Raw genomic sequence first — 72,089 nt, 5'->3', positions numbered from 1 at the left:
TTTGCAAAGATATTCATGCCCTATAGTCACCCTATGATATATTGTATGATTTATGCTTGAATCAAGAAAGAAAGTTGAGATTTTGGTTAGAAATCAACATGCATGCAACCTATTTTGGGATGAAGCTCCCAACTTTGAACCATAGCTAAATTTCAGCCTTATTTCAAAAATTTGTTGCTATTTTACTGCAAATTCTTGTAAAATACCTTGGTTAGATTTATATCAAGTTTGGTGTGATAATTCTAAAAGCTGTAAGGAACAAATGATAAATGGTATCACTGGATTTTCCTGCTTGAAACCCAAGAGGATAAAGCTGCAATTTTTTGTTCTTTTCTTCAAAAATTTTGCTGGATTTTGTCTAAAAGTACTTTATATACCTCCTATCCCTCTCTTTATGATATGCATGTAGTGTTTTGCTTGAATCCAAGTGAGATAAGTGTTGGGTTTTGAAGGAACCATGCTGAAAATTTCTATTTATGTTGATATTTGAGAGCCATTGGAGTAGAGCTGGGAATTTGCAGCTTTAACTCCAAAATTTTGTTGGTTTTGATCAAGAACTCATTTCATATGCTATTTACTTCTTTTATCTAAACATGCATGTGGTATTTGTTGAGTTAAAAGCAGGAAAAGACTGGTTTTTGGAGGAAACACTAAAGCTGGAAATTTTCAGTTTTCTTGCTAAGAGTTTTATTGAACTTAGTTAAGACTCACTTTATGCAACATCCATTGTCTAATTTAGCCACGTATGTTGTATATTTGGCATTTTATACCCCTAGTATATTGACCGTAGAATTTTATGAGAGTTTTCTATTGACTTGAGCAAGAAATTAATCTTTTATACAAGGGAAATGAATTAGGCAAACCTAGAAAAAATTATTCCAATTTTAAGACCAAACCTTAACCCTAATTATTTCTTGGGGAGGAAAGTATTTGCACTTAGTATTTATTCTTACTAGTAAATAACTATGGTACATGTAATATATTTCAGGAGCCACTAGTGAGCATGAAAGCAATCCCCAAGACCGAGGTGTAACCTACTTAACTTGAGTGAATGTTCTATATTTGTTTATAATGATTGAATACTTGATGAATGATAATTACTGAGTACCTAGTTGACTGATACTTGTTGGATTATTGACGTTTGAATTGTTTAGAGTGAAAAATTGGCAATTGCTACTGTGACGCCCCCATTTCTCCTTAAGGCGAACCAAAGGGTATCCGCGGGACGCCTGCCCAACTCTCGCCAGGACTCAAGCAATTTCCGTCCAAACTTAATACAATACTAGACGTTACGATTAAATATCATAAATACAATCAGTGTGTAAGCATTCAAGCTTATCAATATTCAACATCTGCCCAATCATTACATCGGGACCTCGAAATACATCAATATTCAAAATATACATCAATCACAAGTCTAGCCCCAAAGTGCAACGGAAACCCTAAAACAAGAGTACGCCAAGAGGGGTTTCTCTAACATTTCTCCAAGTCCAATCCTGTTAAGGAAAACAAATCTACAGGGTGAGCAAAATGCTCGTGAGGCCAAGAACACACATGCAAGTACATTGTTCAAGTAACAAGCCCAAATAACAGTTCAAGTGATAAATTACAAGTAATTCATAAAACCAACGAAATGTAAACAGAAACAATTCAAGAATATGGTAGCTCTCAGGAGCTAAGTTCCACTTACTTTGCCAGTTCATTCGTATATCTTCCTACCATGACTCTCCGTCAACCGGGTTGATATTTCCAAACCGTAGATCACCACTTACTTCTCATCCGTCCACCCTACACCGCTTCGGGCCCACACGACATTTATAAGGCTATACTCCACGAGTATGCCAAGCAAGATCTCTCAAATAGATCAAGCATATCATGTGATTCTTATGGCTCCTCAAGGTTCCCGACCAAGCCCATGCCGGCTCGAGTCCCAAGGTCGGCCTATGAGTTTGGGCGTCCCCCATGTATTATGTAAGTGTCGAGGAGATTCACTCTAATGACGTATGCAGCCACAGCATACCATGTCATGTATTCAAGTATTTGACAGGTTTAAGCATGTATTTCAGGTCATGTATACCAGGTAAACCATGTTAAGCATGAGTCATTTGTTTCGAATGAGAACGAGTGCGATAAAGTACACACTCGACTCCATTTTTCAAAAAACCAAGTAGGCTAAGCATGTAATTAGGTAAGCCAAGCATGAATCAAGTCCATAGAGTTAAAGTAGCCATACACTTGACACTCACCAAGTTATGCGAGCAAGTAGATTCAACCGAGATTTCAAACTTCCACCGTAGAATCCTCTTGAAGGTCCTCGTGTGTGCCTGAACAACGAATAGTAGACCATTACTACAGGTCCCCAAGTGGTGAGAAAGATTGAACACGAGTAGGGTTTGGAAATATTTTGGGAATTTCGTTTGAGTTTGTCTTTGAAGTTGGATTCGCAAAAGGGTACAAGACTCGAGTAAAATCGGATTATTATTCTTGAAATCATTGGACGGAAGCAAGTACGAGTAAAAAGATTGCAAAACGAACGATCGATATCGGAAGGAGACGAGCCACGTCACAATCCGGCCGGAACCTGGCCGGATACGGCCAGATTCTTGGCCGGGTTGGAGACAGTGGCTAGCCTCCATTTTTTTTCAAATCCCATCACCAATCCAGTCGCTAATCCGGCCAGAAACTGGCCGGATTCAAGGCCGGATTCTGGTAGAATAGTTCCCGCGCGGATTTCTTTTGAAAGTTCCAAAGTTTTCGATTTTTGGTGTAATCATTGAAAAAATCATAACTTATTTTCTACAAGTCAAAAATTGGCAAATTTGGTACTGTTGAAAATGTTTTCCAAAGTACTAAAATTTCCTAGAAGACACCTTTCCATGAATCTAAGTGAAAGGCACTCAAATGTTGGCTCAAAGTTGGTAACTTGAGTTACCAAGGTAGTTTTAAGTTGGTTTTTGGCCAACTTTGGAAATTTGGCAAAATTCACTCGATTTGAACTAGTCTTTGAAATTTGAAACTCTGTTAGAGTTGCAATCCAAGAGTATAACAAAACAAGCAGAATGATAAATGGAGTTTTGAGTACCGAGATATGGTGACCCAAAGTTACCAAAATTTCCTTGATAAACAAGGGTTTTTCAGCTTAAATCATGAACTTTGGAAGTTTGATTGAAAATTGAAACGGCTTTGGAATAGCACCAAATTTGGTATGGACATACTACCATATGAGGGTTACTCCTCTACCAAATTTCATGAATAAATATGCACGGAATTTGGTGAACTAAATCACCAAAGTTTCAAAGTTTCCAAGGCAATTTGCCTTGTAAGTTCCGCTTTACCGTTTTCAAAACGTTTAACCTAGAGGGTACCTCAACCATGGTCCATTTACATAGAAAAGGTCTAAGGGCATCCCAAAACAACATTTGTGGGTGATTAACACCAAGAAATTCAATTAGCAAGTCTACACCAAGCCTTGCATCAATTCTGTCCAAAAGTAAGGGTTTTCAAGAGCAGGGCAGGTTCCATATTTTGATCACAACTCACTCAATTTAACTCAGAATTGAGCATGATTTATGGCGTTAGAAAATACATCCATAGAGCTATAATTTCACAGAAGAAATCATTTTAAAATTCAGCACAAAACTAGCTCGAATTCGAGCCTCAAGTCGCAGCTTTAGCATTTCATTCCAGGAAAACAGAGAAACAGAACAGCCAACTTTAAATGGTTGGTTCGGCTCACACACATGGAACCAGAACGTGTGTTTTATACCGTTGGAAAGCTGGGAATGTCTAATTTAAAATGCCACTGATGGCACTCAATTTTGACGTCGGAGCACAGAGTTATGGACGAAACAACAAAGCTGGTCTGAGCATTACGGGAACAGTTTCCAGGTTTACTAGCTTCACAAAAATAATTCCTTTGACCAACCAAACCGCAATATTTTTCCATGAAATTTTGTACACTGTCCATACAATATATAATCATCATATACAAGTCATTAAACCCTCAAAATTTCACAAAAAGGGGCACGATCAAAACAGGGGCAGAATTGGAACTTTTTCTCTCATGCACTCCTTGAAGTTTATACTAGCTATGCACTATTAATCTACCATTTTGAGTACTAAACCAACATTAAATCCATCATCAAGCACCACATCAGCCATCAACCCAAGAGTGGGAGTTCATAGAGCCCACATTCAAATTTTCCAACAATAACAAGCCATCCACATGAATATCTAAACTCCTAAGTGTAAAACAACCTCCATAGGCCAAGATTAGAGTGTTGGATCATTACCTACTTTGGTGGGTGTACAAGAGCAGAATTTCGGTCCCTTGAAGCTCCAAGAAAACCGTGGAAAGTGAGCTCCTTTGATAGCTAGATGAACTCTCCAAGTAACAAGCTAAGTGTGGTGAAAATTTGATGTGAAATGGTGCAAGTTTGGTGAGGGAAATGAAGAAGAAAATGGAAGAACTTGGGTGTTGTTCTTTGCTCCCCTTTGGCCGGCTGCTCTAGTGAGGAAGAGAGAGAGAGTTGATTCAATTTTAGCTTCCAAGAGAAGCTTCATTTGTGTGGTGTAAAATGGAGCAAAAGTCAACTCTCAATAGTGCGCGTAGGGTGCGTTTGGACTCGATTTCTCTCGCATTTGTTTCACTAGTACACTAAACCTCTAATGCACTTATATTCATGTAAATATTATTCACTCTTATTCGTCCCAAAATAAGGGTCTAAAGTCCCTCAATTAATATCGCGCGCGTGAAAACGTGTACCACCAATTTAAGCGCGATAACGCGAAACCTCCAAGAAATTCTTATAACGATAATACTAATAACTATCACTTGAGTATTTAATCATTAAAATACCGAATTTAGGTCCATTGTATAAGTCTTTAATATTCCAAGCCTATTGTGCTCTCAATCGGGTAAAATTTCCAAGCACTATTCACTGTTCTCACTAAACGCGCTCCCGGAAATTAATTTTTGAAACCAGTCACTTTAAAAATATAATGAAGCTATATTTCCACGTAATTAGGTTCAATAGGTCTAGAAAATAATATTCAAAATAAATGAACAAGTAAATAATTAAATAATCTCAAAATAGGGTTTTAATAGGAGTTTTACAAGTCCTCACATGAGTCGAGTATTAACTCCTCAAATGTCCAATAAATTTGTATCCATGCGTCTTTTGGAACACTATCCACGCGTGAGTAGTATATGCTCACTTAGAACTTATTCGCCTTTAATTCTCAATTAACTTTTCTTAATCTGCTATTGTCCGTTCTTAATTTCCCCAGGATAATCATAATCTCGAATATAATATCACCTTGAAACACTCGTGTTCATTATTTCTTACCTAAACAATCCTCCGAAAATTGAAGTTGTTAACGGGACGTTTTAAAAGCATAATGAAGACATTATTCCATACGGATGGATTTAAAATGGTCGTAATAAATTATTTGGGGAAAACAGGTGGATAAATACTTAATTAAACCATTAATATTCGATAAAAATAAGAAATTTTTCGGGTCCTCACAGCCTCCCCTCCCAAAATATAACATAAATACTAATTTTAGAAAATGGATATCCAGTTTCTCCTCTCCTTAATTCACTGGTTGTAGTAAAGCTCCTAGCTGATCGAGGAGATTCTTATTTAAACTTATTTATTATAGGAAAATTTTATGATCAAATTAACTCTCAGTCATGGACTTTATGAGTTTAACTCAGTGATGCTTTGTCTAAATTTACTATCACTTCCTCGACAAGTTATTCGTTTACGTCCAGGGATTCACTTTTGTCTATCAAAGGCATTGATAGTGTGCTTAATTGATATATATTTTGTGTCAATTCCTCCTTGGTTTTAATAGATTATTGTGTTATTGGGTTGATTCTACTTATGTTTTGTGTTTGGGTTGTGTCTTAGGAATTTGGGATGAAAAAGTGCTAAAAAGAGTTGTTGCAGCAGAAACTACTTGTTGTAAGACACCAGTGGCCAATGCGTCTTAAAGAACATTCAAAATTCTGAGGTTGTAGACTCAAAATTAATTTTAGTAATTAAAGTGGACAATTGATTGATTTTTGCTGCTTTGGAGAAAGACCAAGAGTCCTATTTTCTTTGAGAATCTCATTTGAATGAATAATTAGTTAGGATTTTTATTCAATTTTATCCATGATATTTGTTAGACAAGAGATAATTCCTTTGTTAGGAGAGATATCTTTTGAGTGTGGAAGATCAATATACTTCCAACTCTCACTCTTATTTCAAAACATCATAGTTAGTTTTTTCTTTCTTCTTCTCTCAAGACAAATACCTAATTTTCTTGGTTGCATTTTCTTCATAAGGAATGGTTAAACCTACTTTTCTAGTCAAAAGATAATAATTGAATATTTGGTTCTACAGCAATTGTGAGATCTATTTTATTTTTAATGCTTCACATATTCATGGATATTTGTATATTTTCTATATAACATGGGTGATGATTATTGTGTGTGATTAAATAGGCGCATGATATTTAATTATTCACAATAATCTATTGCCAATTAAAATAATTGCTTCTGTAATTATTTGATTGTTTTAATAGTAGTGGCAACTAGTATGATTAGATTTGTGTTAGGAAAATACATGATTTAATTTAAATAAACTATCATAGCATGTTTATTATTTAAAATTGGGCTTTTCTAATTCTTAGTGCTGTTAAGAGATTAAATCCTATGGTCATACCTAAGGTTGTCTTTTATTAATGAACTAGTTAACCATCATACCTAGGCTACGGACAAATTAAAGTAAGGAAAAACAAGTTGTTAGAACTTATTGTAAACTATAACCAATTTATTCATGAATATTTGAATTTATTTTTGTATTAAGGATTAATTGTTTGAACCACTTTTGATATTATTTCTTTGGCTGGAGCTTTAATTTTTTTTTATTAATTAATTCTCGTATGTTTATTTGTGTTTGAATTAGTTATTTAGTTTAATTCTTTAAAATCTTTCCTTTTATTCATTACTTTAGAAGGAAATAAACAAGCCCAATCCTTGTGGACACAATCCTACTCACCATTGCATACAAATTCTTTTTTTCTAGAGTAGATATTTTATTTTTGATTAGCTGATGACCTATCAAAAATTTGGCACCATTGTTAGAGATTGGTGCCTAATTTGATTTATTTCTTTCTTTTTGAGTTTTTATTTTCTGGTACTTTTGCTGATTTATGTCACATTTTTCTTGTATAGGTGAACTGATATATATTTCTGAGATTGAAAAAGCTACACATAGACCAAGAAAAGAGGCCAAGAAAAGTAAAGAAGTGTAGTTATCTACCTCAGTGTGAAAAGTAAAATCATGTTGGATGTTTGAAGGAGCATGGCAAAAATGACTTGAAGGAGTTCTTAAATGAGAAGTGCTTCTATTCCACGAAGGGCAGCAATATTCATTCTACACTTATAAATGATAGCAAAAAAAGAAGCACCTAGACTTTCCATTAACTATCAAAAGAGAGAAACATAAAGTTTACAATTCTGAGAATAACTGTAATCTAAATATTTCATGGAGACTTCTTCGTGGACAAATAGCTTATGAAGAAAGTAGGACATGGTTTTCTAGTACTATTTCAATTTTTTATGACCAATTTTTTTATCTCATTGGTGTTTCTAATAATGGCCCAGGGTCTTCGTAAGATCCTTCATTTCAAATTTAATGAGGAGGATACCATCCAAATCATCACCTGTAATGATCATATCATCTACATAAAGAAGAATTAAGATAGTGTCAGCAACAGTGCGTTGAAGAAAGAGAGCAGAATCATGAGAACTAGATATGAAACCCAAACTGCGAAGTGTAGAACTAAACTTGGCAAACCAAGCATGAGGTGCCTGCTTAAGTCCGTATAGAGCATGACGAAGGCGACAGACTTTATGAGGAGGATGAGAAAAACTTGGAGGTGGTCACATATGGATTTTGTCATTAAGATCACCATTGATAAATGCATTTTTCATATCCATCTGGAAGAGAGACCAGTGACGAGCAACAGCAACAGCAATAAGAGTGTGAATAGTAGTAAGACGAGCAACTGGAGCAAAGGTCTCTTCATAATCAATACCATATTCTTGAGTGTAACATTTAGCCACAAGACGAGCTTTGTAACACTCAATGGAAGCATCAAAATGTGTCTTAATTTTATAAATTCATTTGCAATCGATAAGAGTTTTGCCAGGAGGTAAATCAACTAGACCCCAAGTATGTGCTTTGAGCAAAGCATCAAGCTCTTCTTACATAGCTTTTTGCCACGGTGGATGAGAAGAAGTTTCGTGAAAAGATGTTGGTTCATGTAGAGCAGATAAAGAAGAAAAGCAATGATAGTCACGAAAATAGGTCGGTTGAGTTCTTACCGAACAGGGATAACGAGGAGAGTTAGGAGTAGGTGGATCATGAGCAGGAGAGTCAAGAGTTGGCAGATCCTCTGGTGAAGACAACTCATCGGGAGGCGTAAGTGACTGTTCAGAATCTGGTGAAGAATTTTCTGGAAAGAGATCAGCTAAGGGATTGGTAAGATAAGGAGGTAAAGAGAAGGAAGGTAAATGAGTTTTAGGTATCCCAATGAAGAATTTATGTTCCCAAAAAATGACATTTTGAAAAATACATAACCTACGAGAAATGGAATCATAACATCTATAACCCTTATGAGCTATTTCATAGCAAGAAAACAATAGAGATGAGCACGAGACTCTAACTTGGATCGCTAATGCGATTGAAGAAGGACAAAACAGGCACTGTGACGACCCCACCTCTCCCTAAGACGTACCAAAGGGTTCGGCGGATCGCCTGCCCAACTCTCGCCGGGACTCACTTATTTACTACATTCCTCAAGTAAATTACAAGGTATAACTCGAATGATACATCCAATTCTCCAAAATTACATATCATAAGCGAAGCGGAAACTAGTTCTAAGCGTAGAATGTAGATATACATCCGATTCAATTCCAAATATTTATACAAGCCCAAAGTACATAAACCAAAACCAAATCTAAACTATACAAGATGTACGCCATCCAGCCACACAAAGATCCAAATACAAGATCTCCTTTACTTCGATCCCTGTGGGGAGAAGAAGATAATAGGGGGTGAGCTAGAAGCTCAGTGAGTGACTAGTAAAAGCAACAGCCAAGTATATTTCACAATAAAGCATTGATATGATGTCATGATGCAGTAATCAAATGTTCATTTATTGCTCATGTGAGCCAGTGAAGTTCTTGTACTTAAATACCCAATTCTCGTTTAGATCAGGTAACCGTGAAACAGAAGTAAGGAGCCATCGTACTCCAAAGAATGTGTAAATAGTAGTGGAGACATTGGTTCTAAGTACAAGACTTTCCAGGAACTCATTGGAGCCAAATTATGTCATGGCACACACCCAAACCCAAATGATATGCAATGGAGTAATAAATGCAAGAATTAGTTCAAAGTAACTTTGGAAATAGTTGAGAGATCACTCACCAACCACGACTCACGAACCTCATCCATCATTTATTATTGTCTTGCTCAAGTCCAAGCCCTAGATCACAAATGGAAATAAGGACTAAAACTATCAAAGCGGAAAAACAATAAAGGAATACATCGGGCGTGCGCGGAAATGAAAATGGTACAAAATGGGTTACACGATTTTGCCCATAACTGGAACTGTGGTTATCAGATCAAAATGTACTAGGTAGTTTCTCGAAGCTTAGACAAAGAGTTACAACTTTCATGAAGACACCTCAACCTAGTTTTCAGTGTATCCAAGTCAAATTTGCCAAATATAGAACTGGAACTCCAAAAGCTAGTTTATCTTTCTCGTAAAAATTTGGCAGCATGCCCCTTGTGTTTACCTAATTTTCCAGCCATTTAGGCTTCATTATTTTTCCTCAACCAAAATCCAAAGTCACACATATCAGAAATTCAAGTCAAAAGCTGTTCCATAGGCTCATAACATCATAAGAATAAGAATTAAAGTAGTAACAAGTGCGGAAATACAATCTAGCAAAAGACAGATTCGATGTGTGGTTGCGGAAATAACACATCCGAGGCTACGCTTATCTGATTGAGGCGCAACTTATGCCGTTTCGAAGCTAAGACACAGGGCTACAATGTTCATGAAGATCACTTAGTCAAATTTTCAATGTAACCTGATCAAATTGCCAACTCACATAACCTGGTTTCAACTATTTGGCTAATCGACTGTACTGCATTCAGGTGACCATATCTTAGTCTACCAAGGTCCGTTTAAGACGTTCTTGGTGGCGTTACAAAGCTAAGACAGGGTACTGAAACTTTTAGGTTTTGGTGAAAGGCTAAATCCAAACGGATTATAATGAATAAACGTAATCCAATAGACTAAACTGTCCACGCGGAACTCTGAAATGTAACCTAAATCAGCAAGGGTATTTTCATCTTTTCACAAGTTACGATGCTCCGATTGAGCTGAAATTTTGTAGAAAACTATAAAATACCATTCTCTACAACTTTCATGTTTTGACCTAAGGCCAATTCGGCCTCTAACATGAGGCAACAAAAACGGGCAGAATAGGATGAAAATTTCCAGAAATCTGAAATCTTTTGGTTTCAATGATAGTTTTCATAATTTCTTGCTACACTTGCTACCAAAACCCCCTATATAACCTTATATACAACATATACTAACTATACAACAAGTTTAAGCAGAAATTAATCAAACTCTAACTTACATATTCCATCCAAAAATCACCACAACAACTTGCATCACTTGTAATCAAACCCAAAACATGGACTATTTAACATCTTAAACAAGAATAAAAGGATCAAAGCCATAGATCAGATTTTATACCTCAAAAAGAAGGCTTGCAAGAGTGATCCTCCACTATTTCTTGAAGTTTTTGGTTCCCTTAGCTTGCCAAGCTTCCAAACTTACAATCAATCGGTTTAGAATTCGATTTTAGCACTTGGTTGGTGTAAATCAAGAAGGAATTTGTTTTCTCTTGCTCTCCCTTTCTCTCTCTCTTGCTCGGCTAAGATGCAGAAAATAATGAAGGAGATTAAGCTAAGTTTGTCTTATAAGAAGGTAGAAAGATAAGAATTAATTCTAACCACAAGTTTGGCCAACACTTGGATTAACCTCAACCACAAAAATTTTCTCTTTCCTTCCTTGCATTTGAGCCACAAATTTCGGTCAAGCTTAGCTGTAAATTAGGAGATATTTTGCTCAAATATCAATAAACTTGTATGGTAAGAAAGTGGTGGTCAAGTGGTGCCTTCAATCAGTAGTGCGCGGGACCCGTCGGTTCGCGCCGTTTTTCTTAAAAACACACGTACTAGGGTTTTTACTTCCTATTCACCAACCTTATCTCATTGCTCCTAATCACATATTATTTCTCACTTAAGAGTCACTTTTAATCACCAAATTTGATCCTTGCTCCGTACCGAAAATTCATCCGGCGAAAAATCGCGAAAACCCTAATTTGCTCCAATCTTGAAACCGAAGAGTGAAACCTTACTTTCTAGGTTCATTGGCACTTATTGTGGGGTGATTGAGTAGTAGGGCCATTATAAAGTAGTATTTGTCAAAGAAAAGGGAATTTTAAGAAAAATATAAGGGAATTTGCACGGCTTCTGGCCGGATTCTCCACAAAACACTATTCACCAGAAATTTTTCCCTTTTCTTCTGCCTCGGGGCGTCACAGGCACAACCAAAAACTTCAAGTTGTGAGTAATCAGGGACAATACCAAATAATGTTTCATAGGATGATTTGTTTTTAAGAATAGAATATGGCAGTCTATTGATGTTATAGATTGTAGTAAGTGCAGCTTCTCCCCAAAATGGTTCAGGTAACGAAGCAGAAATTAGTAGAAATCGGACAATATCCAAGATGTGACGATGCTTTCGTTCCGCTCTACCATTCTGCTGTGAAGTGCCCGAACAGGATAAATGGGGTAAGGTCCCCTGAGGGGTGAATATAGTTTCAATATCACCAGAGGTATATTCACGGGTATTATCAAATCGAAACAACTAAATAGTTTTAGAAAACTGGGTTTGGATCGTGGCATTAAATTCATGAAAAGTGGAAAGGAGTTCAGAACGGGATTTTAACAAATATATCCATGCATAACAAGAAAAATCATCAATAAAAATAATGAAATAACGAGAACCTCCCATGGTAGGGATTGGAGCTGGAATGAGAATCACTTTTATTAAAAGGTAAAGCAGGTTGTTTTGCCAATTGACATGGCATACAATCAAAAGACTCAGATTTAATAATCCCTAATTTTCCATGAGAAATTAATGATTTCAATTTTGCATGAGAAGAATGATGTGATAGCCCCACCTTTCCTTAGGACATATCCCAAGGGTTAGCAGGCTGCCTGTCTAACTTTCGTCAGGACTAACTAAACCAAAATTCACAGAAAATACTAAAACACTTAGTTAACTTCCAATCATCAATCCAGAACTATATACAAAAGAGTCACTATTGATTCAAATTTAAGGTATAAACCAAAGTATTTAATCTTATACAATACATGTAAGGTTTACTAATACAGAGGAATTTAAACAAAATATCTAAAAGCTATAACTAGCTTAACTCTTCTCCAAAAATCACGTTCCCAGGACTTCATCCCTCTGTAAGGAAAACAAAGGTGACAGAGTGAGTTTTCACTCAATGAGGTACCACAGGTCATGCACTCGAAAATCACATAATTAAAATTTTAATCTATCAAATATAAGGATCAAGTAAAGGAATAAGTAAACACCACAACTATTACAGCGCGATTCAAATAAAAGGATACAAATGACTTTCAAGAGTCAAATTTCCCAATCACATTAGTTTGATCCAAACTTGCTGACCCTCCGTCAACGTTTAGAGAAGCAAAAATATTGACCGTAGATCCCCATTTTACACCAGTTTTCGTCTACCAAACATAATCCTTACCGGGCCCGAACACCAAACAGATACAGTAGTGCTAATATTCAAGTATACCAACTATCAGAAGAGTCCAGTATTCGGTCAATCAGCGACAGTTTCCTCATGGCCCGTCAATCTATCCCGATCAAACCCTTGCTGTCTCTATTTGATTAACTACCAACGACGTTTGACCTCAAATTCACAGTAAGGTCGTCGGATATTGTGCTCCAGACGACATCAAAGTCATGCACAAGTAATAGATTTCAAATAAACAGTAGACCAATCAAATAATCAAGAGGAATCGAGTGTGATAAAATACACACTCGTCCAATCTAGATTAAACCAAATCACAGTCATACAACTCATAAATTTCAAAAAAAAATTTTAAAAAGCTAAGAATGGTCTTGGTCCAAGTCAAAGTTCCATGGCTTTGTTGACAAATGGCATTCCAAGATTAATCCTCATCTATTTGTCTTCCAAATACTAAAATATCTAGTCAATCTCTAATTATCCCATAACATCTTATAAAATAATATTTCTTTGTACAAAACTCCTCTTAATCATCAAAAATTTATCACACACACCCCACTAGTGGATCCTACTTCTATAATGCACTACGAATTCAACATATACTAACTTATAGAAGAAAAATGATTTAAAAACTTAACTCACTTAAAAAAATTTCTAGAAAATTAAGGCAATAAAATAAAGTAAAGAAAATGTATTCAAAAAAATAAAATAAAATAAAAATAAAAATAATTTTTGGATCCTCACAGATGACCTAATCTAGAATACCAAATAGACATGGTAGGCGCGAGAAGGTGGAAGTTCGAACAATCGTCCAATCTTATGGCCGATCCCAACTGTTGTTTTGGTCAGTGGATCCTGAATAAGACCACTAGCACGGGAGAAGAATAAGTGAAGGTCAAGATCACATAATTGACCAACAGATATAAGGTTTAGGGATAGTTGAGGGACAAAATAGACATCAGAAAGATAAATATTATTAGATGAAACAGTACCAGTGTGTGTGACAGGCATAATAGAACCATCAGTTGTAGAAATGGAGGTTGGTTGGGAAGGTAAGTATTTAGAATAGAAAATATCTGAGTTAAAAGTCATATGATTACAGCAGTCAGAATCAATAAGCAATGAAGAGGTACCTGATGTGGCAAAAAATGCACTAGCGGAAGGCTGAGCAGTGCGAGCAAAAACTTGGGAAACTATGGCCTCCAAATCAATAGCAGAAGGAGCAGTAGTATTTATAGGTGTAGGAGATGTGGAACTAGTAGATTTAGTCATAGGACCAGTGACAGTGGTAGCAGCTACAGGAGAAGAGTTCCATGTATGCTATCTTGGTTCTCCCTTTTTTTGTTGAAGCTTGATGCATTCGGAAATGTCATGACCAAGTTTGTGATAGTACTTGCATTCAATGGTGGATTCGGTTCCTAAAGAAGCAGATACAGGTGATCTATAAGTTGTAGTAGATTGTCGATATGTTGGAGCAGGCTGCCGGGGAGCAGCAAGGACCCATATAGATAGTACGTGGAGCTGTAGTATTGCGGCGAATTTCCTCAGAAATCAGATCCTTGAGAGCAGCATCAAGGGAAGGTAGTGGCTTCTTGTTAAGAATAGATGTGCATCCTGTGTCATAGTCATCAAGTAAGGCCATGAGGAACTAGATAAGTCGATGAGAATCACGGTAGGTATAGAATTTGTCTGCATCACTAGTGCAGGTCCACTTTAGTTCGGATTCAGCAATCTCATCCCACAGACAAACCATATGAGAGTAAAAGTCCTAAATAGATTGTCCAGACTGTTGTTTCATGGCATGTCCTAAAGAGAAGGTTGGTATTGTCGGGATAGGTCTGTTGTTGTGTATCGATCTGCCAAGAAATCCCAGACTCCTTTTGCTGTGTCAAAGCATCTAAAAAGACGATTTATGGCTGGCACAGATGTGTTAGTGATCCAAGTGATGATCTGGTGATTATCACTATCCCACTCTTCAAAACGGGGCGGCAAATTGTTCAGAAGACTTGCCACCAGAAGCAACAGGAGCAGTAACATGACTAGTAATATATTTCCACAATTTACGACCATGAAGAAAATTTTGAAAGGCATATGCCCAGTGAGAATAATTTGTGCCATCAAGGATAATGTTAATAGGTTGGGACACGTCATTTTGAGCCATAATAATGGTCAATATATTTGTGAAAAAAATGAAGAAGATCCAAATGGAGGATGAATGACTGCTGTAAAGGGCAAAGAAACTAACCAAAAAATGATTAGAATGAAAGAGACAACAGTGAGTTTTAAAAAGAGAGAAATATGAAGGATCAAGAGACTCTAGATTTTGAACCTACAGCTCTGATACCATGTTAGAAAACTAAAATGAAAAAAATGTGATATATTTCTCTTAATCATAATACAATGAGATGTCCCTATATATAGGTCTATAAACTAACATACATTGAATCTAGACTAACTTTTGCAAAAGGAAAGATCTATAATTGGTCCTAACTAAACGTAATTGATACAAGAGAATCATATAATTGATACAAGAAAATTATATGTCATATTGACATATTTACTTTAACAAAAACGAAAAAGAGAAACTATTAAATCACATTTTATACGACATAGTTATCTTGAAACTTGATTCTTTGTGTATTTGTACTGTACAGCGGTCTCGTCCACCAATTGTGGTTCACGAAAGGTTATATTACACCAGCCTTTCTTGAAGTTTGTCGATTTAAGCAAAACGCTACCTCTAGTTTTACGAGTTTATTACTCTTCAATTTTAACATGCTCATATATAAGCATTTTAGCTTTGAGGTAATAATAGCATAAAGTATATATACTGCAAATACCCAAATTGTCCTTGTGAAATTTTAAAGATCTAATCTAGATATTATCCTCACAGTCGAATTAAGTATAGGCAAATATCAAAATAAAGGAAAAAAAACTTCACAATCTTGAATAGGGAGGTCATTGTAACTCTTCAAAATTGCTACAAGGGATGTCTTCATTTTATGACAAACCTTAAAGGACCATAGAGAAATAGCCATTTGCAAAAGTATATGTGCGTAGGCCAATATATGTCATTTCTAAAATAAAACATCATCTCTTTCAAAGAATCTGATTCCAACTAGCTCAATTTGGATAATTTTGAAATCCTATTAATACATTCCAAGCAGCTCAATTTTGATATTTTGGAATCCTATTAATACAATACTTCTATTAGTTTAGCTCATTGTTAATCACTTTACTGTGGAGAACTATAAGCTCCAAAGATTTTGAAAGACTTTCAAAGTTGCAAACCATTGACCATTAGGAGATCCACCCGCATTGGAAAAATCCATCCTATATCCACTAGATTGATGAACTATTTTTAGTTAATATAAGGTTGACGTTATGACCAAATTGGGAGATCAGGAAGGGAGAGGTGGTTGGATGGAGAAAGGGAAGAAAGGTAACCGAAGTCGTAGCCACAACTGCACCATAACACTCGAGTCTCTTAGGAACCACAGACATAAATTTTGATAATTAACGGTGCCAAATTCCTTATCACGACTATAAAAAGGCAACAAATGTAGTTTCGATTACACTATTCAGATAAAACAAATGCAAATAGTGGGGAAGAAAAAAGAAGAAAAAAAGAATAGCAAAAGATGGCAGGAGCATTTGGCATCACATTGTTGTGTTCATGGCTGTTCTTTACATGCATTGTCCAGGCCCAAACTGGACCTATTGATGTCACTCAACTTGGCGCAAAACCTGATGGCAGTGCTGATATGAGCCAGGTAATTAATCTTAATCTTAATGCCAAAGCTACATGCATTGAAATCAAGTTGGTTGGTTGATCAATTCACCAAAATTTGAAGAAAAGTTCGTGATTTGTCGAAAACATTGTCCCCATGAAATAAACAATTGGGCTCTAAAAGATTTGCCATTGTTGCAGGTTTTGGCGGATGCTTGGAAACAAGCATGTAATTCTACAACAGCATCTACAATTTTGATTCCAAAGGGCACATTTTTATTAAAAGAAGCGAGCCTTGCAGGTCCTTGCAAAGCACCCGTTGAGATTCAAATACAAGGCATCATCAAAGCTCCTGAAGATCCTGCACAAATAAGCAAGGATAACGAATGGATGACAATTAAGTACGTTGACCAATTGACACTCTCCGGAGGTGGTACCTTGGATGGCCAAGGAGCCAAAGCTTGGACCCAAAATGAATGTCGTGTAAAAACCGAATGCAGCAAACTTCCAAATGTGAGCCAACTTTTACAACATTGATTACACACCTATGAATGTTTTGCCAATGATACAGCAGTGAAATTAATAATCTGATTGTCATTTTTTTAACTTGAAATTGCAGACTTTGAGCTTGAATTTCGTCAACAATACTGTCATCCGCGACCTAACTTCTTTGAACAGCAAACTGTTTCACGTGAATCTTTTCGGATGCAACAATATAACATTCCAACACTTCACAATCACAGCACCTGGGGACAGTCCCAACACTGATGGTATTCACATTGGACATTCCACTGGAGTAGTCATCACAGATTCAAACATAGGAACCGGGGACGATTGCATCTCAATTGGTGATGGTGCCAAACAAGTTAATATAAGTAAAGTGACATGTGGACCTGGCCATGGAATCAGTGTTGGAAGTCTTGGAAGGTATGACAATGAACTGCCTGTTGAGGGTATCTTTGTTACCGACTGCACCATCTCCGGTACTTTAAATGGTGTAAGAGTAAAGAGCTGGCCAGCTGCTAAAAGTGGTAGTGCCACCAATATGCACTTTGAAGGTATTATCATGCAAAATGTCAGCAATCCAGTGATCATTGATCAAGAATATTGCCCAAACAACCAATGCACAAACACTGTAAGTTGCAAAACATGCATGCTAAGACAATCAAATTCTAAAGTGCATTTCTTTTCGAGCTAATTTTTTTCTCTCCTCGTTGTTTTGATTTACAGGCCCCATCAAGTGTTAAGATTGCTCAGGTCAGCTTCAAGAACATCACTGGCACTTCAGCAACACCAGCTGCTGTGACACTTCTTTGTAGTAAGAGTATCCCATGCGATGGTGTAGAGATTGCTGACATTGACTTGGCATACAATGGCAATCAAGGGAATGTGTCAAGCAATTGTGCCAATGTGAAGCCAGCTCTGAGTGGCAAGCTGAATCCTCCAATCTGCGCCAATGCCACCATTCCTGCTCAGGCTGCTTAAATTCCCGCAAGCGTAGGAATGAGCTCGAAATTTTTTTTCTCCTTCTTTTTTCTTTCCCCATTTCTAAAAAATATATTTCAGGTCTTATTATTTTTTGAATCCATTCAAGAAGTAATTCTCTTAGATGAATCCATGCTCTGTATGAAAATGTAATTAGTTTTGATACTTTTGAAGACAAATAAAATATTGTCTCAATTTTTGCCGTATCCTAATACCCTTCATCTTATAATTATGTTTGTTGTTTTTCAATTAATTGTATCAATAGTTACAAAGATAAAATTCTCCATTACAAAGAGGAAATTCAACTTGTAATGGTCATTAAATTACCACACTCCCAACTAAAACTTTTATCTACATTACACTTCATCATTAGTTATGTTACATGTCAAACTTTCTTACTTATTGTCATTCTCCCTATTAAAAAAATACTTTGGGGAAAAAGAACTTTTTGTTGTGTTTTGTGTTGGAGTGTACTTAAAATTAAAGAAAAAGAATAGAGAAAAAAAGAGAGAAAACCAACTATCTCTCCCAAATGAAGTTTAAACTAATGACAATAAACCACTGTAGTGAAGAACAATCAGATATATAGGATTATTTGCACCCCGTTGTTAATAAACACTACACCCAAAAGAATGCATATAGCTCATGTTCAAACAACATACATCTATTCAAGTTCAAAAACATTGCGTCTTACTTCATATTAAGCAACTTTATTGCAATACTAATGAACTTTTTATTTTCTATCCTCTCATCTCTTCCCATATATTTTTTGTCCCCAACTATCAGTCTAAAGATTCGACTTGAAGCCTTCCCATAATCATTGGATCAACATCAGTGATTGCAACATTATCGATCTTTTTCTCATGTAATAAGAAATAATAACAATGATAAGCATGCATACAACTTCTACGCAAAGAATTACTTCCCTTTGGGAAAAAAAATTCAGGTTACCAAGTCCAAAAAAAAAATATAAAGTGTTTGTTCATCTACTTTCACATGTACAAAGTTAACCCAATAACTGAACTCTCACAACTTGTTTGTCATTTACTTTCAATTTGAGCATGACACTGGTATGGTTGGTAAATGAGTTGGCTGGGAGGGTGGTGGAGAAGGATTAAGTGGGTGGCGCAGTATAACAAATAACATGGAATGACACAAATCCAATAAGCCAATTCCTTTATACAAATGACCTTCCATAGATTAATGATGCAGATTAAGCATTTGATATAAACTCTATTATTATTCCCACCCTTTGATGTGCAAATCCACTTTTCTTACTTAACAGTATTGCTTTGTAGATGGAAATATCATAGTATAATTATTAAGCATAATAATATTATGAGTGTACAATAACTTGGATAAAAAATGACAGTGTCTTAGAGTTGGAGTTATAAGTAATCGAAAAACCATAAAAAGAAAAAATAGCATGAAGAATGTTAGATATGGTACTCCAAACTTAAATAATATTTTCAAAAAGAAAATTGGTCGAAGAAAATGAAAAATATAGAAATACTATCTCATAAAGTTGACGATGTAAATTTAATATATATATATATATATATATATATATGTATATGTATATAACATGCTACAATTTGAGATAATATAATCTTATCCAGATGGATTAGGAATGAACTAATTACTTTAGCAACAATTCAGGAGTACCTATATGCACGACACCTTCATAATATATACTCTATCACGATTAAAATCTCAATAACATATAATTTGTTAGTCTTTTATGCAAGATTGATGTTCCTTAGAGTATCATTATTTGACAGTCTTTTATGCATTGCTTCTGAATATGTGCTTGTATTTTCAAAACCAAATTGGTTCCTCCATATGTACTATGCATTAGAGCAACCAAAAAGAGTAGGCCTTTTACATTCACTGATCTAGCAGGATTTTAATGTAAAAAAGAATAGCTATTGAAGATATACCTTGCCTTGAAAGATGGTACTCATCGTAGCTTGTGGGACTTCTATCCTATCACGTCCAAATTATGAAAAAAATCAATAGACACAACAATAGAGTTTACTGTTAGTCTCGCACAATACATTCCTCCAAAATCTTGCCGTTTGGATTGCTATTTTTAGGAGTTGTTGCTGAAAAATCTACTGTAGCGATTTAATGTATGTGAGATAAAAAAGTGATTGAGATATATATTCACAGAAAATGTAAAAATTTTTCTGCAGAAACTAACAATCCAAACAAACAAATTATCATGTGCACTTCTATCAGCAAAACTATTTTTATACTAATTTACATATAGCAATAATATGAGTATCACGAGAAAACTAGTGGCGGAGCTAGAAATATTATTTAGTGGGGACACAAATTGACAGTCATATTTTTTAATTAACAAGTGACTGGTAATAATAAGCATGTATTTACGAAAAAAATTTGATTTAATATCAATAATGACACTTGCTAAGCGTAAAAAAATGGTAAATAAACCAAGATTTTAAAAAAATGAAGATGTACCAAGTTTTGGCACTTTGGGATCGGATTCTTTAACTTTTATTTAGAGTTGGAGGTGAGTTCAAAGGCACGTTAAGGATCTCTTCAATTAAGCAGTTTGAGGTAGGTGGTGTTTACTCCTCTATGTTTTATGAAATGTTAAATATAAATTTTCTCAATTAAATGCTTTATATTAATACATGTAAAATGGAACATGTGTGCTTGTTTAAAATATTTTGCTATGCTATGTTTTAGGATACGTAATAAGTGACTAATTTACGTAATAATTGTATGATATTTTATATTATTTTTAGTCACTTTGGTTATATTATTGGAAGAAAATGAATCATTTTGGCTATAATTGGTGAAAAATGCTTTTAAGTAATTAAATGAGGTTTTTATCACTTTTTACTTGGATTTTGTGTATTTTGACAGTTTTGACACATTTTCGTATTTTGGCTATAACTTGAGCTACAATGATCGGATTGAGATGATTCTTAAACCAATTTGAAGATAAGAGATAGATCTACAATTTTGGTGAAGACATCTGAATCCAGTTTGAAGGTTTTCCAGGTCAAAAAGCCGAATTACAGTAGCTAATTTCTATTGGTCGAAGCTGAAACAGGGCAATGAGCAGGTAAGGGTATTTTGGTCATTTCTCAGTCTACACAAATTCAAATGAGGTGATTCTTGATGAATTAGAAAGCTAACTCAAAGAGCTACAAGTTTTATGTTTTGGTCAAGAGCTAAATCAGCTTTTATCATCAAGAAAAGTTTGGTTGAAGTTGACGCAAAATCGGAGCAGAGCTGGAAATTGAACGAAAGTGCACCAAAACGTCACTGTAGCAATCCGGCGGGAACTTGGCCGGATTTCTGGTCGGATTGTGGTCAGAGAAGTCTGCTCTTTACGTGGAAAACTCAATTTCACCTCCACTAAGTCACATGTGATGCTAGACATGTGAGAAACATTCCCAGCTATAAAAGGGAGGTGTAAGCCTCACTTCTTGACCAACTTTCACCTTTATATAGCCAAAGCTTGCAAGATTGAAGGGATATAGAGAGATATACAGGAGAACTTGGAGAGTACAGAAATGTAGCTCTTTCATCTTCTGAGTGTTAGGTTAGCATTAGTGTAGACTGGTATAGTTCATCCATTCTTGAATGTTAGCTAGATTAGGATGAAGATGGAGATGAAGAAGGAGGAGTTGAAACTCAAGTGACATGGGTTATCTCTTCTCCAACTCTTTATCTTTTGTATCAGATTCTTAAGTATAGTTAATATGCAAGTTCTGGATTTTGTGTTCAATATGTGTTTCTAAAGTTTTTGCCTTGGGTTTGGTTGAACTTTCTATAATTATTTGGTTATTTGATTGCTATGATTTGAGCAAGTTATTTAGCTCTTTGGCTCTTTAAATCATGATTAATCTGGTACCATTGATTGTGATTATCTAAGATGTTGTTTTCACAATGAAAATTGAGATTTAACACTAGTTTAAGAAGTGCTAAACATAGAGAGTACGCTCATGAAAGTAGAGGTGCACCTATGTGGTTTTTAGTGTTCATTTCATGTAATTTCACTAAAGAAATGAACTTGTAACTAATTTTATAACCATGAGAATAGGTATGGATTAGTTATAAGTATAATTGATTCACTACGAAAGTAGGATTCAAATGCATAAGGAAATTACACCATAACTAGCCTAGATATAGCACTCAATGATCCGAATATAGCGCTTGCATGAGTAGTTGGGGATTCCACAACCTAAGGAGTTTTTATTTGTTATTTTGTGTAATTTCAGTAGGTTAAATTTGTTATAATCCATTGATAGTCTAAATAATAGAGAAGCTTTAGTAATACCGGTAATTGTTCACTCTTTCCTGTGGGATCGACCCGATATATACCCTAAACTACTAGTTGACCTATATACTTGCAGTGAGCGGATGTAATTCGGTTTTTTAACTTATACGTATGTAAAATACCCGTCAATACAAGTGGCATATTTTCATGAAATGAAAAAAATATGCATGTGACATGTAAAATGATTTTATATTACGAAAAGTTCTAAATAGTCATGAAATAAACAATAGGGGTTATAGTCCTATCATGTATGACGATCAAGTGAAGATCAAGGAAAATGATTGATAGGTTATGAATAGTTTTCATGAAATGAAAAAATAATATGCATGTGACATGTAAAATGATTTTATATTACGAAAAGTTCTAAATAGTCATGAAATAAACAATAGGGGTTATAGTCCTATCATGTATGACGATCAAGTTAAGATCAAGGAAAATAATTGATAGGTTATGAATAGTTATGGTAGCCATTGTGCCCGGTTGATTGACTCATGTATGAGTAGATCAAGTGAAAATCAAGAAAAATGCTTGATCTACTGCCCTTCTAGAAGGGGTTAAACTCTACACTAAGTATTTAGAAACCAGATAGTACATGTACTTATTTATGAGTTATGTTTATGAAATGAGATGACATGATTGGTATTTTCTATGATTTGAAAATATGTTCAATGAATACAATTATGTCATGTTATATGTTTTCCATGCCACATTCGGCGAAGGTCACCTCTAGAACCTATGGGTCTAAGTGCCACATCGGATGAAGGCCACTTATGTATATACCGCTCATTTTCAATGAAATATATTTATGTAATATATGAAAGGGATAATTGCAGAAACCTCCCCTGAGGTTTCTGACAATTGCTATCACCTTTCCTAAGGTTTGGAAAATAGCACTAATCTCCCCTGAACTTAAGATTTTGATAGCAACTTCAGCCCATGTTAGAGAAAGTGCCATTAAAAATGTCTTTTGGGAAGTGAGATAATAATTTTGTTCCATTTATACCTTTTTACCTCGGTAGTATTAGTAAAAGAATGAAAAACATTATGAGATGGAAACAATTAGTGAAACTCAGATGATACATGTGCAAAGCGAACAACGATAGTAGTAAAATTTGAAAGAAACAACAAACATATGTTCAGAAATATGAGGTTCTAAAACATATAAAGAGACTGTTAATCAAACAAGAATATTCACCTTTGATCCGTATAAGAGAGTTTCTTTTTGTCATACTTTATAGTATATCGATTTCACACTATTTACTATATTTCATACATAGCTATGTTCTCTCATGATCGACATAGCAATTTCATCATACTATAACTAACACCTGAACTTTGTGTATTAAGTTGAGATGATAAAGGATTACTTACCTATCATCTTTTGATTGTCACAGATTTTTAATAGAAAAATTTTCAGATTTTGCCTTGATTTCTGCTTTCTTTCTCCTTTTGTTTCATGAATGCATAAGAAAAATAAACTCAATCAAAACCACTAAAACTTATTCTTTTATGAAGTCTTACCTAGATGTTTATTTCTCCTACATTTTATTGCTTCTACTTCTCTTCTATGTAGAAAATATATGATTTACATTGTTCTCTCAAGTATTGTCCATTACAAAATGGCACCATCTTGGAGCATCAAAATGACACCATTTTATAAGTGCATTTATAGTGCCTAATAAAACAAAAAATAACCGTTAATTTTGTTTAATTAGTTATATTAGACTTGTTTACTGCCCTAATTTTTTTTTTGCCCCAAATTTGTTCACTAACAATCTTAAACTCTTAGGGTATAGGAGTAAATTTATCCTATCTTATGCCAACTATAGGCCCTAAATTCATGATAGGGGAGGTTAATGCTATTTTCCAAACCTCAAGGGAGGTGAGTGCAACCATCAGAAACCTCAAGGGAGGTTTATGCAATTATCCCTATATGAAATGATCCAAATGTTTTTATTTGATGTATGCATGTGGTATGGTGTGACCGAATTTGTAAATGTATATAGTATGTATATAGTTACATGATCCGACAAAGGAATAAGTACTATCTATGGGGCGTACATCACTCAACCAATGTCTCTTTATTTTTTTTCTTACAAATCAAGAAAGATAGATCATGTATGTTTAGAAGACAAGTGAGAAAGGTAAATAGACATATGTTTAAATTCTAGGAAGATTGAGTAAAGTATTTTTGTAGATGTATTTAGTGAAATGTATGTATTTAGTTTTAAATTTTTATAAGTTATCATCACAATATCGTGTATTCGTGGGAGTGAGATGTCACAGGTACGGCGTGCCACGTTGCAAATCTAATCTAGGAATCTGGATTTGTGGTGTGACACAAACTATAAGCAATACCAAAATGCTTGGAAATATTTGGTTTTTAACACATTCGAGTATGCATATTGGTTCTTGAATGGCAAGAAGAACATGAGACTTCTACATTTGAGAATTTATCCAATTGCTGTCAGTTTTGTAGTTTATGATCCATAATGGAAAAGATAATATTTTTTATGTACTGTAGCATCACTGCTGGTTTAATTCTGGTGGTTTGTAAGAGGGATCTCGAACTAAGAGAGTTTAAAGCTCAGCTTCAAGTGTTAATACGTTCTTTTGGATCAATTTGTTCATGAATAACTCCAAGCAAATCGGTGTTGAATTTTATTTTAATCACAACTTGAAGATTGCTTAGACATGATTCACGTTCATATCACTTTGAGGATCCGTCCTTTTGTTTAGAATTTGCTTGGGTTCTAGTCTGCAAAAGTTTTGCTTGTCAAGGTTTGGCATGTTGTTCTTGTCTTTAAATTACAGGCTACGGCCCATCATGCTGGGAAGCAAGTAAGAATTCCGGCGAAGTAACAGAGAGAGAGAGAGAGAGTTTTGTTAAAATGTTGGGATACTATTAATTTTTGAATTAATCTTTCCTACACTGACAGTGTATACACTATCAGCGTTGGATGAATAACAACTATGCAAAATTTGAATTTAAAATTCAACTTTTACACACATGTCATGAATCCAACGCTGATAGTGTATACACCATCAGTGTAAGAAAAATTTACTCTTAATTTTTACCATTGAAGGATAAGTTAGGTACTTGATACAAAATTGCTCTGACAAGAAAATATTTGTTCTGGCAATTTCACCACCCAAAACTGATGGGGGTCCCCAAACTCCCACTATAAGAGACGGCTTAATAACATTTAGAGTTGACAACGATGACATGAGGTTAGTGACTCTAGGGTGCGAGGTATATAAAACCTGAGCTCAAGTTGCAATGCAATGATTAAATTTAATGTGTAAAATGTACGAAAGATAACCTAAAGATACAAAGGCAGAATCATCACCCAAATTGGATAATGCATCATCGCAAGATGTGGGGAGGGATGAAATTTGAGAGAGAGAGAGAGAGAGAGAGCCCTAGATCTCTAGGTCTTGGGGTATCAGTCTTGCCCACTAGACCAAGGTTATCTCAACAAATCAGTTTGGATTATCGCACATATTTGTCATGCTAGCTTGTACAATTTGAATAACTTCTTTTTTTTTCTTCGATTTCTTTTTACTGCTCCTTTTCTCTGAATCCCTTCTTCTTTGAGAGGAAGACCACCATGGTCTCGCTGGTCTTCCTCCCATAGGTTTCGTTTTTGTTATTTTCCTAATAAAGTCTTCTTTAAATTTTTTTTAGTGGGAGATCTCTGTTTCTCCTAAAATTTCTAGTGAGAATTTCTACTTTTCTAGAAGTTCCTAGTGAGATTTTGTGTTATTTTTCCTTGTTTTATTGTTTAAATTTGAATTTACTTCAAATCTGATTGTCAGATCTGAATTTATTTCAGATTTGGATCTATTTTGACAGATCTCATCATCTTTATTAGAGTTTACAACTGTTGATCAGCAGATCTGACGATTATAACATGCACAAAGTAGGCTGCATCGATTTATTCTACGAGTAGATGATTTTAAAATTTATGGTACTTTTTAGATCTGTTCTTAATTTCTCAAGTTTTTTGTATCTGTTAAATTATAGATCTACAAGTTTAATGCATATTTTATCTGCCATTAGGAGAGTGATGTATATCAATCGTGCTGGACGATTTCTAGCAATCCATTAATGAAATATGTTTTGTTATTAAAAAAAAAGCTTGTAAAATTTGATTTTCAAAAAAAAAAAAAAAAGAATTAGCTGAGAAGAGATGTGATTTAAAAAGTGAAGAGGAATAAGAAGAATTGGAACCCAAGACTTCCAAACATAGAGTCTTAACTTTAACTACCATATTAAGGCTACCATATTAAGGCCTCTTAGACAAATGAGGTAGCAAGTCCTTAAATAGTAAGTTTATTGCATGAGGCTAATGCTCATCTAGAGATCATTAGCAATACACTCATCCTACCTTAACCTTAGCCAAAGTCCTAAATTTGTAATCTCCACCATAAAGAAAAATAAATCTTGCCAGTGTTTTTTTTTTTTTTTTTTTTTGAATTTCGTTTCATGCCATCTTCTTGACAAGCAAAGTGTATAAATAAAAAATGAAGAAAAGAAACGAATGATAAGAAGCAATTTTAATGAAATATCTAATCATGCTTCTTATTTCCTAATAGAATTGTTTCTCCACCTTCACTTTTTTTTACCATCCAATTTCACTACCATTACATACAAAAATGATGTGAATCCATATCATGCCTTTATTTCAAGTTGGTTTTGTTGGACGTTGCATTGTCCTCTCCAAACTAATTTTGGGTTTTTAGTTTTTTTATAAAAAAGAAATTACTTCCTGTAGTCTTTCTAATTACTAAATTTCTGATTGTATTTTTTTAGTAGTACTTTATTGAAATAAATTTTAATCAACATACTAGAACTTTGAGTTAATACAAAGTTACAATATAGTAACTTTTGACTAAAGCATAAACTAATAATGAGTATATTTGGATAAGAGATTATTTGAAATATTATTTAGAATAATCACTGTAATATTTTTGTTATGTAATGTATATAAGATAAAAAAATCGTTAAAAAGATAACAAGCAAATTAGAAATTTTTATTTTAAAATTAAATGGTGAAATATAGAGTATTGAAATTTATGTTTATTAGATTGATTTGCTTAGCGTGTGCAATCTTATTTATTTCGTTTACTTTTTTGAATTTGTGTGAGACCAAAATTCGATATTCTCGTCACTTTTTTCACCGCTTCAATAATTTATTATGAAATGTCCATTAGCCAGCCTCCATCGGAATTAAACCTGAATCATCACTGGTTTCAAATCTACATTCTCTCAGAAAAATCTGAGATGGTTACATGCTCTGAATATGCAACCAAATCTACAAAAGAAACAACGAAAACAGAAGGCCATGGCCTATCAAGATATGTATAGTACTCGGAGGCATAAACCGCTCAAAAAAATAGTTTAAGAATTGCCCATCGCATACTAAAATAGTTTAAAAATTGCCCCTTTCATATGAATTTGATAAGTTCTTGGAAATCTCAAAAATGCTCCAAAAAAATACTCTAAACTATCAATAATCTATCACTCACCCTGCTTATTGATTTCATGATCAGAATTCGAAATAAACTAAAAAACTAAGGCGGTCAAAAAGCGAAATAGCAGGAAAACTTTGATAGTAATTGCAAATTTAATTCTTCTTTAAGTGCAAGGGATGTCATAAGCGTTAAATCAAGAACTTTTCTAAATTCCAGGAAATACATTTACAGCATCAATTAAGAATTTTTTCTTTGTTCCAGAAAATACATTTAAAACAGCACCAACAACTATTGCTGGCAAGCTTCTTGATCAACAAAAGAAAGCCCACTCCACCATATAGTTCATGACAGCGATGCACAAAAAATACTTTGCCAACAACCAAACATCTGAAATAAAAAAAATGGCTATGTTTCCCAGGCTCTATGTTTCCGAGTCTCACAGGCTCCAACAAAGTCCAGAATATATGATGAATAACTACAGAGTTCAGACCTGCTCAAAACATTTTAGGAAAATCCAAGTTATTACATCACCAGCAGGTGAAAACATAAATAACTATTGAAAAATTCAGACAATAATACCAGTATCCTAAGAGACACATAGGAAGAGAAAGGTAGTACCTACCTACCTACCTAGTTACCTACTGCATTTGAGAAGCAAGCATTTGAAAGCTAATAAAGTTCCAATAGCCAAAAGCTAAAGTTCATCTCTTCAACTTCCTGCCTTTTCCCAATTGACCAAATTTAAAAGCAGCTCTTGTTCATAAATGAAAGCCCTTGCTTTACCAATCTTCTCAAATCCTTGATCAAGTTTCCCTTTTTCCGCCTAGCCTAATCACCAATGAAAATTTAACCATATAGAACCCAGAAATATTTTCCAAATTGAAAATGTATTATGAACCACAAGGTCACACATTATCATCGTTTCCTCATCCACCTCTGAGTAACATAATCCCCTTTCCCCTTTCATCCACTTCTATCCAATAAATAACTCATTCTTCACATTCTCTTTGAGTAATTCATAACAACTCATTAATTAAAGCAATCTTCACCTAAGCAATTAATTTTTTGCAATTATTGTAATCATATTAACACATTCATGGACATCAACGTACATGACCAAGAAATATAATACACATTTATTATGAATTTTTCATGTACAAAAGTACACCTGGTTAAGGGTCTCCAAAAGATCAGTAAAAGGGGGAAAAAAAGATAAAGAACACAAGTGTATCAACAAGAGAAAAGGTCCCCCAACTTCCAGAAGTTCAAACAAATGTAAAATAGTTTTTTCCAAACAATTGTATTTTACAAAATCACTTCCACTAATTTCAAGCAACATAAAACTGCTCTGCTCATTGTAATTGAACTAGAGTTTGTATATATGGATTAAAAAACTTGAAGGCTGATATTTTATATACAAATTGAACATGTATCAATCTATTAGTTTAATTTGAAAAAGGGTAGGAAGAACCTGCAAAGTTATGAATAACTATACCTTTCCCTTATATTTTTGACATCCAAGAGTTGCTTAAACTGTTGTCAGTTAGAAAAATTACATCAAAGCACCAGCCTGTACTGCCTGCAAGAGCACAATCATACATTGTTCGGTTAATCGGCCCCACGCTATCTTAATCTGACATTTACATAATACAGAAGTATTTTTTGAAATTTCCATAGTTACTACCAACCAAATAATGACAAAAGAAACAAGCACAGCAAATTATATCAGCAAAACCTACATGCAAAAGCACAAAATCCTAACTAAAGAAGAAAGTCTTAAAAAGCCAAAAAGATTAAAACAATGGAGAGAACAAAATGGGTTTCGACAAAAAAGTAACAGCATTCTTTGACCCCAGTGGCATTCTTTGAACTAAAAAAAGAGGGGGTGCATATTATTTCTCAATTTTATAACACTATCAATTGGCAAGAAATAATTTGAAGAACAAGAAGGAAACTAAATCAATTATTTTACCTCCAAAGTAGAAAAGTTGATAGAGATAGATGGCAAAAATCCACTAAGGTTTATAGGAGGCATGGGAAGGATATGTCAAATGCCCAAGCATTGATTTGGCATGCTTTTGATGACAAGGAACCAACTTGGGAGTTGGTTTGAATTCTATGGAGTTTATCTTCTGATTTTTGCCGGCAGGCGTACTTTAGAAATTTGAATTAGCTGCAGGAATTTTATGTTTATGGTAATTTTCTGTTTAGTAGTTATTTTTTGGTAATTAGTATTTTAGTTGTTATAGGGAATACAAAAGTTTAGCCTTCTAGCTCTCTACTAGAATTCTACTCTAGTTAGGAGTCCTAATTAGGATTGGAATGAGCTTTGTTCTAAGGTCTATAAATGACCACTTCTCCACAAACAGGTGTCAGTTTTTTGGTAATTAATAAAATTTTCCTGCAGACTTAGCGTCTTCCTTAGGGCTGTGTGATACATCCCAACTTTAGGTGTAAGGTCTAAAGATTCCTAGGAGTGATTCTTAGAATTACCAATCAGTTTTCACCTTCTTAAGCATATTCTGCCATCCTATTCCAAGTTGCTATTATAAGTTCGGTGACATTCAATATCTAAGCTTTTCCACAAAGCTGGTGTGCCTACCAAGTTTTGTGTTGTGTCAGTTTTGGTATCAGAGCAAGGCTTTCCCATGACGACAAGAACTGGGTTAAATTTTAGGGGTCGATACACAGACAAGGAACAGGATAACATCATTAATCTTCTCTTAGAGAGGTTTGCAGTGTTAGAAGACAAAATTTTTAATACTGAGCAACAGCAAATTCCTGAATCTAGAGGCAACGGTGAGTCTGGATCTCGGGTCAAAAACAATGGAAAGGAACTAGAGCATCTCAAACAGCCTGAACACACAATTGGGAATCAATCTGGTAGGAGTGAAAATAGATTAAATCAATCTTTTGGAAGGCCACAAGCTTCTCTTTTTGACATGGCAGATCAGATTGTTCAATCACCAAGGCAAGGAAGACAAGACCCTGTGATTTCGCAGGAGACATCACAAAAAAGGTAAGAGTAGATATCCCTGATTTCGATGGAAGAATTGATCCTAAGTATTTTATGATTGGCTCGCTACTTTGCAACGCTATTTTGATTGGTATAATATGACTGATGAGAGAAAAGTTAAGTTTGCTATCATGAAACTTGTTGGACAAGCCCAAGTGTGGTGGACAAGAGTCGAGCATGACCTTCGACTTGCTGGACAACTAGACTTGACATGGGAAGAGATGAAACTGCATTTGAAGAGAAAGTACGTGCCTCTACATTATGAAACTGATCTTTTTGATGATATGAATAGCTTAAGGCAAGGAGAAATGACAGTTGCTGAATATATGAATAAGTTTGAAGAGCTGAAAATTCGCTGCGGAGGCACCGAAGGTTCAGCACAAGCTTTATCCAGATTTAAGTTGGGTTTGATACCTGAAATTCGCAAAGAGTTGATGGGACGTGACATCTACACAGTTGATAATGCATTCCAAGCAGCTCTTAGACTTGAAAAGAGCCTGCAGCAGCCACTACTTAAGATGTTCAACACTCAAGGTGGGGGGGTTAATTCCTAAAAGATTTGCTGCAAATGGCAAGTCATATAAATCAGCAGCAACTCAAGCAACTTCCAAGCCTGCAGACTGCAGAGACAAAAACTAAGGCTTCCACAATCGATGAAAGAAACAAGAACAAAGATGGATGTTTCAAGTGTGGTTTGAAGGGACACATGGCATGGGAGTGCCCGAACAAGAGAAACTTGCACATTGGCGCTGATGTCGGAGATCAGGAAAATCTAGAGGTGAAGGAAAATGAAGGTACTGATTATTTGACTGAGATAGCACAACTTAATGTTGATGATTTGGAAGAGGAAGAAGAAGACACGTCTTATCTCTCGGTTGTGAGGCGTATCCTTAGTGCACCAAAGTCACAAAAGGAAGACTGGCGAAGAACTTCAATCTTTCAAACCTTGGTTTGCTGTGGACAAGACACTAGCAAGCTAATTATTGATGGTGGCAGCAGCATGAACGTGGCTTCAGAGTCTACCGTACAATGGTTAAACTTGCCTACAGAGCCACATCCTGAACCTTACAACGTTGCTTGGATCAACAGTAGCTCTATACCGGTAACGAGACGTTGCTTGGTGTCCATTAAACATGGACCTTACAGCGATACTATATGGTGTGACGTTATTCCAATGACTGTTTCCCACATGCTTCTTGGTTGACCTTGGCTATATGACCGAGATGTGTATCATAATGGAAAGTCGAACACTTGCTCATTCAAGTTTAATGACCAGCAGATTGTCTTAAAGCCCATGAGTACTGAATCTATGAAGAAGTTTCACGAGAAGAAACCAACCAAACAAGAGAATTCAAGAGTTAACGAAGTGATCGAGACAAGGAAGAAGCCTTTTCAAATTTTGAGCAAGAAGCAATTTGAAAGGGAGAGCAAGGAGCAAGGAGTTATTATGGTATTAGTCTTCAGATTTGCCGCATGGACTACCACCTATGCGTGATATCCAGCATGCAATAGATTTCATACCAGGCTCTCAACTTCCTAACTTGCCTGCCTGTCGCATGAACATGAGTGAGTCTGCTGAACTTAAGAGACGAGTGGATGCTATTGCACAAAGGACATATTCAAATCAGCTTAAGTCCTTGTGTAGTGCCGGCTTTATTGACTCCAAAGAAAGACGGAACCTGGAGAACGTGTGTAGATAGCCGTGCAATCAACAAGATAACAATCAAGTATAGGTTTCCCATACCTAGACTTGATGATATGATTGATATGATCGCTGGTTCAACTATCTACACTAAAATTGACTTGCGAAAGGGATACTATCAAATCAGAATTCGTCCGGGTGATGAGTGGAAAACAGCTTTTAAGACGAAGGATGGACTCTATGAGTGGCTAGTGATACCGTTTAGCCTCTCTAATGCTCCCAGTACCTTTATGAGATTCATAACACAGATATTTCAGCCCTTTATTGCCCGCTTTTTGGTTGTCTACTTCGATGATATCTTAATTTACAGCAAGAACAACGAGGAGCACATTAACCATCTTCAACAAGTAATGAGAGTTCTTCGTCAAGAAAAGTTCTATATCAACTTGAAGAAGTGTACTTTCATGGCTCCTAGTGTTGTATTTTTGGGTTTTGTTGTTTCAAATGAAGGGATGGCTGCTGATCCAGAAAAGGTGAAGGCCATAGGAGATTGGCTGGTTCCTACTAATTTGAAGGAGGTTCGTAGTTTCCATGGGCTAGCTTCGTTCTATAGGCGATTTATACGGAGGTTTAGCTCTATTATGGCTCCCATCACTGATTGCATGAAGCAGGGACAGTTTCAATGGACAAAAACTACAGCTAAAACTTTTGAAGAATTGAAGAAGCGAATGACCGAAGCTCCAGTGCTTAGGCTGCCAGATTTTTCTAAGGTGTTTGAGATCGCATGTGATGCTTCTCATGTCGGGATTGGTGGAGTTCTAAGTCAAGAAGGTCATCCTATAGCTTATTTTAGTGAAAAGCTGAATGAGGCAAAGCAGAAATACTCTACTTATGACAAGGAATTCTACGCTGTTATTCAATGTATTCGCCATTGGCATCATTATCTTATTTACAAGGAATTTGTCCTATATACTGATCATGAGGCCCTCAAATATATAAATTCTCAAAAGAAGTTGGGTCATCGACATGACAAATGGGTTTCTTTCCTGCAACAATACAATTTTGTTATCAAGTACAAGACAAGTGTTGAGAATAAGGTGGTTGATGCACTTAGTCGTGTGCATCTTATTCTAACTACTAAGGCTGTTCAAGTGGTTGGTTTTGATTCACTTAAGCAAGATCATCCTCGTTGTAGAGATTTCAAGGTCATATATGAGGATTTAATGGCTGGTAAACAAGCAGAATATGCTGGTTTTTCCATCCATGATGGCTATCTTTTCAAGGGGACTCTACTTTGTGTTCCTTATACTTCATTGAGGGAGGAGTTAATTTGGGAATTACATGGTGGAGGTGCTGCTGGACACTTTGGGTGTGACAAGACAATTGCCATGGTGCAAGATCGCTTCTATTGGCCGAGTATAAGACAGAATGTTGGCAAGACTGTTGCTAGATGCCGAATTTGTCAATTGGCCAAGAGGCGAAAGAGAAACACTGGTCTTTACATGCTACTACCCATTCCACATGGACCGTGGCAAGATTTGAGCATGGATTTTGTCCTTGGACTACCAAGAACATTGTGAGGTTATGATTCTATACTAGTAGTTGTGGACAGATTTTCGAAAATGGCTCACTTTCTCCCATGTGCTAAGACTTCGGATGCTGTCCATATCGCTAAGATTTTCATCAAAGAGATAGTTAGACTTCATGGACTGCCCATGACTATAGTTTCAGACAGGGATGTGAAGTTTATGAGTTACTTTTGGCAGACCTTGTGGAAGATGTTGCACACTAAACTCAAGTTTTCTTCTTCTTTCCACCCACAAGCGGATGGTCAGACAGAAGTTGTTAACCGCAGCCTTGGTGATCTACTTCGGTGTTTGGTTGGTGATCATGTTTCCAATTGGGATCAAATTCTACCGATGGCAGAATTTGCTTACAATGGTTCAATGAATCGATCGACTGGTTATAGTCCTTTTGAGGCTGTAATGGGAAATAATCCTCGCAAATCAATTGGTTTGCTTCCATTACTAGTTAGTGCTCATCCAAGCGCTGAAGCTGAAGCTTTTTCTAAGCATATTTTGGATATATATGATGAAGTTCAATGCCGGATTGCTACCAGCAATGAAAGGTACAAAGCACATGCAGATTTGAAGAAGAAATTTGCAGAATTTGAAGAAGGGGATGAAGTTATGGTTCGTATTCGGCCAGAGAGGCATCCTAAGGGTTTCTACAAGAAGCTACATTCAAGAAGTGCAGGTCCTTTCAAGGTTCTCAAGAAAATCAGCTCAAATGCTTATGTTCTTGAGTTACCAGATGATATGGGGATTAGCAATGTGTTCAATATTGAAGATTTGACTGCTTATGAGGGACATTTAGATGATTCAGCAAGTGGGACTTCTAAGGCTGCTCTTCCACCTCCTACACGCTTACGTGAAGCAATTGAAGATGTTTTTGACCACCAAATTGTGTCCACTAGAGGGGTGGTTACCAAAAGCTTCTTGTTCATTGGAGGGGACGACCATGCACAGGTTGTACATGGATTACCGAATCTGAATTTCAGAAGTTGGATCCAGATTTCTATGAGAGGTATCAGGCCATTAACTCGCCTGGGTCGAGTCTTCTCAAGCCGGGGAGAGATGATAGAGATAGGTGGCAAAAATCCACTAAGGTTTATAGGAGACGTGGGAAGCATGTGTTGAATGCCCAAACATTGATTTGGCATGCTTTTGATGACAAGGAACCAACTTGGGAGTTGGTTTGAATTCTATGCAGTTTATTTTCTGATTTTTGCCGGCAGGGGTATTTTAGTAATTTGAATTAGCTGCAGGAATTTTATGTTTATGGTAATTTTCTGTTTAGTAGTTATTTTTTGGTAATTAATATTTTAGTTGTTATAAGGAATAAGAAAGCTTAGCCTTCTAGCTTTCTACTAGAATTCTATTCTAGTTAGGAGTCCTAAATACGATTGGAATTCTAAGGTCTATAAATAACCACTTCGCCACAAAGAGAAGTCAGTTTTTTGGTCATTAATAAAATTTTCCAGCAGACTTAGCGTCTGCCTTAGGGCTGTGTGATACATCCCAACTTTAGGTGTGAGGCCTAAAGATTCCTAGGAGTGATTCCTAGAATTACCAATCAGTTTTCACCTTCTTAAGCATATTCTGCCATCCTATTCCAAGTTGCAATTATAAGTTCGGTGACATTCAATATCTAAGCTTTTCCACAAAGTTGGTGTGCCTACCAAGTTTTGTGCTACGTCAAAAGTACATTTTTGAAAAACAGAAGTTACTATCATAAATATTTGTGGCATCCTCGAGAACCTTATATTTAAAGTATATATCTATGGGGGCTGCAGAATGCGACCCAAATTTATAAACAATGTGATAAATTGATGTTTCCATTTGAAGGTTCATTGTATCTCTGGAAGTTCTTGTCACCAAGCACAATGTTTAGCTACCAGATTGGTCCCCTGACTTCATATACTCCCTAAGTCCTAAAACAGTTTACAGAGTCCCAATTTTGCAATCCCACCAACCATCCGAAGACATTAAATTTTTCTCCCCTACATTCACAAAAAAAAAAACCTAAGGTGTAGGTACAGTCACATATGTTCTGTAAAATGAAGAAGGTTATTTAGTAATGACAAAAGGCAACCCCAAGTGATAAAATTTTGACCCTCTGAAGTCCAGTAATTCAGTTTGAAGTATCATAAGCATTCAGGGGGTTTGCACTTGACCACTGCATCAATTTGAGATTAAATGTACATTAGCGAGCCCTCATTGAAATTAAGTTGAATGATAGCATGTAAACCATCATCAGTCCTCACAAATGGGCTTCTGCAATCTCAAATGATAATCAGCACTCGATAGCCAATAGGATGATTAGTGCTAAATCTACAAAAGAAACAACATACACAAGCAGCAAAAATGATGAATTGCCTCTATCAGAAGGCTAGTTGGTCCGGAATAGACACCATTTCTTGCTGTAAAGTACTTGCTACATTAAAACAGTATCAGGATTTGGCTGTTAGATAAATTATTAGAAGATCTTGTTCTTGTGTCACTGCATGAATTACATAACTTTGGACCACCAGACAAAATAAATAGGATATCCAGAACTATGACATACAGGGAAAGTTCCTAAAATAGGTACAGTAACATAACATAAATATCAAAAGTCAACTATCATTGTTGTAAATGCTCAATTTTGGAATTATAGAAACTAAGCGTACCCTATGCACGTTACAGTTTAAATTGCTTTAGTCTAGCATACTAGTCCTGTGTTACCAATTTCCATGCATCTGATGAATATAAATCAAGCAGACTTGACAATCCTAGAGAGCTGTATTTTGATATTAACTTAATTTTTCATTATACATACCCTATTTAGGGTTGGCAGTAACTTTCTGAGGGCCAAAAGATGGAGTATACATCCTGTCGGTTTGGCAGTATAACAAACTAAGACAAAAAGCCTTTTGCAGCTTAAATCCTCCACCAAAATGCTCTTTGGCACTGTTGAAATTCTGAAGGTGATAAAATAAATTGGTCTATGCTTCAAGTATGAGACTGGATCGGGTCAGAGAACTATCAAAATTCAACAATTAGCATCTCATTCATTCTATGCAACTTATCTCTTCAAGGACAAATTGATATAAGAACACCCTGTGACAAGAATCTCACAAGAAAGAAAACTCCATTGACATCATCACGTACCATTTTCCTAAATCCTCTAATTCTATACTGCTGAATCCTGCACTATGATTCTCTGTTTTCCTTACTTGAAACCAATTCTGTTTCACGCAATGCTGCACTAAATTGAAGCTCAACTAAAAGTTTTGGAGTGCTCTGAATCCTGTTTCACACAATGCTGAGAAAATGAACAGATCTTAAATGCACCTTTTCAAGTAAAATGCACAGACAAACAAGAGCCAGACGGTCCAAATTAAAAAGCAAATCAGTAGTTTGCCATTAAAATTCAATTGTATAACTTCTTAGGAAAATAAACAAGATAAGGCGTCATAATCAAAAGCAAGTACCTAATCTTTGCATATCACCAGTTTTTCCTTTTCCTTTCCCATGCTCTCATCAGGATTCAATGGATGGACCTTTTGTAGACTTTCCAGATACATATGACACTGATAGAAATTTGGAAGTTTTGGCAAATGAATATCCCTCAGTGACTTGTCTCTCAAATCAAACACAGAAACATGGACACCATTTGTCACCAAAACTTCCTTGTTCTTCTTGGTATAGAACAGTGGTGGCAACCAACCCAACCAGCCCAATCCACCAACAACTTTGAAAGGTAAGCAACACAAAGTAGTCCATGACTCCTCCACACCATATTCTCTCATGATTAAAATCTCATTAGCATGTTCTTGATTCCAGATATTTCCAAATCGTGACATACTTAGACATCCATCCAGAACCCCTAACCCAAATATATGTGTAGAATCTCCAACATTGTACTTGGGCATTGGCAACTTGCTAAATCTACTAGCCTTTGCATCAAAATAAATTATCAATTGAGGATCCCCTTTCCTTTCTTGAATTATCCAGTGCAGGTTTCCATTGACAGAAATGCCTGAGTTAGCTAAATAACAAATTTCATAAGGAAAACAAATCCGTTTGTGAATTTTAGTACTCAAACTAGCTGAGAGAACAATCCTCCTGTCCCCCCTCCTCCCGCCAAAGAGTGCTAAGATTACCACATATTCCCGAATTGATTCATCAAAACAAAGCCCTGAAGCTTCTACAACGTAATCTTTAGCCATGAGATTAAGGTTAAACAGTCTCCTACAGCATCGGGTCGATGGATTCCACAACAATACTGTGTCAGAAACTCTGAACAACAACAGCCCATCACAGGAACCAAGAAATAGGCACTCTTGATTTGCACAATCAGGGATTTTTTCCAGTGGGCTGGGAAGCTTTTCCAGAACAAGATCACGGTCTAAAGAATAAAAAGATGGGGTTCTTTCATCCCAGAAAATTGCTCGTTCTCTACCCCTAGAAGTAATCAGACTAAATTTCGGATCGGAAATTAAAGACTTCCATGACTTACAAACGCATTTGAATCGACAGAGAGATTTGATGGGCAGTCCTGACAGAACTTTCGAAATGACTTCTTCTGGGATATGCCGCAAAAACTGACCAGTCTCTTCTGGAAGAAACTCATCAATTCCTTGGTCTGTTTCCTCCATATTTGTAGTTTCCATTGTTTTCGAGGGCGAAATTTCTGAATTGGAGAATAATATATTAAAAAAATGAGGAATTCGATGCAAAGCAGAAGAAGATGGTGGCGCGCGAAGCGTGGCTGGGGCTTAATACTTTGATGGGGTTTTGAGTTCTACTCAGAATCGGAAACAGGGCTGTTTAAGAAAGAAGGGAAGTTTTTGGTGAGGGCCGGCGATAGATACAAAATATAAAAAGGGAGCAGAAGTTTGATTCCGGGTCCGTTTTCCGTAACGAGATGAAAGTGTACATGTTGTTATAGAGGCTGTACACACTTTTCAAAAGCAACGATGGAAATTGTACACACTTTTTATAAACAGTGAAAGACATGTACATTTATGGGAAACAGTTTGCAGCCTGTGCATATTTGCCACAGAAAACATAAACAAGAGATGTCAAATACCAACATATTGGAAAGAGGCATATGATTGAAAACAATTGGGAAGATTTAATTAGAATTTATGAGCAGGGTGTAAGATTTGTGAAATTTGTAAAATGAATTAAAATGAATTAAAATGATTTAAAGTCATTTGGATTAGCTTTTAGAGTACTTTTTAAAAATTTTTATTGTATTTAAAAAATTAATTTTTGAAAAACACTCACATCCAAACAGAAGGTTTTTAGATTTAGAATTTATGAGCAAAGCGTATGGGTTACTATTCATGAATTAAAATGATTATTAAATTTTTTACTAAATTTATTAAATTACCCTCGTAACAATGTGCATTCTGTTAAATGAAATCGTGCACCTTAACTAATTCAAATTTATACTCCTATAAATATAGGTGTACATTCAAATGTACATATATCAATCATGTACATATAGGTATTCTCGTGCACCCATGATATATGTGCACATACGAATGGTAATACGTGTATATCAGGATAGATTCATAATTTTTCTACCAACAAAATATTTTTACAATTTGTGAGGCACTCTAAAATCAATTTACTTAAAAGTTAAACCATCTTTATAAAAATCCATTCTTCCAATTGCTTACTTTCAAATTTCCCACAATTTATCCAGATGAAAGTTGATTTCAATCCACCCAAGTATTTATTCATTACCAAACATCCCTTTCGTAATGACTTATTATATTAGAAACTATAATTAGCTCAAGTATCATTAATGTATTTCATGATATCATTTTCGTGAATTTCGTGGGAATATACATGGTCATTTCATTGCATTACAAATCATTTTCTTCTTCATTTTATTTTCAGGTTTCTTCTATTTTTTTTCTTTGCTAGTAAATCATTGCCATATCCAAACAATATATCAAAAATAGCACCAAATATATTTCAATTATGCATAGTTAATTTGTATATTTTAATAAGTATATTTCAATTTGTATATTTTAATTATGTATTTTAATATATATATTTCAATTATATTTTAATATATTTTAATTATATATTTTAATACATATATTTCAATTACGTATTTTAATATGTATATTTCAATTATGTATATTATATATATTATATTAATATAAATATATTTATTTCAATTATGTATAATATTATATCAATTATATCAATTGAAATAAATATTATATATTTATATAAATACATTTATTTATATATAAATTTATAAATATATTTATACAATTTTGTTTTATAATATATATTAATATGTATATTATATATAAATTATATTAATATTAATGTATATTATATATGTTATAATTTTCTAATATTATATATTTATACATACATACTATAAATATTTTATTTTATTTAAAATATATTTATAATATATTTACATAAATATTATATGTTATATAAATTATATATAATATAATATATAATATATTATACATTTATATAAATGTACACTTATACATAATATATAAATATTTATGTATATTTATAATATACATTTATATTACGTATTATATATAATATAATACATTTATAATACATTTATACATTTGTATTAATATACATAATATTAATACATGTATACATTTATATTAATTATATTAATACATTTCAACATAATATTAATACATATTTCTAATATATTAATTTATACATTTATATAATATTCATTTATAATTTTATACATTTTTAATAATATACACTTATACATTTAAATATACATTTAATTATGTATTATATATTATATAATACATTTATACATTTATATTAATATAAATAATATTAATTTTACATTTATACATAATATTAATACATATATACATTTATATTAATTATATAAATACATTCTACATAATATTAATATATATTTATAATATATTAATTTATACAATTATAATATTCATTTATAATTTATACATTTATAATAATATACACTTATAAATTTATAAATATATTTATATTATGTATTATATAATATAATACATTAATATATTTTTATATGAATATATAAATATATTTATTTATAAATATCTATAAATGTATTATAAATGCATAAATGTATATTTATATAAAATTTATAATTTATAATTTATACATTTATATAATATTCATTTATAATTTATACATTTATAATAATATGCATTTATAGATTTGTAAATATAAATGTATTATAAATGCATAAATGTATATTTATATAAAAATATAAAAATTATAATATTCTAAAAATATTCAAAAATATGTTTCAAAAATACCTCTAAAAATAATCCTAAAAAATTTACAGTAAAAGTTTTTCATATTAGTATAGTTTTTGAAAAACAACACCAAAAACAACTAATCCAAACGGACTTGTTTTTCAGATTCGAAATGCTACAGTGGTGTTTTTGAAAAACAACCCCAAAAACAGCTAATCCAAACGGACTTGTTTTTCAGATTCGAAATGCTACAGTGGTGTTTTTGAAAAACAACCCCAAAAACAGCTAATCCAAACGGAACCGGGTCCGTTTGGATTCCTTGTTTTTGGGTCTATTTTTGAAAAACTATTTTTCACATTCCAAATGCTACAGTAAATGTGCATTCAAAAACAACTCCAAAAACACCATATCCAAACAATATATCAAAAACAACTCCAAATACATATTTAATATGTTTATTTCAATTTGTATATTTAATTATGTATAGGATATATATATTATATTAATTTAAATATATTTATTTATACATATTATAAATATTTTATTTTATACAAAATATATTTTTATATATTTATATCATATTATATATTATATAAATTATATATAATATAAAAATGTAATTATACATTTATATAAATATTATATATTATATACTATATATTCAATAGATACATAATATATATTACATATTTAATATATACATAATATATATTACATATTATATATTTAATATATACATAATATATATTATATATATTATACATTTATATAAATGTAAATTTATATATAATATATATATTTATGTATGTTTATAATATACATTTATATTATGTATTATATGTAATATAATACATTTATACATTTATATTAATATACATAATAATAATTATACATTTATACATAATATTAATACATTTATACATTTACATTAATTATATTAATACATTTATACATAATATTAATATATATTTATAATATATTAATTTATACATTTATATAATATTCATTTATAATTTATACACATTTATAATAATATACATTTATACATTTATAAATATATTTATATTATGTATTATATATAATATAATACATTTATAATACATTTATATATTTATTTGTAGATATATAAATATATTTATTTATAAATATTTGTAAATGCATAAATGTATATAAATATAAAAATTTTCAATTTTAAATTATAATATACATTTATATAATATTCATTTATAATTTATAGATTTATATTATAAATTTTATAATAATATATATTTATACATTTATAAATATATTTATATTATGTATTGTATATAATATAATACATTTATATATTTTTATATAAATATAAATAAAATATTTATTTATAAATATTTATAAATGTATTATAAATGCATAAATGTATATAAATATAAAAATATAAAAATTTATATTTTATAATTTATAATTTACACATTTATACATTTATATAATATTCATTTATAATTTATACATTTATAATAATATACATTTATACATTTATAAATATATTTAATTGTGTATTATATATAACATAATACATTTATATATTTGTATATAAATATATTTATTTATAAATGTATAAATGTATATTGTTATAAAAACTATAAATTATAAAAATAATCGAAAACATGTTTTAAAAATACATCTAAAAATAATCCATAAAACATCTACAGTAAAAGTTTTTCATATAGTTTTTGAAAAACAACCCCAAAAACAACTAATCCAAACGGACTTGTATTTGAAAAACGAAATGCTACAGTATTGTTTTTGAAAAACAATCCCAAAAACAACTAATAGCACTTCATTGGGTTTGCCTTGCAGTTCTACAAGAACTAGAAATAATAGTCAACCGTATTGGTTGAGCTCAATCTAACCGTCTTTTGGCTTTGAAATTTTGTTAGGTGTGACTTGAGGATATGATACAAATTAGCCAGTAGTTGCAATGGATTTTGCGGTTCATCTGTCTCCTTAGAGGCTTAGACAAGTCTAGCGAGGTTAATTATGTGAATACTAATAGTATTGAAAACTGATAAAAAAAAAAGATAATTTTACTCTAAAAAATATTTAAAATATGAACTAATAGAGCATTTTTCTCCTAAACAAACAGCAAATAAGATTTGTGCTACCAAAATTTATGATAGTCATAAATTTTATTATAAAAAAGTAAACTAGTTAATAAAGGCGATATTTATATTAAAAGTATTGGTTGAATGATGTGCTTTTTTTCATATTTACATCAACATTATGCCATAATTTTGATATCAAAAATAGTTTTATTAGTACTAATATATAAGTAAAGACTAGTGTCATGAATATTAGGATTGTCAATGGGGTTGGGCTGACTTGAGCTTGGCTCGTTCGGCCCGACAAAAAACTCGATGAATCCGATCTTTTGGTGATCCAGTCTAAACTTAAGTCTAAAAATTAGATTCGAATTAAATATGAGTCGAGTTTGGGCCTCATTAGGCTCGGCCCTTTAATTACCTCTATATATATATATATATAATATTTATATTTTGGTATTATGTATAATTATACATCCAAATATATTATTACTAAATACTAAATATATGTAAATTATAAAATATAAAAATACATCTGAAGACTCTTCTACGAGCTTTTTTGAGAGCCAATATTAGTAATACATAATTAAATCTCTAACTTTTCTCATTGGTTGAGTAAATTTTTGTGTTGGTATAATAATGATTGATTTCTTTTTGGTCTAAAAACACAAACCATCAAGTATGTTTGGATTCAAATCACAAGGTTATAAGAAAATTACAACTTTTAAAGATGTATTGACTTATGACCACATATTTTATTACTATTTTTAATGTATTTTGAATGAATTAAATATAAATATTGTTGAAAAATTTTTGGTTTATATACTTTTTAAGAACTATTATTTATTCACATTTAGTTTTAATATTGTAGTATTGTAAATGTTAAATTAGTTTTACAACCTAATAGTTATAGTAATTATATTAAGAAAAGTAAGGAGTAATAAGTGAATTTGCGTTAAACCCGAATAAGACGCATAACCCGAATATTATGTGAGTTAAATATGAGTTTCACATTTGTTAACCCGAATCTCATAGCCCGAAATTTGAAAATGTTATAAATTAAATGAGTTGAACTCAAAATTATGAAATTCCGACTCATTAGACCCGATTGACAAGCCTAATGAATATTGGGAGGATTGCACAATGGTTGCACGCTTTATACTCTCTTATGATCAAAATATAAATAACATATTTGACTAGCATTTTATGTAAGACTAATGGTCTTTGGAGTATTATCATGTGACTATTTATTGTATTTTATCATATTCTTATTTTTTTCAAAATCAAACTTGTTCTTCTATTTGAATTTTATTTCAGAGTAGTCAGAAGAACCATTTCCTTTTCATTTGAAGATCCTACCAAGTTTTTAGTATAAAAAATAGCAACTAAAAATGTCTCTTACCTTGAAAGGTTGTACTCATTTTGACTAATGAAATTTTTGCTATATTTAACCATTGTAGAATTTATCGTTAGCATGACACAGTACATTCCTCTAGAATCTTGATATTCTCCCAGATTATGATAGAAATAAAATTCACAGGGTCTTTATTAAAATCACCAATTGGATCAAATGATCATGCAAAACGAAAACAAAACTAGGCAATCATTTTCTACTTTCTTTAGAAACCATTTTCTAATGAAGTTTCATGAAATATTTAAATTAGACTTATACTCTGTATTACGATCTTCTTGTTTTTGTATTATGAAACTAAACTGAAAGTCTAGAAATTTTTGTCACCATCATATGAAGGATGTATATTGTCTCTTCTTTGAAACTGAGTCACATCTCAATTGGATACTTCTTTGGGTTATCCATACTGTATTCCGTTAAACACCCAATGTAATATTTCTTTTAATTTGATTAAGAGAATAACTGTAAGAGGGTCAAAATCTGATTTGCTAAAATTGTGATCTCTGATAAAAGACATATTCACCAACTTCAAATTCTTTTTTATACACTAATAATATATTGTTGATCACTACAATGCAACTTATACTTTGATCACATCCCACCCTTAAGTCATCATTCACCATCGCTCTTAATTGTAAATATTATGATTCTTTTTCCTTGATAATGGGATTCTATTCAAACATACTTATTTATGTGAATTATGTTATGGTGGGGGATTTGATAGCCCTTGTTTTTACTAACTGACGGGTATTTTACATATACGTACAAGTTAAAAAATCGAATTACACCCGTTCACTACAAGTATACAGGTCAACTAGTAGTTTAGGGTATATATCGGGTCGATCCCACAGGGAAGAGTGAACAATTACCGGTATTACTAAACCTTCTCTATTATTTAGACTATCAATGAATTATAACAAATTTAACCTACTAAAGTTATACAAAATAACAAATAAAAGCTCCTTAGGTTGTGGTATCCCTAACTACTCATGCAAGTGCTATATTTGGATCATTGAGTACTACATCTAGGTTAGTTATGGTATAATTTCCTTATGCATTTGAATTCTACTTTCGTAGTGAATCAATTATACTTATAACTAATCCATACATATTCTCATGGTTATGAAATTAGCTACAAGTTCATTTCTTCAGTGAAATTACATAAAATGAATCACTAAAAACCACATAGGTGCACCTCTACTTTCGTGAGTGTGCTCCCTATGTTTAGCACTTCTTGAATTAGTGTTAAATCTCAATTTTCATTGCAGAAACAACACCTTAGATAATCACAATCAATGGTACCAGATTAATCATGATTTAAAGAGCCAAAGTGCTAAATAACTTGCTCAAATCATAGTAATCAAATAACCAAATAATAAACACTAACAATTATAGAAAGTTCAACCAAACCCAAGGCATAAACTTTAGAGATACATATTGACCACAAAATCCAGAACTTGCATATCAACTAAACTTAGAATTCAATACAAAAGATAAAGAGTTGGAAAAGAGATAACCCTTGTCACATGAGCTTCAACTCCTCCTTCTTCATCTCCATTTTCATCATAATCTAGCTAATATACAAGATTGGATGAACTACTAGCTAAATTATCCTACACTAAGAAGAATGGCAGAGCTACAATTTTTGCAGTCCAAGCTTTCTCCCGTATCTCTCTCTATTCTTCCTTCAATCTTGCAAGTTTTGGCTATATAAAGGTGAAAGTTGGTCAAGAAGTGAGGCTTACACCTCCCTTTTATAGTTGGGAATGTTTCTCACATGTCTAGCATCACATGTGACTTAGTGGAGGTGAAATTGAGTTTTCCACGTAAAGAGCAGACTTCTCTGACCACAATCCGACCAGAAATCCGGCCAAGTTTCCGCCGGATTGCTACAGTAACGTTTTGGTGCACTTTTGTTCAATTTCCAGCTCTGCTCCGATTTTGCGTCAACTTCAACTGAACTTTTCTTGATGATAAAAGCTGATTTAGCTCTTGACCAAAACATAAAACTTGTAGCCCTTTGAGCTTTCCAATGCATCAAGAATCCCCTCATTTGGATCTGTGTAAGCTGAGAAATAACCAAAATACCTCATTTAACTGCTCACTGCCCTGTTTCAGCTTCGACCAATAAAAATTAGCTACTGTAATTCGGCTTTTTGACCTGGAAAACCTTCAAACTGGATTCAGATGTCTTCACCAAAGTTGTAGATCTATCTCTTATCTTCAAATTGGTTTAAGAATCATCTCAATCTGATCATTGTAGCTCAAGTTATAGCCAAAATACGAAAATGTGTCAAAACTATCAAAATACACAAAATCCAAGTAAAAAGTGATAAAAACCTCATTTAATTACTTAAAAGCATTTTTCACCAATTATAGCCAAAATGATTCATTTTCTTCCAATAATATAACCAAAGTGACTAAAAATAATATAAAATATCATACAATTATTACGTAAATTAGTCACTTATCACTAACAATCAAAGAAAAAGTACAAGTGGAGGAGACATATTACTTTATCTCAGTATTTGGCATAGCAACACATATTAGTTATACCAAATCTAAATAGGTTTTTGATGAATAAAGGCAAATCCATTAAATTTAATTTTAAAATTAGTCTAGAAAAAATAGTAAATTTAGACAAAATAACAATACTAAATTAAACTCAAAAAACCATGTTTACAGTGATTTTACCTTGTTCCTATAATGAGTATATTTGAATAAGAATCTAGCTTACGGACCTTTATTGAACTTGTGAAATAAATAGAGCCAAAAGTAGGAATCTATTCTAAAATATTACAATTTATTAATATTGAACAAAAAACATAAATTCTTTTGCCAACATCATACAAATTATGAACGAATTGTGATGATTTGAATTTTTTTGACAACTTCAAAGTGTAAATTGTCTATATACAAAGTAATAATGTGTTTCTCCAAAACTAACTACACTTAAGATCTTGCATGTGCATTATAAAATTTGTTGCAGTCATAAATAATAGTCTAAAAGGTTAATTAATTAATAAAGAGGCATCATTTGTGGTAAAAACTTTTCAGTGGATTATGTGTTTCTTGCAATATTCACATCTATGTGATGATGTAGATTTGTATTAAAAATAATTTTGTTGATGCTACATAATGTGCTAGAATTGGGGAGGATAGCACAGTACTCACACGATCCATAACTCCTTCATAAGATGTTATTTTAAATCAAAATTTCAAATGTTCCCATTTTGTGATTAACTTAAAACATCCATCTAAAACCACTAATAAAATAGATACCATTAGAACAATTAATATTATTATATGTTATTGGCAACTTAAAAAATCTACTTATTTTCAGATCGAAACGAAAATTCTTTTTCTCAACCATCTATCATATACCTTTAATCATCTAATATATTTTCTCATTAACGACAAGACTAGATTTAGTTCAAAATATCATACAATGAAAATTTATTTTTGTCTACTCTTTGTTTCTTATACTCATAAAAATAATCTTCCTTTCACCTAAAATGAGAAAGTAGCATAATCATCTTATAATCTTGGCAACTATCAGATAATCATCATTTAATAGGTTAAGTTAGAGTATTTATTTACAACTTTGATGATGAGATATCATAATAAAATAAAAAAGTTGGAAACTAAAAACATATTAAAAGAAATAGTTGGCTTTGACTTAGAGAATTTAGTAGAAAAATTTTGCTTATGGGTTGGATATCTTTTATCAAAAGCATCATGATTTGTGTAATTAACAAAATGACTGATTTTACATTAAAAAATTTCTTTGTAAAAAATGATTTTGAGTTTAAAAATTAAAAATTGCTATGATTTACCAACATAAGCGAATCATAACAGTATTAAATGTTTTGAAGTTCTTGATTGTAATACATGCATGATTTGATTTGGAAGTCAAGATTTCTTCATTTGTCATTTGGTTAGTTTCGAAAAATGGTGGGGACTTAGTGAAATTGAATAGTGAAAAAAAATCTGAATTTTGAGAAATAGTTATATCAAGAAAGGAGAAGACTTGTGATTTTTTCTGTAAAACTCCCAAAGTTCGCCTTAAATTGTTTAAACACTTTGTCAATTTAGGACTATATGGTTTTCTTAATACTCATTTTGCACCTATGATATAAATTGATAAGAAAGATAAATTTATTTGTATCAACACATGACAAGATTGATGTAAAAACAAGGAGGATTGGGCATCTCTACTGGCTCTATAAAGTTATGTTATAAAATGGTGTTGAAAGTGATTTTGTTAATGAGCAATGATATACTTTTTGACTTTCAACTTATCCGAACTAAGTGACAACTGATATGGTTGCCAAGTTTGTTGTGACTTGGCATCTATGTGACACAAAAAAAAAAAAAAAAATTTCTTTTGATCCCTAATCTCAACCAGCTCCTCTTTCTCATATGTTTCTTTTTTTGTTCTTCACAATTAATAGATTAATCTTTTGAATATAGAATGATGTTTTTTTTTTTTTAGGTGTGTCCCGCAGGGAGTGGACCCCGCAGACTATTCACCACCCTCAGCAACTTGCTGGCAGCAAGGTTCGAACCAGGGACCTGAAACTCCATCTTCAGCAACCTCAACCACCAGACCAAGCCCCTGAGGGCTGAATATAGAATGATGAAATAAAGCAAATATCACATATTTCAACAACTAAAATATATGGCCCTAAATCAGTTTCCCTTATGCCTACCCAAATTCATAACAAAAATTGATAATTATTCTTTTAAAAATAACATGTTTAATTGAGATAATTCCTTGTGTTACAAAGCATAATTTTTTGAATTATCAATGAGTATGAAAATCAACTAATTTGCTTGGGATACTTTGTAACTTTTTTAATGAAAATAAAAAATAAATCAAAATGACTTTGTTTTATTGGGAACAACATTGCAGTTAAGAGCGATGCATCAAGATTAATGTAGAAAATGATTGAAAAGTGAGCTATATTGGTCTTTTAAATGTATTGCAAAAGATTGGATAGTTTCATCTAAAGGATTAAATGAGAGAAAGAATCATTGTCCTTTATGAATTGATGCATATATGACAATAGAGCTAGTATAAGGAGGACTACATTTCTTAATTTATTAGTAATTAAATAAAATATTTATATAAGGAGGAATATGATAAATGGTGTGCCTATACCTTTCAAAATCTGAAACTTTTATATTAATTTATCTTGTAGAAAACTAGAAAAAATTATACTGGGACTAGAAAGAATATGAAAAACTTTTGTCTAAATGTCAGTAACAACCAAAAGTTGTCTTGTTGTATTCTTCATTAAATATGCATCAATTCAAATAAATGCTTCCCCCTTATCTTAGAGTCTTGGTTGTGTTGAAGATGTCATATGATCTAGTCTAATAGGTAATGTTGCTAGTACTAGTACAAATTACAAGAGTGCTATATGTGTCGTGAGGATTATCATTAATAAATCTTTTTGTTAAAAAATTAAAAAATTTTGAAAATAGTATGGAATGACAAATATTATATTATGCAATTTTTTTTTTCACAAAGCTAGCTAGAAATAGGATCATGATATGGGTTCGCAAATATATAAAAATGGAAACGAAAATTAGATGGTGAAAAAAACTACAACTGGAGAAACAATTTCATCAATAAAGAAGAAGCATAATTAAATATTCTACAAGATCAAAACGACCATTAAGAATGAAACGACAGTAGGCATTTTGTTCAACTTTCTTCAAAAATTATTTTCCTATGAAGGAGTTTCAATAAAAAATTACGTAGCATTTATATTATGGAACTTGACCTTTATCCTATTGATTTATAATACCTAATAAAAGTGTCAAATCTCCTTTTTGTCTTCATTAATAAGTTGTTAAAGTACATAATAATTATTATTGCACTCTCTCAAGTAAATCCCTTCTTATTTGGTAACTCTAAGTAATCTAATTCATACTCCTGTAAATAATATTCTATTTCACACAGTTAATAGAAAATAATAGTTAAATGACCAAAATTTGATTTGTTGAAATTATGATTCTTGCAAAGGACACATCCACCGCTTTAGGTTTTTCTTTGTAACTCTAATTTTGTTGGCAGTTGCTATAATGCAATTTGAACTTTAATTACCTCAGATTCTAAAGTCACCCATTTATTATCACTTTTAACTATAACGGTTACCTTTTCTTGATTAAGAACCACTTGTTATGGTTATAGATTTGCGAAACCTAACTCTTTCTACTAATAATTAAATAAAAAGTACAATAAAAGAACTTGTTGCCTTACTTTGGTGTGATGGGTGTCAAACCTCCAAGATTAAAATTTATAAGCTTAAATTCGAGTATAGCGATGAGTAAGGTCGTCTTCTCAGGAATTGGATGATTTATTTCCTTCCAAAACACTAAATAAAATGGGGATTTTTGAAAACTTCAAAAATAACTAATTAACTAACTACGAAAGCAATTTACGAAAATAAACAAGAATTAATCAATAATAACACAACCCTAGCCAAAGGTGCAGCTTTTCAGACACGATCGACACAATTGATTATCAATGGAAAGATAATTCAATTATTCATTAATAGGTTGGTTATAGTTATCAACAAATTCTGACACCCAACTTTTCCTTACTTTATCGATAACCAAGGTACAACCATTAACTATTTCCCTAACCAAGAAATAACTCTAAGTACGACCGTAGGATTTAATTTTCTGATTGCCTTAAGAACTAGAAAAGCACAACCCTAACCAACAAATACGCTATGAGAGTTTGTTTAAGTTACATCATATGTTTCCCTAATATGTGACCAATTACACTAGTAGCCACTAATATCAACCAATCAAACAATTATGGATTTAACCGTTAATTCGAATATCGGACCCTTGATATTCAAACAATGAAACAATCATAAGAAATTAAATCAAAAAATGTACAAATACCACTGAATTAAAAGAAACAAATAAAAATCAATTCGATCTCATGAATATTTGGAACCGCATTCTCAAGTTGTCCCTTGATTAGAAAAGAAATTAATTGTTCATCATTGAGAAAATCCCAACGTGAAAGCTCGATGAACTGCTAGAGACATTCAGCTATGAAAAAAACTCAAGAATAAGGAGGTCGTCCCTCTCTTTCAAGCCAAAAGCCACGAGACCCTTTTGTTTCCTTTTTTTTCCCTTCTCGTGTAAAGAGTCCCGTCCCAAAAGTCTTCCTCTTTGAAAGTACTAATCACTCAAGAAACTGGCTAACCAATCCCCCTTAACCAAACTCCTTATAAATGAATATCCAATATGACTGAATTCAAAACATGTGGATCTGTTAAATCTACTGAAAAATTTGGAGCACAATTAAAATAAATGGGTCCATTGCATACATTTGTTTGAATCATCGACAAAAGTGATGTTTTATATCTTTTGAGTCTAGTGTCTCTTAAAGCTAAATATATAGGTGCATCCACTCCTAAATGGAATAAGGGTTTAACCGCAACTTGAATTAGGCCTATATGAATATGCATTTATCCTTTACTTAGATACTTTTGAATTGTATTATGATTCAGTAATGGAATTGATTAATATTCTTCTTGAATAGAAATTGTTTCTTCATGTGTTTTAACTGATAAAGCTGTTTTGAAATCTAAGGGTCCTATTATATAAATATGCTCTATTTTTTCTTCGGGAATAGTCCAATCTGAATTATTTACGGGCATATGATATTCATGACTTTGAACTATACTTGGTTGTTTTGAACTAGATCCTATCTTTAATTGTCTAAGGAATGCAGCCATGTTTAATATCTTATTTACTCTTTTATCTTATCAAGAACAACCAAGCCTAGGCGTGGAACGTCCTATCGTGGACTTACCAACCGACTTACAAAGCTTTTAAGTCTTACCAATGCTAAGATAAATTTATAAATGAGATATTTGGCATGAATGCATAAATTAGAAATTTAAGACAAAATATAATTCTAAACAATCAGTAGTATCTATATAACATCGGTATGGCTTTGATACCAGAACCAACCCAGGCATAAAATTGACATAAAATTGAATAGAACTTACTTGGAAATCAGAGTAGTCTTTGCAACGAAAACTTTAAATAGCAAAGCCTTTAAGATGAAATCAAACTTCGAATTGTTATTGAACTTCTTGAATGAGGAAGTGTACAAAGAAAAGCTGAGAAAGTAGAGGTTTACAGAGAGTTTCTAGGATAGCTAAAAAACTCGATGCCTCTACAATTGATTTCGAGTTCTATTTATAGAGACTTCCGTCTTTGAATTTCATCTTCATTTGATTGCCGATACTTTCATTTGAATTTCATTTGCCTTTTCTATCGACACTTTATCTTCTTTTGATTGGTTCTTTTGAGATTCTTATCTTATCTTGAATCTTATCTTATCTTAAAATTGGCCTTTTGAAACTGGCCGACAACTTTTATCAAAAGTCCGTCCGGTCTTGAGCACAGGGACCACCAAATGGATCAAAAGTTGATTTTGATGACGATTCAGCTGACTCATCTTTTTTGTCTTCTTCTTTCTTGTCTTGATTTTGCAAATAATTTAGGTATTCTTTGAGCATTTCCGGATTTTGCATCATCTTCTTCATTAAGAAATCATTTGCCGTTGTTTCTGATCTTGAGCAACTTTTCTCATTTTCTTTCTTCTGTGGAGTAGTTGGGAAATTAACTCCTTTGGTAGATTGCTGATTTGGATTAGTCCATTTGAGTTTTTCTCCAGTCTCTAGGAATCTTAAAACATTCTTTTGGTCACAAAATTCTTGATTGAATCCTATCCACCATTTGATTTTGAATTCTCGGACTAATGACATTCGAAGATGACTATTACAATGATGTAAGTAGTTCAGAAAGTGAAGAAGATTGTAATTGTAATCCAAAATATATAAATGTAATCACAAAAAAGGAAGATAAAGAATTTTTATTAGATATGATAGAAAAAATTGAAGACCCTTTAGCTAAAAAAGAATATTTAGAAAGATTAAAAGGTTTAATTATACAAGAAAAAAAGATGCCAAAAATAATAGAACCATTTAACATTTCAAAATTACTAGACAAATATCCTAATATAAACAATATGAAAAAAGAAACTACTAAAGATCTGCAAACAGAAATTAATATTTTAAATTCTAGGATATTATTGTTATTGAACTTCGAATTGTTATTGAACTTCTTGAATGAGGAAGTGTACAAAGAAAAGCTGAGAAAGTAGAGGTTTACGGAGAGTTTCTAGGATAGCTAAAAAACTCGATAAAGATTACAGAGATTAAAAAGTCCCGTCCCAAAAGTCTTCCTCTTTGAAACTACTAATCACTCAGGAAACTGGCTAACCAATCCCCCCTAACCAAACTCCTAGTTTTTAGCTTTCAAAATAAAATATAACTCCTAATTGGAAAAGGAAACCCTAAAGAGATAATGTCAATTGTTTCCTAAATAAATAATCTATCTAATAAGGAAAGAAATCCTCTTAATGTTCAGCTAAATGTCTTGCTTGGAATCCTACTTGGATTAGAAAACTTCTACTTAAAGGAAAATCTTGAGCCTTCGGGACTTGACAGCAATTTTTGACTGCAGCCACGTCACTTTGAATGTGTGTTAAACAATTATGGTAATAAATAGTAATCTACAAGTTTTTTTTAATGTTGCTGGTGATTCTACTTTAGTAGATGGAGTTGCAAACTAAGCATCACAAGGATGAGAATAAAATGAGATAAAGGGGGTGAGGTTGAAGAAAAGAAGAGAATTTTTGGTTGTTCAGCACGTTCATTTTAATAATTACTTTTCTATGCCCTTTGTATTTTTTTGAACTATACTATTGCAAAAAAGTTGTTCAAATAATCTCAAGACGTACAAGATTGACTTGATGCCAACTCTTTAAATGAAATAACATGCATGAACACTGAGTCGCTTGCACAATTTCTACACGATGCACGAGATTGTCACATGACCTAGTATCATAGATGAAATTGCTAATGCTAATACATGTCATAGGGTCACATGTGAATTGGGACGATACAATTGGCAATTCCACCTGTCAACAAATTAAGTCATTTGAAAATATTATGGAATGATAAATAATATATTCAACATTATACCATGCACTTTTTCACAAAATTAAGCAGAAATAAGGTCATGACATGGATTCACAAATTTGTTAAAATTGGCACTAAAATTGGATCGTAATGAAAATGAAGCTGGAGAAACAATTTTATTAAGAAAGAAAAGCATTATTTAAGATTTTATTGGAGTAAAACAGTCATGAAAAATTGAAACAACTATAAATAAGGATGGCAATGGGGACGGGTGCCCGCGAGCACCCGCACCGCAGGGGTAGAAATGAGGCGAGGTCAAAATATTTCCCCCCGCCTTAAAACGGGGCGGGGGGTGGGGAAACATATACCCGTCCCATCCCCCGCATACAATAATATATATATATATATATATAATACAATCCTAAAGTTGCACCCTTATTTACAAGTACAACGCTAGTTAGTGTCAATGGCCGCCACAACAACTGAAGAAATTTCTTGGACTATTGTTGATTAGTTTCTAACGCCCCCCCCAAAGACTAAATTATCCAATTCCAACCTATTTTGCTTCTAACCCTTTTTTATTTTGATCAGTTCCTTCCTCCGCATTGAATGTAACTAGACTTGTTATGCTTTATTTCCATCTTGACAGTTTTTTAATCTTATTTAACATTGTTTATAATTGTATTATTGTAAATAAACATTTATGATAAGTTGATTTCTTATCTCCCGCGGGGGAAACGGGGCAGGGGGTGGGGGGCAAGGGGCAGGGGACGGGGGGAGTTATTTGACAACGGGCCGGGATCCCCCACCCCAACCCCGCCCCATTGCCACCCGTAGACAACTTTTTCTACTTTCTGCTAAAGCCATTTTTTTGATGAAGAAGTCTCCATGAAATATTTAGTTAAAACTTATCTCTAAACCCTTATCTTCATGTTTTTAAATTATGATGCTTGATTAACCGTTCTTTTTTACCATTATTTATAAGTTACTAAAGTGCATGTGAATATTGTTGCATTCTCTAATAGAACAACTTCTCATTTGGTAATTCTTCTAAATCATTTATGATATAGTCCTTCAAATGCTTGACATCATATTTTTCATACTCTGATCACAAAAAATACTATTAGAGTGCCAAAATATGTTATGCTGGAATTGTGACTCTTGCAAAGGACACATCCACCAACTTTGGGTTCTCTTTTGCACCATTGTTTTTACTAGTAATCATTATACATAACTTGAATTTCAATCATTTACCACCTTAAAATCACCTTATTATTTTCGACTCTAGACACTACCCTTTTTAATTAAGAATCACTTGTTATGGTCATGGATTTGCCTAGCTCTTTACCTATTATACTAACAATCAAAGAAATGGAACAAGAGAGATACTTGTTACTTTACCTCACTAAAGTAGTATGGTAAAAAAATGTGATTTCCAGATGATATTTTGTCTAGAAGAAAAAAAAAAAGGATCCATACGAAATTTTTATGGTAATAAATATGACTTACAAATTACTATCGAGAGAGGAGCTAAATCTGCATCTTGGAGGCATTGGTAACTTAGACCGTTAGCATTAAAATTTGTACATGTAAGGATCGAAGACAACCAATCGAAAAGCCAATCAATAAGCAATTAAAAGATCATAAATGTAACAATAAGTAAAAGGAAAGAATTGCAAACCAATTAACTACCCAACTCCTCTTGAGCTTGTAGATTAATTGAAACAAGCTACTTCAAGTTGATGAATTACAATCACTCTTGTGTACAAAGGAAGGTTCACCTCCTCCTTGCCCCAAGCAGCACTCGGTCAAGCCAGGACGTTTTACTATCCCTCAGGACAACCCTCACAGAGCTACACTCATGAAAGATTCACTCACAAATGAAAAGCTTACAATGAACCTCACACCACTAAGACTACAAATATTCTTTTTGGAGTATTTTCTCACTAAAACCTCTCTAGATCTTTTGTATCTTCAGTGTGCCAAAATTGTTTGAAGTATCTGACCAATCACTATTTATATAGGACCAAGAAAGAGCCTCATTAAAGCTTCCAACGGATAGAAAGTAGTTGAAGAGTCAACTAGCCGTTAGAGTGTCGGACGTCCGATAGCCCTGTTTTATGCGTCCGACAGCAGGCAGTGAGTTTCAGAGATTTTCTTCAATTCTTTCGGACATCCGGTGCAAGCTCTTTGTGCGTCCGACAGCAAATAAACAGATTTGAGAAATTATCTTGTTTCTATCGGACGTCCGGTAGAGACATATTCAGCGTCCGATAGTTTCGTCGACTTCGAAGGATCCTATCGGACGTCCGAAGCATGCGTCCGAAGTTGTGCAATGATTATCGGACGTCCGATCCTGACTTCTTGAGCGTCCGACAGTTTCAGTATACTTTGTCATCTTTCAATTGTACTTGATCTTTGGAACTAATTTGCTTCATAACTGAATAGATCTTTTAAGAGACATTAGTAACATCCATTTGTTTTGTAAACATCAAAAGATAGGGATCAAGATCAACAGTACAAAGTGTGGATTTGAAACGGAGAAGCATGGAATTAGCCCCTCCCTACTATTTACTACTTCTTTTCTCTTTTCTTATTTTTTTCGATGCACATTAAGAAATTTTCTTACGGTAATAAATAACAATATACAAAAATTCTTATAATAATAATTGACAATCTATAAAATTTCTTAAGCTGTCAGTGGTTCAACTTTAATGAAATAAGATGATGGTGAAAAAATGTAATTTTAAGTTTAGTTTGTCTTGAAGAAGCAATATTCTTAACCATTCATGGAAAAACTTTTTATTATATGTTTCTTCTTTTCTTATTCTTTGAATATGCATTGAAAAAATTACTTATGATAATAAATAATAATATTTATAATTATTACAATTAACTATCTTCTCGTTCTTAGGCAGTCCTTATTGAAGAAAATTAATAGGTCAATGGGTACTTGGGGTTTACCCATTTTTGCATCTTTCTCTCCTTCAATCAATTTTACTTGTAATTTTTCTCTATTCAAATAACATTTATTTCTTTTAATAAGTTTGAATTTTTCTTCTTATCCATATATAATAACTTTGCTTAGTGTGAATTCAACTTTTACATTGGTAAATTTATTTTTTTTATTTTTTTTTTAGTTTTTCTTTTTTATTAAAAATCCAAAGCAACAAGCTGTCCCTACACAAAATAGATCCCAGGAGGACCATCCACTGTACCACCTTGAAAAAGGTAGGCTAGCCTATTCTAAGAGACGGAAAACCAAAACTATCCAGCCTAAACGCCCCTCGGGCCATCATGGGAAGATCAGCAACCTGAAAATAGCTCCTATCGCAGCCTGCATCACAACCCACCTTAGAAAGGCAATCCGCCACCTGATTGCCTTCTTAGAAGCAATGGGATACACTAGCGAAGTGAGACGAGAGCTGAAGTAGGCGTCGCACTTCGGGATCACTACTCCATGGATGCCGAATTGCGCACTTCAATATCTGAACCAAGATCAACGAATCCGCTTCAACATGTACTCGTCTATAGCCTCGCGAAATACACAAGCTAACCCCAAGATCATTTGTTTTCGCCAAGGCTTGGCATCCTAGCCTCCCGTTGAAGATATCCTTCTTCTTGCTTCGCCTTCTGAGAAGTCGTTTGCCTTTGGATTCCGAGATGGGTAAGTTTGGTGTTACTGGTCCTTCGAAGTGTTTTTGCTGCACCGAGCCGCGTGTTGAGACGCTTGACCATATTTTTTGTGAGGGTGAAGTGGCAGAAGCGATATGGAATTTCTTTGAATTTCCGGTGGGGATTTCGAATCCTCGGGTTTCGGCTCGAGGTTGCATGGCTAGTTGGTGGTTTCGTTCAGGTGGGAATGCACGCCTGCGGTTTGTTTATCAGGTTGTTCCGGCTCTAATTTGCTGGCATATCTGGAAGGCCAGGAACAAGGCGCGGTTTGAAGGGAAACTTTATGGCTCTGTAGACATCTCTAGATTCGTTTTCAATGACGTCAGGGCTCTGTTCAATCTCACGTTCCCCACGTACGCCATGCTCTTCCGGTATGGGCTGATTTTTATGTTTCGATTGGTTCCATTCGTCATCAAAAGGAGATTAGATTGGTCAAGTGGCTGAGGCCACCTATTGAGGGGTTCAAGCTCAACACGGATGGGTGCTCCAGAGGCAATCCGGGGAGGGCAGGGGGCGGTGGTGTCCTGCGCGATGGTGCGGGGAGGTTCCTGCTTGCTTTCTCGGCGTTCTTTGGGAGGTGTTCTAGTACATTGGTAAATTTATTAATTTTAATTGAAAGTAATAAATCATTCATGTAAAAATAGATTGTTGCATTTTTTTCTTGAACTGAAAATAAACATAAATAGATGTATAATCATATTCATGGGAAAAATTTAATTACTATCTCAAAGAATACCTATTATTTCTTTTTTTTTATGCATGATACTATTTAATGAATATAATCACATTAATAATTTTCTAATGTAAATATGAATAATATGTAAAAATTGTTGATGAATTATTTATACATTACATTAATTCATAAATAATCACAATAAAAGTTATTTGATTAAATACTAGTTTATTGGTGGAATATCATGTAGCCGATTTAGTATTCAATTATTATGAAGTTCACTGCTATGAAAAATTATTTTGGAGATGTCAACACGAGTGACAAGAGTGAAAATATATGGAGAGAACTATACAATATTTGTGCACTCTATACTGGTGACAAGATTATATATTCAGAGTACTATATGGTTTTTGCACGCTTCACAAGATTGTGATAGGAGTTGGTATGGAAGTGGTTTTCGTAATGACAACACATGTCACTACAGAACTTGTTTACTGAGGAGAACCACAATTGGTGTTTTTCTTTTTCTCTAATGAAGGGGATGGACCAACTTTGAACACGTAAAGCAAGCACCTCTTAGACTAGAATGATTTTTAAATTAGTTTCTCGAACCATTATCTTAACTTTTAACCCTTCAAGCTACTGCCAGTTCAGCACTTGACATTCTTTGCTCATTTCTTTTTTTCTAGATCCGAAGGAAGGACAACAAAATACCTCAAACCAGCATAATCCTCATTGAAGTTCTTGCCCAATGCACTTTCAAGTTTCTTCAAAATCCTTTCAAAATGACTTCTATCTGCATAAATCTTACAAAACATTGTCTTAGGAACATGTTTCAAGACTAAGGCATCAGCAACATGATTTATTTCGTGATTGATATTGATGTAGAAGCCTTGATCTTCCAAACTTTGTTTAACAGACAAAATTTTCCTGTACAATTCCCCACATTTGGTTTCTCTTTTTCATCCCAAAACTTTCCATTTGCGATCCTGACAATGTTGAAGCTATCACACTCCAGCACAAACTTTTTATAGCCTATTTTTCAATTCGCTGGTCCTTGAATTGCTCCATGCCAAAAAGAATAGCATGCAGTTCAGGTTGAAGCACATCCTTCATGTCATAGAGAGGCCTTGCAAATTCAACGCCGACCTGATCACCCCTTGAATTTCTGAATAGCCCACTGCAAAATGCATTGCATACAGCCACAGAAGAGTCGCCAGTAGGAGTCAAATACCGCATATTTCAAACTGAAGCTCACGTCTATGTTGCACTTGAGGCATCCATCGCTTGGCTTCTCCCATCTGATGATCCAGGGCACCTTTTTGCCATTTGATAAACATTCGATAATTTTGCAATCAGAAGCTTCGGCTTCTGATGAAATATCCTGCATGTTTTCCTTTAGTAAAATACTTGTTAATCTTGCACTTTCCTCAATAGGGATGCTAAAGAACAACACCCCTAATTGCCTGAGGAAAAACACACTTCTTCCCTTTTTGAACCCTCTCAAGAGAGAGAAGTCAGAACCATTTTCTGTGGCCACAATCTGAAACTTTGCTTCTATCAATGGTGTATATTTGTGTAGTATGCATGGATACTTTCTTCTTTCTGGTATTGCTGAGAGCATACAAATGGGAATGGGATTTAAACATGCAAGTATAGTAGAGGGAATGTTGGATGCATTTTTCGCACTAGAGAACAACTTGAAACGGTGATCCGGACCTTTATGGTGAATCATAATTTCTAAGATACCACACATCTGAATCCACTTCCTCAGTTTCATTGTTGCCATCATGCCTTAGATTGATATTCCATCAAAAGCTTCCTGATCTTTGGTCTTAGATAGAAGTCTAAGGCCCCTTGGTCATTTGTTAAAATTTTTTATGCTATAAAGGTTTGAACACAAGGTCTCAGATAAGTTCCCAAATCACCATGCAATCCATATTCAATAGATTTTTAAGTTTCTTTACACTTACCTTATAAGTTCTATAGACATCGTTAGCGAATAAATATTGTTATAATTCAATTTAGCTATGATAGGTAATAGTTAAATTTACTTTCAATCATAAGTTTCGCAAGATCAAATATATTGCTAATATTTTGTGTAAACTTGTTAGCTCTTCTCAAATAAATTTTAAATTTACTTCCACAAATTTTTTTTTATCTCCCTGTTTTACTTTTTTTCAATATTAATAAAATAACTTGAGTTTTGTGAAATCCACCAACACAAAAGTGGTTGTCAATTAAAAAAAAGATAAAGTTTCAAAATTAAAAAGGATATAAATTAGTGACTTTATGGTTTGAAGTAACTATAAAATGACATTATGGTGTGAAGTAATTAAAATTCAAGTTAAATTGTAATGATTGTTTAAAAAATAACAGCACAAAAGAGAATCTGAAATTTGTGGATATTGTGTCCATTACTTTTGTTGTGATTTCAACAAAATAGATTTTGGTCTCTTATTAAATAAAAAGGCTTTAAGAAATTAAGTTCTAAAAATTAAGCATCAGTACTAATAAATATTTTAAATAAATGTCCAAACCAAATGCTCGGGATTAGTGCAGATGCAGGGACCAAGAAGCAAAGCCACAAATGAATTGGCGGCTCAACATGATGCTAGCCTCCCTTTCCTCAACAGCTAACACGTCAATGACTCGTGGCAACAACAGACCGAAATGGAGAAACCATATAATACGAATTCCTGGAGTTCACAAAATCAATCAAAGAACAATCTACCGACTGATCAGCTATATCAATCTGAAGCCCAGAACAATTCGAGAAAAGAGACAGGTTTTTTTTTTGGGCAGATATAAGTGATAATAATAGAGGTGGAGGGCAAAATGGAGAGGAAAGACAAGGAAGAGAAGGGAGGGAAGTTGGAAGGGCTGCCAGTGAATACTAGTCCCTACACACAGTACAAGGACTTGGAGGATTACAAGCAGCAGGGATATGGAACCCAGGGACACCTCCAACCTCAACCTGGTCGCGGTGCTTCTGCTTCCGTTGATGCTCCTACCGGGGATGCTATCCCCCCTGCTGCTCAGCTTTCTTCCACCACTAATGTCGTCAACCGCCGCGCCGTCCCATAGTCTAGTTGGAATGGTGTTTTGGGTATATTTTTAAATACTTTCCAATGTATATTTATAAAAATTCTATTAATAGATTTGGGGCATTTTTAAAATTTTTGCAAAGTGCTTTAAACACTATCACTCTTTGTCACTATTGGCGATCATCCTCTTTTTTCAACCATTTCACCCTACTTTCTAGTCCTTTTTCCCCCATTTTCCCTACCTTTCTCTTTCATAATATTAGTGACATCCAATAAAATTAGGTTCGTGTGTTTTTTTTTCATATCGATTATAGTAATAAAAGGGATCCTACATGATATATCATGTAAAGTATATTAATCACTTTTAATATATTGACTTGTGATCAATTATTTCATTAAATAGGAAAATTTTTAATAATGCACGCTTACTGCATAAGAAATTTGTATCTTAAAATAATAGTGTTCAAATATATTAGTTTCTTTTTTTAAACATTTTATATTTTGCTCTATCTCATTGTAAGAAGAATAACTTGGAAAAAAATAGCTATGAGAATAATTGCTCTAACTCATTATTTTCTAAAAGAATGAATTTGAGTTTCCCTTTTAAATGAGATGCTTTATACTTGATTTGACACGATATGCTAGAATTTTCAAAAAGTAAATTGAGTTTTTTTAAATAATTTATATTCTTGTAAAGTGGGTTAGTTTTGAAGTGAACTAAATATTCATACATGAACTTTAATAAATAAATAATTACCATTGCTTTATTATGAAAGTCCTTTCATAATCCTATTGTTTGAAACATTTTTACACTATTTTCATTTTATAGATTCAAAATCTAGTAGATTATATTCAACAATTTGATAAATTACTTACCTTTCTTTTTTCCCTATTCCAATTAACAGAAATATATTTTTACTTTACCTTTATTTCTTTCATCTTAGATTTAGCCTTTTTTTGGTATTTTATGGATGTATATCTGCTTTGACTATCCTAAATAAAAATAGTATCTCCTAGTATAATGATATAGTTCTACTTTTATTTTCACAAATAATAAAAAGTTAAGATAGTTAAAGCAATTGTTTCGTTTCTGTACTTCTCTCATATATATACTTACATTAATACTAGATGATTCACATTAGTGTTGAAACTAAATGATTCAAATTACTGAATTATTCTTGTAATGGATTGAGAAAAGCCAATATAGGGGGAGATATTTATGATTTTATATCATATTATAGTATATTCATTAATTTATTCTAGAACCCCTAAGAGTTTTTTTCTTTGTCTTATTCTAGTTTATTTAACGTACTCAATTTGACTTGATTGCTACTCTGCATCTTTAACTATGGAATATGACAGCATTGTTGATATGACCAACCTACACATTTAAGTTGTTTGTTAAAATTCTTGTGCATTAGATTTTCTAAACAAAAGTTTGAAATTTGATTTATGGATATAATTGCCGCTACATTTTACAATATTAGAATATTAATTCGAAATCCATTAATTGAATGGGAAATAGTCAAATTATGCTTATTTTTTTATAATTTTAAAAAAAAAGCAAAGCACATCTTTATCATTACTTGTACTATCAAAAAACTATAACATTATTAATATAGTAATATGTTTTATTTATACAATCTTACAACTCATTTATTTTTATTAAAAAATATCACTACCATTGACATAAGCAACATGTCATTATCTAATCTGTTTGAAAATTAATTGAAAATACAGTGGATAGTATTTCAAAATATTCTATTTTTTAGAAATTTTCTTTTGTTCTTTTTTTTTAACTCTTGTCTAAATCTAATTGTGTATCAGCATGTATTAACTTTCCATCATCACTGCATGCAACAAATATGAAAAATTAAATACAATATAAATATATATATATATGCATTTAATAGAAAAAACATTATATGCAGGCTGCCTTCTTGTTCAATTTTTTTATGAGAATTTTCCTCTTCTTGAATCACATTTGAACTCATGGACGAATGCATAATTGTAGAAGATGAAGTGAATTTAGATTGATTAGAATCAATAAAGAGTTCAACTGCAATGATTGTGGCATGAGAAGATGATACTTCTAATTAACCTTGATTGTTAATTGTGACAATTGAATATAAAAGTGCTTTTAATATCAAAAACTCTATTCCTACTTTTATAGAATTATATTCACCAAGTGCATTAAAAATACTTTTAGCACCTAAAATACATTTTTTTACCAAAAGTATTGCAACCCCAAATGAGGTCTTAGTATTATATTTATAGTTCATACTAATGTAATGTCTCAAACCCACGAGTTCACCCAAATATTTTGAAAATTGAGTCATTGATCCAGAATATTTAATGCTAGTCGCCAGTGGGCATGGATTTGGATTTTGAAAATTAGTAATCATCGTTTTGGATTTGCCCAACTAAATGTGGAAGGCAGTGACATAAGTGAAGGATACAGCAACGGCATCTTACGAAGGCCAAGTCTAACAGAAAAATACTATTCATTTGTGCTAGTCAAAGTTTCAGAATTGCATCCCATATCCTCAAATTTGGAGCGATTGCATGGAAGCGACGTACTTCTGCCGGTGTATGGCCTTTTGTCACATAAAAAACAAAACAAATTTCTTCTCATTACTAACAGAATCGATTGTTCATTGGATCGATGCTTCAAGAATGAAGGCAATGGGTAGCTAAGTTGATCAGAAATCACCTAGGACACTGGGTAGCTAGGTTTAGCAGAAATCTAGGACACGCTATCAATATTTTTGCTAAGTTGTGGGGGATAAGGGATGGACTATCCTTAGCTTCCTCTCTAAATTTGCAAAATGTTGAATTAGAAGTTGATGCTAAAACCGCTCTACACTTGCTTAAATCTGTAAATACCTCAACTCATGAGTATGCTTCAATTATCTCTGATTGCAGGTTCCTGATCTCTACTCTGCCGAAAGTCACACTTAGACATGCTTACCGAGAAGCAAACCAGTGTGTTGACAGATTGGCGAAACTGGGTGCTCAACAAGACCTGAATTTTGTATGCTATGACAGTATTCCTCATGCTTTGAGAAATCTTGTAGATGCAGATCTTAAAGGAATTTGCTTCCCTCGTTTTGTACCTATAACTTAAGTTTGTTCAATATATAGTCCCTTTTATTACCAAAAAAAAAAATGAAGGCAATCCCTATGATATAAATGGGTTTTTGAAGCCCTTTCTAGCCGAAAAAGTCAAGTAATCTTCACCATCTAATGCTCTGCGCTCTCTTCTTTGCTTTGTAGTCGTTTATTGTGTAAATTGACCCTTCAACATTTTATTGTGAGTCTTCACATTTTAGTTATTCCAATTTTGACATTGTAATTTGTATAGGGGGCTTTTGGCATGTTTTGCAATTTTGTTCAATCACAAAATCAAATATGGCGGCGGCCGCAACATCCAAGAAACGCAAATTTTTGTTGTGAAATAAGAGGTGAAACTCCTTTATGTCAACATGTATGATCCGTGTGAGTTTTGGCAACAGTTAACACCTATGGCAGTCAGCAACTCAATGTCATGCTCTCACGATTGCTTAAGTCACAAAATAAAGTTGTCAAAAAAAAATTCAAATCATCACAACTCTTACGTAATTTGTATGATATTGGCCAAAGCATTATTTTTTTTAAGTTTTACATTTATAAATTGTAAAATTTAAATAATAATACAAATTGGTTCTTATTTTTAGCTTTATTTACTTCACAAATTCAATAAAGATCCTTCAATTAGAATCTCATTCAAATATACTCATAATAGATTAGGGTAAATCATTTTCAGACATGACTTTCTAAGTTTAACTTAGTTATTGTTACATTGTCTAGATTTACTTTTTTTTTCCTAGATAAGTTCTAAAATTACTTCAATGGATTTACCTTTATTTATCAAAGACCAATTTAGACTTGCTAGTGGCATATAACTAATAGCTGTTACTATACCAATTACTGAGGTAAAGCAATATGTCTCACCTACTTGTACCTTTTCTTTTATTACTAATAAAAACAAGTAAAGGTCTATCAAATCTCCTATCATAATATGACATAAATAAGTCCATTTAAATATAATTCCATTGTTAAAAAAAGAATGATAACATCTATAATTAAGAATGTTAATGAATGGTAACTTTAGAGTGGAATGTGATTAAAGTTTAATTTACATTGTAGTGATTAATCGTATAATTATGGTATAAAAAGAACCTGAAGTTGGTGGATATATCCTTTATTAAAGGTCACAATTTTAGCAAATTAGATTTTGGCCTTTTTACAGTTATTCTCTATGATCCAGTGAAAAAGAATATTATATTGGTATCTAAAGGAACATAGTATGGATGGTTTAAAGGAGTATCAAATTGAGAAGTAATTCAATTTTAGAGAAAGAAACAATACACATTCTTCACTTTAGTGGTTTATAAATGATGGTGATAAAAACTTCTACATTTTTAATTTAATTTCATGATATAGAAACATAAAGATCATAATATAGAGTATAAATTCAATTTAAGCATTTCACAAAATTTCATTAGAAAATGGTTGTCTAGTGTTGCTTCTATTTCACATGATTATTTGATCCCATTAGTGATTTTAATAATGACCCTATGAATTTTATTTCTATCATAATTTAGAAAAATATCAAGATTTCGGAGGAATATATTATGCCATGTTAACAATATCTCTACAGTTGTGCTTACTAAAATTTTCGTAAATTTGAACAAATATAATAAAAATTCCATTAGTAACAATAAGCATTTCCTTTTAAGATAAGAGACATATTGATGCGATCTCGCACAGAATTCAACCAGTTGATCGTTTGGCCAAGGCGGATGCACTTCAAGCTCCTCAAGGACCAATGACATGAGCTTGAGTTAGGAGCTTGAGAGAGAATGTTCAAACCTTTGTGCAAGAAGTGTGCAATAAAGTAGAGTCATGCCAAGCATTCGCCCATGATGGTCCAAGCGTTACAACATTCATAACTTATCTCCAAATTTTGGACGAATGAAGTCGCATGTTTATTAGTTATTTCATTAGTCATTTAATAAGCTCATGTTGAGCATAAGAGTTATTTAGAGTAGTTTTAGTGGCGTCGGGTTTTGGAGTTGTTCAATTGTCAAGTTTAGGGTTTCTAGTAGTTAAGTCCATTCCTTCTCATATTAGGACTTTGTCTTGTAAAGTCTATAAATAAAGGCTTGACTTACTCAATAAAGACAATCAATATTATTCATCAAATTGAGTGAGATTATTCTCTAGCTTCTTGAAGCACCCTTGAATATCTTAGATTGTTCTAGGAGTTCAAGTTTGGCTTATCAAACAAGAATCTCACTTATTTGTGGCGCCTTCTACCTTTATACCGAATTCTTTAGTTTGCTAGTTGTGGGTTAAGAATCGTTCTTAGTTCATAAGTTAGGGGATTTAAGGGTTTGAGTATTCCGCACCAAACTAAACCGTGACTCGTTTGGCTAAATCCGGGCTTGTGGGATACGAGTCCTTCCAATCAATAGTTGGGTTTGTATCAGCTGGTATCAGAGCTAGTTGACAAAATCCAGGTTATATCCTTCCTTTTTTTTCTTTATTAGTTTGTGTCGTACTTTGTGTGTTTAATTTCTGTGTTGTAAAAAAAATCATTACTGTTCACTGTTACTGTTCATCATTATTGTTCATAAAAAAAAATCGTACCTTGTTGAATTTTATTGCTGGAGTTTTTTTGTTTAAAGGCTGCTCAACCTTCTTCTTTATATTTTTCGCTATCTTGATTATAATCTTGAAGTTCTTGCACAATACCTTGGAATTCTTGAACCAAATTACTTGAAGTTCTTGAAGGGGCAAGAACTAGGGTTTTACATTATTGAACAATCTTGTTGAATTTTGGAAAAATCTTGTGTGAACCGAAATTGTCTTGTTGTTGATCCAAATTTGTGTTGGAGACAAATTAGAACTTGTTATTTGGAAAGTTTCTAAATCTTAACCAAAGAAAGATTCCAATCTTGTTTGAAAGGGGCTTCCAAATCTGAATTTATACAAGTTTCCATATCAAAATTGGAAACTAGGGTAATTTGGAAAAGACGGACCGAGTGCGAACATACCTGTTCACACCTTACCATTTGTGTTCACACCTAGCCGACCAAAAATTTCCTTGTTTCCACACCATAATCGACAAACCCCCCCTTTCCATACCTAACCGATCCTAAACAACCACAAATCACCATCCAAGAGTAGCAATACAACCAACTTAAAACTATCAGCAAGACAGGTACAAAATCTAGGGTTTCTAAGCTTCCAAAATTCTGATTTGTGTCTTGTTGCTTGCCTGTATGCAATTTAATAATTCCTCGTGAGTAGACAATTCGGGTATATTGGATTAAGCAAACTCTTCAAAATCGAGGTGAATTAACTAACTTATTGCACATCCAGAGTCCCTACTCCAATACTTAGAATTGCGTCCTAGCTATTTTGAGTCCATTCTATCCAAAACTTTTAGAGTTCTCTTTTAGGGTATCACAGAGTCATATTTCTACCATCTTTCATCTTAAGAGTCAACCCACATTGGTTCCATAAGTTGGTTTACAACTAGTGCATTATTGAGATAAGTTAAGTTGTACTCTTATTGAACTAATCTCATTTCTTCAAAGGTGACTTCTAAAGTGATTGAGAATAATTGGTGAGTTCATTAGAGCGTCTTGAGTAAAACACACGAGTGTGAGGGTAAACACGTAAGGGAGTGAGTAAGGTATTATTATTACACTAACTCTTTCTTGCAGGTTTACCTAAAAACATGTCGGACAGCAAAGGAGCCTTTAACGTTGACATTGAATTTGTGATGAATGCTATGACTGATAGACTGCAAAAGTTGATGCAACAAGAGTTGGAACCTTTGCATGTGAGGATCGATAGTCTTGAGAATTCTCAAGGCAATAGAAAGAACAAAAGGGAAAAAAACTTCATTCCGTGACTATGATAGCTCCAATTCGGACGAAGGGTATGGTTTAAGGACAAGGAGAACTAGAAATCGAATCAAAACAACTGGAGACACAATCAAGGGAGTCAAAATGCAATTGCCTATATTCCAAGGCAAGTCAGAGCCTGACACCTACCTGGAGTGGGAGAAAAGGGTTGAGCTTTTATTTGATTGCAACGACTACAAGAGTAGCAGATGAGGCTTGCAGTGATGCAATTCACCGACTACGCAATAGTGTGATAGGACCAAGTCACCACAAGTAGGAGGAGCAGTAGTGAGCACCCTATCACCACATGGTCTGAATTGAAGAATATGATGAAAAAACGCTTCGTCCCTAGTCATTACCACCGTGACTTGTAGATCAAGCTTCAAAACTTGTCACAAAGGACTACAAGCGTTGAGGACTACTACAAAGAAATGGAGGTAGCAATGCTCAGGGCTGATATTATGGAGGACCGTGGACTATTATGGCTCGATTTCTAAGTGGCCTAAGACCAGAAGTAACTGATCAAATCAAGATGCACCACTATGTGGAGCTCAACGACATGCTTGAGAAATCTATCAAGGTTGAGAGGAGACTTAAGAGGAGGGGTCATCCTCGGGCCACCTCTACTTACTCTACTTCTTTTTCACGAGCCAACATGCTTAGGAGAGAGGAAGGGACCACGGCCAACTCCACACCAAATAGGCCGAATTCCAACATCCCAAAGCAAGGAAACTTGAAGCAGCGTATGGCTAAGAGAACTGAAAAGCCAAGTCAGTCATCTTCAAGTGCCACCGTTAGACCTCGCAATAGGGACAATAAGTGCTTCGGGTGTCATGGGGTAGGGCACATTGCTAGCCAGTGTCTTAATCAAAGGGCAATGATCTTTTTATCTAATGGCGATGTAGTCACAGATGATGAGGACGAGTATAAGGATATGCCACATTTGGTTGAAAAAGAAGGAGAAGCCGAAGAGGATGAGGAGGTTCCGACCAGTGATCAAGTTGGTTTGGGACTTGTAGCTAGATGAGCGTTGGTTGCGCATGTGTACGAGGATGACATTCAACGGGAAAATATCTTCTACACTAGATGTCACATCAAGGATAAGGTGTGTAGCATAGTGATTGACCCAGGGAACTGTGCCAACGTTGCTAGTTCATTGATGGTGGAGACTCTTAGCTTGCCAACTCGAGATCACCCAAGGCTATACAAACTTCAATGGCTAAACAATAGTAGTGAAATTCGGGTATCACTCCAAGTACTTATACCATTCAAAGTTGATAAGTGTGAGGATGAAATACTGTGTGACGTAGTACCTATCCAAGCGAGTCACTTGTTACTTGGAAGACCATGGCAGTTTGATAAAAGAACTACACATGATGGTTGCACCAACAAGTACCAATTCATTCATGGAGGAAAGAAAATCACACTTGCTCTGCTTACACCTAAACAAGTATATGAGGATCAAGTGCGCTTGCCAAAGGAGTATGATATAAATCAAGAGAGGAGAAAGCAACAAAAAAATGAGAGGAAAAGCAAGAAGACAATCGGCCATGGAGAGGTGAAAACAAAAACTGAGGGGCCGGTTAGAGAGGAAAAATCCAAGGGAAAGAAAAAGATGTTAGCAAGAGCAAAAGACGTGAGAAGAGGGTATAGTTAGAGACAAACTATGCTTGTACCTATAAGCAGAGAGGTTTTGATTTCTACTAACGAACTTGACCCTTCTTTGCCAAGTGTTTTCATGATTCTTTTGCAGGAATTTGAGGACGTATTTCCTCAGGATGTACCCACTGGACTGCCACCCTTGAGAGGGATTGAGTATCAACTAGATCTCATACCGGGTGCACCATTGCCTAATCGACCAGCTTATAGGAGCAATCCGGAGGAGACAAAGGAGTTGCAAAGGTAAGTGGAAGAGTTGTTACGCAAAGGATGGGCAAGAGAGAGCTTGAGTCCATGCGCTGTACCAGTCATACTCGTGCCTAAGAAGGACGGGTCTTAGAGGATGTACACCGACTGCAGAGTTGTCAATGCTATTACGGTTAAGTATCGTCACCTTATACCTAAACTTGATGACATGTTAGATGAATTATATGGTCCAGTCATCTTTACTAAAATTGATCTTAAGAGTAGGTATCATCAAATAAGAATCAAAGAGAGAGATGAATAGAAAACAACATTTAAGACTAAGTATGGATTGTATGAGTAGTTAGTCATGCCATTTGGCTTAACTAATGCACCTAGTACATTTATGCGTCTAATGAATCATGTTTTACGTGAGTATTTAGGAAAATTTGTTGTTGTCTACTTTGATGAAATTCTTATTTATAGCAAGAACCTTGATGACCATCTTGAGCATGTGAGAACCGTATTTAATGTATTTCGGAAAGAGAAGCTTTATGTTAATCTTAATAAGTGCACCTTTTGCACTGACAAGTTGGTTTTTCTAGGATATGTTGTTAGTTCACAGGGCATTCAAGTAGATGAAAGTAAAATCAAAATCATCCAGGAATAGCCTGTTCCAAAGAATGTTGGAGAAGTGAGGGGCTTCCATAGACTTGCGAGCTTCTAAAGGTGATTTGTGAGGAATTTTAGCACAATTGCCGCACCTCTAACCGCCGTTATCAGGAAAGATGTATGGTTCCAATGGGGAGCCGCGTAAAATAAATCTTTTAAAGATCTTAAACATTGCCTAACACACGCACCTATCTTATTTTTGCCTGATTTTTCTAAGACATTTGAGATTGAATGTGATGCATTAGGTATTGGAGTTGGAGCGGTGTTGATTCGAGAAGGCCAACCGGTGGCATAT

General features: G+C 33.5%; 2 protein-coding genes and 1 long non-coding RNA gene across 7 annotated transcripts; 2 read left to right on the top strand and 1 right to left on the bottom strand.

Moving 5' to 3' along the window:
• Positions 1-16,522: 16,522 nt before the first annotated feature.
• LOC113715662 (polygalacturonase) lies at positions 16,523-18,341 on the top strand. Its single transcript, XM_027239930.2, has 4 exons — positions 16,523-16,704; positions 16,863-17,174; positions 17,281-17,796; positions 17,892-18,341. The coding sequence occupies exons 1-4, from the start codon at positions 16,573-16,575 to the stop codon at positions 18,144-18,146; spliced, it is 1,215 nt and encodes a 404-aa protein (XP_027095731.1). The 5' UTR covers positions 16,523-16,572; the 3' UTR covers positions 18,147-18,341.
• Positions 18,342-28,124: 9,783 nt separating this feature from the next.
• LOC113715631 (F-box/kelch-repeat protein At3g23880) lies at positions 28,125-39,088 on the bottom strand. 5 transcript variants are annotated; one of them, XM_027239888.2, is made up of 4 exons: positions 37,636-39,088; positions 29,438-29,521; positions 28,565-28,765; positions 28,125-28,432 (listed from the first exon to the last, which is right to left on the bottom strand). In XM_027239888.2, exon 1 carries the CDS (start codon positions 38,815-38,817, stop codon positions 37,636-37,638), a length of 1,182 nt encoding a protein of 393 aa, XP_027095689.1. In that variant the 5' UTR covers positions 38,818-39,088; the 3' UTR covers positions 28,125-28,432; positions 28,565-28,765; positions 29,438-29,521. The 5 variants fall into 5 exon arrangements, with proteins under 5 accessions (XP_027095689.1, XP_027095685.1, XP_027095687.1 ...); XM_027239884.2 differs by having other exon boundaries at positions 28,565-28,770; positions 37,636-39,087; XM_027239886.2 differs by having other exon boundaries at positions 28,569-28,770; positions 37,636-39,087.
• A 22,902-nt stretch (positions 39,089-61,990) lies between these two features.
• On the top strand, positions 61,991-65,545 carry LOC140016925 (uncharacterized). Its single transcript, XR_011823217.1, has 2 exons — positions 61,991-62,383; positions 65,247-65,545. It is a non-coding gene; the product is annotated as an uncharacterized lncRNA (long non-coding RNA).
• The last annotated feature ends 6,544 nt before the right edge of the window (positions 65,546-72,089 follow it).

Source organism: Coffea arabica, chromosome 11c, assembly GCF_036785885.1.
Source record: "Coffea arabica cultivar ET-39 chromosome 11c, Coffea Arabica ET-39 HiFi, whole genome shotgun sequence".
Classification (NCBI taxonomy): Eukaryota; Viridiplantae; Streptophyta; class Magnoliopsida; order Gentianales; family Rubiaceae; genus Coffea; species Coffea arabica.
The sequence above is the reverse complement of the archived record's forward strand: the minus strand, read 5'-3'. Positions and strand labels throughout refer to the sequence as shown.

Coding starts and splice junctions, on each gene's coding strand:
- LOC113715662 (XM_027239930.2), top strand. CDS start 16,573: ATGGCAGGAGCATTTGGCATCACATTGTTGTGTTCATGGCTGTTCTTT. Junction 16,705..16,862: donor GCAGTGCTGATATGAGCCAG/GTAATTAATCTT, acceptor CCATTGTTGCAG/GTTTTGGCGGATGCTTGGAA. Junction 17,797..17,891: donor ACAACCAATGCACAAACACT/GTAAGTTGCAAA, acceptor TTTGATTTACAG/GCCCCATCAAGTGTTAAGAT.
- LOC113715631 (XM_027239888.2), bottom strand. CDS start 38,817: ATGGAAACTACAAATATGGAGGAAACAGACCAAGGAATTGATGAGTTT.